Raw genomic sequence first — 72089 nt, forward strand, 5'->3', positions numbered from 1 at the left:
GTACAAAAACGAATTAATGCTATATGGGGATATAGCAGCAAGCATTATGATACAAACCAATATAAGACTGAACACCATTAACAGTTTAGAACATTTTATTACACAAAGTACATTGCAAAACAAATTAAAAGTATACATATTTACAAGGATGAGGTTTACGGTCTGTCACATTATGCATAGCCAGAAAAGCAAAAAAACGTATGTACAAGCTCTGGCTAGCAACCCATTATCTGACAATTGCAAAAGTTTTAAAAACAAAAATGAAACAAAGTGCGCATTCTGTGGCAGGCAGACCGGGAACAGACCGTTGTATCCCACAAAAAAAAGGTTAAAATTTACAAAAACTATTTACAAAAAAGGCATCCATCCTGGCAGGCTGGAAAGGGGGTCACCCACATCTGAATCGAGGGTCTGGGCAGAAGAGGTCATCCTCATCTGAATACTCCACTGTGGTCAGGGCTGGAGCTGCGGTCAGGGGCTGGGCTGGGGAGGTCAGCTGGGCTGGAGCAGATGCCTAAGGACATAATGAAATGGCTGTAAAAGCAAGTCGCATACGTTCATTGGAAGCATGCCATGTCACTGGATACGAGAAAATTAACTGCCTGACATCACATACCTTTTTGCATCGAGCAGGGGCATGTTTCAGCATCTCCTGCAGCTGGGCAGACACCTCTGTCACAGTGGTGCTTGGCTTACAGGCCATAACTGCACCTTTTAACCAAAAAGGGAATGGTTTCAATGCACATGGCATGAAGCAAAGACAATGTATTATTTTGCGAAAATATGAACAATCCCTTATGTAATATGACATTGTAGAGGGTCATATTCTTCAGAGGCTTCTTCCCCCTCTTCCCATGGACGCTGTAGACACACCACACTCTGTGTATGGCAATGGCTGACAGCACCCGCCGGACCACATCTGGCAGATCTTTGCCGCCAATGGAACTCAGATATCGTGTCTGCAAAACATGATCCTTGTCCTTCAGCTGCTCCTCCAAGACCAGCAGCTCCTTCTCCGTTTTAGCAGGGTGCAGGTCATCCAGTACTGCTCCCCGATAGCTGTCTGCAGACTCGCCGGACAGTCTCTGCTCCAGCCTCTGCTCCAGCCTCATCATTGTCTGTGCCATCTCCCTCAGACTCTGCATGACGCTGGAGAACTGCTGACACATCATCCTCTGGAAGTCTGGATATTAAACACAGATGTGGCTATAAGTAATTGTACGGTCCCATAATGGATATTCAACTCAAAGTATATCCCTACATGCAGCATGAAGTAGTTCACAAAATTCAGCATACCAGCATCTGCAGAGCTTGATGGCAACACTGCTGGAGCTGTTGGTCTCACAGGCGATGGCATCAGAGAACTACCTGAAAACCAGAGGATAAAGGGATGAGCAGGAAACTATGGTGCTGGCGGCGTAGTGATTCTGGCATAAGGGGAAGAATCAACTCGACATGAGACATGTCAGACCCTGACCTGGTCTGGCCGGGGTGCTAATCGCTGATGCATGCTGCTCGTGCCTGGACGTCTGAAGGGCTGAAGGGCCTGGGCTCACAGCGCCTTGGCTCAAAGGACCCGGGTGATGAACATCTACTGCCGAGTAGTGAGATGTGAGATGAGCGAATTAGTGAACTGAGTACATGAGTCTTCAGAAAGTCCTGAGTTAACTGTCAGTGTGCAAATATGCATAGACATTTCACCAACACAAACATGCATGGATACCTGCATTGATAACTGGCAGAGCAGGCCTTCCGGCTCTGGCACCTGGCATAGCTGGTCTGGTCTGAGTTCTGCCGACCGGCTGCCTGGGCACTGGAACATATAGTAGAGGTAAATTAGCTCAGATTAGTCAACTCAAGTAGTACTCTTTTGGGACTGTTGAATGCACTTTATTATATTACCTTCGTCACTGGAGTCATAGCGCGTGTTGCGCTGTCTCTTCCTTGTGTCTTGGGAGTTAATCCATTGATGACTGCTGCTCAAACACCTTCGCCAAGGCACTGGCTACTTCATAATGCTCTGTGTGTTCCTCAGCAGAGACAGAGGTTGTCATGGCTCCTCTTGATGTGCTTGTGGGGGTAGATCTGGGAGGTATAGGAGAATGGGCACTCAGAGCAGGAGAACACCCAAGTCTTGCACAACTCTAACATCACAGCTAGGAGAGCGAATGAGAGAGACCATTAAAAAGGATTATCTCACCTGTAGTACAAGTTCAAATATAGAGTGATTATACGTCATTGTAAATGAGAGCTTACTCTCAATTGATTCACGAGGTTAAATAAAGATTGAATGAATATGTAGCTAGTGGGGGGTAAAAACCACACAACTGTGGAGAGAGAATGAGACACTTGGTTCCCTCCTCTACTGGTGTTCATGGGCATGGCCACACACCTGGAATACTCTAACCCTGATTTAAAGGCATAAAAGTGGGGAACACATTCTTGAGACGGTTCCTAAAACTGCAGGGAAAAAAAACGGGAAAATGATCTTCCCTCTCCTCATCACTCACTTCTGCATGGGGCTGAGCTCTACCCTGTCAGCAGTGGCAATACATGGGATAGCGGCTCAGCACACAGGAGAACTGCACAGAGAGGAAGGAGGAGAGACCAACACAACCAACAACAAAAAAGGCAAGAAGGGTTAATAACTGAGCGAATCTTGCAAGTTTGCACTACAGGGAAGCAATTGCTCAATTTCCCTGATATTGTGGCGTCACTGGCGTCAGTGATGCGTCTTATGAATCTCACATGTCTACCGCTAACATTAACTCAATATCAATATTCCCATTTGTTTATCCCGTCTATGGAAACGTATGTGCATTTGTACTTACGTGTGCCTGCCTATATTGATGATCAGGTGTTTCTCCACCTAAGGGCTGGCCAGACAGAACCATCAGAGACCATTGGGCTGAGCTGAGGAGAGAGCGACATGTTAGAGTGTATGTGTGCATATGTATATGGTGCTCTTCTGTTAATACTCATAAGGGGATTCAACTGAACAAGACTCACAGAGCCTGTGGTGCTGTCCCAGGACTGCCCCTGGCCACGCCTGTCCCCGTCTAAGCGCCTCTTCCTGTCCCGCTCACCTGCTTCTTGCTCAGTTCAAACAAGAACTGGGAGGTTGGCAACTGAGAGCATGGGAGAGGAGAGAGGGAGAGAGAGAGAGAGTGGGTGGGTGACCCTCTCGTTGGCTGACATGCACACTCCACAGGAAGCGTGATTTCTGACATGTTTAGAGGAACAGGGCAACATGTCTACCACCCTTCACACTCAGTAATTAAATAGATTTTGCAAGACACTATATTAGTAGTCCACATCATGAGTACCTATTATGCAAAATTTGGATTTGTATGTGAATGAAAACGTAGTACACAATTCTTTACCCGTTTGACAGAATGAGCAACCATTTCAACAGTTAAGAGTAACATGAAATCACATCCCAAAACCACCAAGATGGCTGCTGTAACCAAAAAAGCCAAAATGGCTGCTATAACAAATCCTGCAAGCTAGCCTAGCTCCGTTGTTGGGGCTTCTAGTATTCTGTTAACGTTAACTTCGGAAAAATGAATGCCTAAAAACAAACACATACTAACGGTGTCGTGGGTTAATGCGAAATCAATGAGTAAGCTAATTATCGCATTTTATTCCAAGCGATGAAACAGTACGAACGTGCAGGAGCTCGCGCGAGCCTGCTAGACTCGAGAAGACTCCACCATTGCCCGTAATTAGGAAACAATGGCCCACGACAACACTTCATAAAAAGTTATAGTGTACACAACTGAAATATTCTCAAGTTGCCAAGCCAACGTTATAATTTAAGCTACAATTACACAAAAGCGAAAGTTATAACAATAATTGCGACAGAGTAATTTTACGTAGGCTACTTAGCTAGCCATGATGTACAGAAAAAGGCTAATCACATTAGCTGGCTAGCTAGTTAGCTAACATTGGAAAGAGAGCATCTGCATATAGATAATCATTACAAAAGGGTAGCTTGCACAATACGTTGGTGTTTTATCTGGGACGATACCAAAATACATAGCTAGCTATGTATACATTGAAATTGAGATACTTACAGGATCTGTGTTGTCGCGGGGACAAAGACTGGTCTTTCTCAATCGTTTCTGTTTCAAACGGAACGGAAGTATAACCCGTCGTTGTCTTCGCTGGGTTTAGTGGCGGATCGCAAACAACTTTAATGTGCATACAGCCACCTACTGTACCAGAGTGTGTAACTTGTTTGTCTAGTTCTTCAATTGTGTCACCTAAGAAAGTAGCCCAATGCCTTGCATTCTTTGTTTTACGTTCACTGCTCAGCGTTCATTGCTCACATTTAGGTTGCAAAATTAGAACTTTATTCATAGGCATATTTTTTATCATTATTTTTATTAGGCCTAGACTGCAAATCTTTAGTGTTAATATTAACTGTAAATGAGAAATTACACACAAAACAGACATGCAGGATTTCTCCTCATTATTACAATTCTGTAACTGTATGACTTCAAAATGTATTTTAAAACCTAACTAATTTACAAATGTTCTGACCCACTGTGACACATTTCCAATAAAGTCAGATTGGGACTGTGATGTAACCACATTGTCACGTTATTTAATTACATCGTAGTTACGGATTTAAGCAGCAGTGGCGGCTACGTTCCCTTACAGTGTCCTTGAGGACGGCTATTTTGGTTATTTTGCGACTGAAAAGGCAAGTGTCAGCTAGGTGTCAGCCAGGTCCGCTGCTGGTTACCGTCGCAAAGTTACCACAATACCACCAATGTGTCCCGTCAGTTTTACGTACTGTGTTAGTAGGGACAGAGATGACTGTATCAACAAAGCAAGTTGCTACCAAGCGAAAGTCGAACGACGTACCAGATTCACACCACTGTTGTCTGCCGCCAAGCATTCTGCTTTGCTTTGGGGTAAGCTGATCTTTATACTATCTGTGCTGTTTACATTACATTAACGTTAGTCGTTTAGCAGAAGCTCCTTTCTAAACAAGTGACTAAGTCTAGCTAGCATAACAAAGGCACTTACACTAACTAACAAAGGCTAGCTAGCTAACATTAGCTAACATGCTAGTTAGCTGAGCTGTCCCTTCATTCCTAAACTAGCCAGCTACCTAGCACAGGGACATGGCTATATCTAGTGAGCTATCCCTTTGTTCCTAAACTAGCCAGCAAGGCAGCTAATATCTAGCCAGCTGCCTAGCACAGGGACATGGCTAGCTAGTGAGCAAGCCCTTTGTTCCTAAACTAGCCAGCAAGGCAGCTAATATCTAGCCAGCTGCCTAGCACAGGGACATGGCTAGCTAGTGATCACAGGGATGAAGAAGATCACTATGCACTACAGCTTTGATTTTGCACAACAGCTGAGAATACGTTTATCCTATCATGCATTAGCTAGTCTAATTAATCAACACATTCTGGTACTATTTTATCTATATGGAGTGCCAGTACTGTGGGCAATAGTTTAATGTACTTTCTTCCTTCTATTCTATTGCAGTTTTGATGCTGAGAGACCTGGCATGGTTGTGGCCAGAGAACACCGTGATGCACCGGCAGTCGAGTTTCAGCTGGTGCGCAAGCCTGATGTCCTGCCCCCCAGAGAAGGTCTTCTTGTGCAAGCCCCACCCGGACTGGACATGGCCAGACAGACGTATCTCTTTGACAAGATCAGAGAGTTCTGTTCTGATGAGGGACGAGACGTCACATGTCCCCCGCCAAACTCCACAGCAGCTCAGAACAAGACTGTCTGCTTGTAGATTCACTGCAGATCATCAGGACGGACAGCACTGCAGGAGAAAGGCCACAGCCTTTTCCTGTTTGTATACTGAAGCGTTGCTTGTTCTCTTGCACAGACTTGCCCACACTTGCACAGACTGCATTTTCAGAATATTGAATACTGAGCTGAGAACTGTTGTTATTACCTTGAGTATTGAGCTGGGGACTGTTATTACTTTGTTGTACACTTGATCACAATGAACACTATGCACCTTGTCTATAAAACAGACAACTGACTGTACACTTTAACACTTAGACTGTTGCCTTTTTTTGTACACTTTACTACTTATTCTTGTACTTTATATCATGTATGTGACAATAAAGAACGTTAAATTTGAACTTCATCTTACATTGTGTTGTGAATGCAGTTAAGAACAAGATTAATACTGACTCAAAGAGTGTGGGGTCATCAGTGAGAGAGCACCCCACTTGGCAGCCACTCTCAGGTAATACCCCAAGTTGACAGCCACTCTGACAGACAATACCCCAAGTTGACAGCCACTCTGACAGATAATGACAGATCGTCCAGTGGGGGAGTGGCTGGGGGTGCGGTTACAAGGCTATTGTTCACGCCCATTACCTGGCAGTCAGAGGTGTGAAAATGTTGGAGAACTTTGGAGAAGGATTTCTCAGCTAAGTTGATTTGGCAGTACTAGCATTCAAATACGCATATCTTCTTCAACTATGTTCAGATTTCAATGTATGAGACGTCATTTGAAAGCTTACAATCTGCACTTTCATAATCTGTAAAAACCTGAAAAATGTCCTTTGCCTAGTTGAGGACCAAATTACCAGCGGCAGTCACATATATATATGTAGTTACCGTTGTAGAAAAGCAATTGACCACTCGAGGCAGTGTGTTACAGGGGATTTTACCACAGCTACGGGGGTTTTAGGCTAACAACGCCCCGTAGCTGTGGTAAAATCCCCTGTAACACACTGCCTCGAGTGGTCAATTGCTTAAATAGCCAGTGCCTTCTCATGTAGGCCTACACTCTACCATACAAGTTAAGTTGTGCTTTAGAGAAGTCTTTCATTTTGTTATTGTTAGGCTATTGTTTAATTATAGGCTAAATGGTTCGGATTTTCCTATTTTTTATAGCCTACTTTAAGGCGAGACACCCCACACTCAAAAAAATGATTCAAGCCCTTCTTAGATGTGACACATTTAAATATTGTTCGCTTTATTTAAATATATCTATTTTAAATATATATGTATATATATTTAATTGATGTAACATAAAATGTATTAATCACTTCACTTAATGATATTTATTGAATTAGATCAACGGTAAAGAAATGAGTTTTATGGGGGGGGGGCGCCCTTTGCGCATGTGCGAAACAACGGCACGAGAGCTTTCTTCTTGGCGGTTCTCGATGCACGTCCCCTTTGCAGCCGCACGCCAACCCCTCTCTGGCAAGACACCGTTAACCGCGAGTCCATTCCTTCTGGTAAGTAGTATTCAGTTTTTTTAGTAGTTGAAAATGTAATTCGCTGTCAAATAACGTGCATTCCGTAATATTGACCGAAATATGTGCAACAGCCGTGATAAGCGAGGCAAATTTTGATGCCGTTTTCAGGCTAACTAGACCTTAGCTACTGGTAACGTTAGCTTTAGCTAGTCCTGCCGTAGTGGTACCAACGTTAGTGCTAGCTAGCACTAACATCTAGCTGACTAACTTAGCTAATGTTACCTAGTCAGCTAGCCTGTCAACTGGACTGAGTTGAACGGAGCAAAATTCGCCTTGCTAGCTCGCTATAACACTTGTAAAACTACCGAGTGTCTGTCTAGTTGGCTAGCACTAGCTAACTTACCGAGTGTTAGCTAGCGACCTAGCGAGGCGAATTTTGCTCCGTTCAGCTCCGTTAATTTGATAGGCTAGCTGGCTAGGAGGTTATCTAGCTAGTAGACCTTACTGGATGTGTGGTCTTCGCTCAGTAACGTTAGCTAGCAAAATAGTTTGGCATTTAATTCAATTTATTAATGGGGGGCGTTACCACCGTTAGCTAGTTATTGCTAACATTCCGAGTTGTCCCGGACAACCCGCGAAACGGAGGAATGTCCGGAATGCTAGCGTCGGCATAGCAAAGAGCTCGTGGTGGCGCAGGACAGATTTTGGCACACGTGTCACATTTTGGGACGCCATTTTCTGAAATAGTCTTGCACATGAGATGGACTTTAGCACAGGATGGCCAGGTAGCCTAGTACTAAGTGAGGGGAAATATTAAAGCTGCATGAGTTAACTTATTTATAGTTAAATATTCTTAACTTTCTTAGGCTTTTCTGCTATTACTTTGTGAATTGGCCTCAGCAAGACCCAAAAATAATTTTCTGCATTTCTGTGACATGAGACCGCCAGCTAGTCTAGTACTATGTGAGGGGAAATATTAAGATCATGGTCCTATTATGAATCCAGTACCTACCTGTCTTAAGCCCTGTGGGGAAAAACATGTAAAATGGTTAGAATTATTACATTACCCAATCACTTACCATGCTAAGTTCTAAACCTACACTTCCTAATATGAATCCTAGTACCTACCTGTCTGATGCCCTGTGGAAAAAAATGGTAAGATTAATTACAGTAATGGTTAGAATGATTAATCACGTACTGTGCTAGTTCTAAACCTACACTATTCCTACCCAATGCTTACCTTTGTGTTAGGTTGGCAACGTTGAATCCAAAAGCATGACTCTGAGGTAGAGGCACAGTGTAACCCTATTGGGGGAAAGTTTATTGGGAAATTGAGGCTGGAGTCCAGGGACGGGCGTGGGCTAGTGGAAGGCAGGCAGGGGGAAGTGATCATCCTGTGGCAGAAGAACCATATCTTATATGGTAATTCTCTTTTCTCCTCAGGGTTACGAAGGTGAGAGTACCGAGCCAAGATTTGTGGCAACCTCTTAGTGATGGTAAGTAACTAAGAGACTGGAGGAATGTACCTCCATAAACTATTCCTATTTGTTTATGTGATATGTGCTAATTCAGTTTTTTCTCCTTTTCAGGATTATGAATGTGGAAGTGCAAAGAGTGCGGTTTGGAACTAGCTAGCAGGTATTTGTTGTTACAACATATTAGGCAGACTCACGGGCATCTTAGGGGCAGTTATCGCTTTCCATGTCCATACAAAGATTGCCCATGTTCATTTAATACATGGAGTAAGCTATCAAATCACGTGTACAAAACTCATGGCAAACAGCAAGGTCCAAAGCCAGTAGAAGTTTCTACATTCCAGTGTCATGTGTGCTCATGCAGAGACCTAGCAACAGAAAGAGATTATTTTCAACACATAAATCGGCATCTCAGGCATGATGAAACAGTTCCTTGTATGTTTCTAGGATGCACGTTTAAAACTAATGTTTACGGTACATTCAACACACACAAAAACAGGAAACACAACCAGCATTCATTGAAAGACTTTAAACCCAACGTCGTTAGTACAAGAGGTCAGTTGAATCAATCAGACAATTCTACAGATGGTCCAACAGAGTCTGTGGGTTATGAATCAGATCATGACTCTGAATCTTTAGCATCTGGTGATGTTGCCGAATCACACCAGTCAAATTTTATTGAAGAGAAAATAGCTTGCATTTTATTGAAGTTGGAAAATATTGTTCACGTTCCAAAGGCAGTTATTGATGAGGTCCTTTCTGAACTTCACTACATATTAAGTACAGCATCATTGCCTATCACAAACTCTATCATTTCTGACGTACTCCAGAGTCATAAACTACAAGTTGAAGAGTTAGTAGTTGATGAGCTTTCCACTGTTCTATGCAAATCTAGTCCGTTGGGTATAGCTATTGCAAAGGATGGCCCTCTTGCTACTGCATATAAACGTACACAGTACTACACCTCTCATTTTGGTGTTTTAGAGCCGGTTGAGTACATCCTAGATGCCCAGAGGAAAAGAACATTTCAATACATCCCTATATTGACAACTTTGCAAAATTTGCTCTCTCATAAAGGTGTCCTTGAACATCTTGAAACTCAGAGAGTACAAAGCCAGCCATCATCTGATCCCAAAGAGTACAGAACTATAAGAGACGGTGAGTACTATAAACAAAATCCTTTTCTTTCGAGTGAAGGTTTGAGAATAGCAGTGAATCTGTATGTGGATGACTTCGAGATTTGTAACCCTCTTGGGACATCTCGTAAAAAGCACAAACTCTGTGGCGTCTATTGGGTTCTGGGTAACTTGCCACCAGGTTCCCATTCAACACTTACCTCAATCTATTTAGCTGTTCTATGCAAATCCGATGACGTCAAGTCCTATGGCTATGGAAAAGTGTTGGAGCCTCTCTTGCAGGACTTGAGCATATTAGAACAGCACGGCATCTTTATTTCTCAGCTTGGTCAGTTTGTTAAAGGTACTGTCCAGTGCGTAATAGCTGACAATCTTGGAGCCCACGGAATAGGTGGCTTTGTTGAGAGTTTTTCTGGTGGGTCAATATGCAGGTTTTGTACTGGAGATAAATCAGAATTTCAGAGTAAGGATATCAAGTCAGGTGGTTTCCAACTTAGAAGCAGAGAGATCCATGATGTTCATGTTCAGTCTGCTGAGGAGAATGCAACTATTTGCTGTGGTGTCAAAAAACAGTGTGTTTTAACTGAGCACCTTTCGCATTTTCACGTAAGCACTGGCTATCCTCCTGATATTGTGCATGATCTCTTCGAGGGTGTTGTTCCAGTCGAACTTGCACACTGTATTCGCTTCTTGATCTCCAAAAAATACTTCACTCTTGATAGCCTTAACACACTCATTCTGGCATTTCCGTACAAGTGGGGGGACAAAACCAATCGCCCTCATGCCATACCACGCTCTTGCACATCTAGAAACACTATAGGTGGCAATGCCCATGAAAATTGGACTTTGCTCAGGTTGCTTCCCTTTGTGATTGGGCAAATCCTACCAGAAAATGAGCCAGCATGGCAGGTGATTTTAGATCTTAAGGACATCGTTGAGTTGATTGTGGCCCCGGTTCACACAGATGAGACCATTGCATATCTTGAGGCCAGGATCTGTGATCACAGACAGCGCTATCTTGAACTCTTTCCACAAATCAAGCTCCTACCAAAACATCACTACTTGGAGCACTACCCGCAAATGATTCGTTGCTTCGGACCTCTTATTGCACTGTGGACGATGAGATTTGAGGCTAAACATAGCTTCTTCAAGCAGGTTGCTCGTCACACTAATTGCTTTAAGAATATACCTCGTTCACTAGCTACTAAACACCAGTTCATGCTCGCCTATCACACACATTCCTCCAGTCTCAAGAAGTCATCCTTGGAGGTCACGGATGTTTCACTCATGCCTGTTGATGTCCTTAATGAGGGAGTCGTATCTACTCTGAAGCAGAGATACCCAGATGTGACTGAGGTTCATATGGCAAAAAATGTGTCTTGCAGTGGTATACATTACAGTGAGGGGATGCTTATTGTACATGGATCTCTAGATGGGCTGCCCAAGTTTAACAAGATCATTCAGCTGTGCATTCTTAAGGAGAAGCTGTGTTTTCTAGTGAAAGATGAATGTGCTTGGTATAGGGAGCATTACGGTGGATTTGAGCTGTCTGCCTCACCCACACGAGAGGTTGCCATAATTGAGCTTGGTGACTTGGTGGACCCATATCCCCTTGTGGAGTACATGGTTGGAGATCTGCGCATGGTAATGCTTAAAAGATTCATCATCATTAAAGGTTAGTATAATTTTTAAACCCAAATAGTCTGAGCTTTGGATGCCAGGCTCTTATAGAATCTCTAAAACTATTTTTGTTTTAATCTAAAATATAACCCCAATGTTCTATTTGTTCCATGTTTCACTATGGGATGGCACTCACGTGACATCCTGCTGGAAGCCTCTGACAACAGACATATGTCTGAGACGTCTGCAGCAGAATCAGTAGTTTGAAATGCTTACCTGTGATACTTATCTGTAGAGAGAAATCCAAGCAAATCCTAGTACCTACATGTCTGAAGCCCTGTGGGGAAAAAATGGTTAGATTAAAGGGGTACTGTCACGCTAGACTAATTTAAGGTTATTTGGATTGAATGTTTAAATTGTGTGTAGACTTGAATCGCCATCAGTGTGACCCTGTCCTATAAAAAGGAAATTTTCCCAGGCCAAAACCAGTCCAGTGATGTCACGACTGTTTTTCTAGTCTGCGTTTCCCTGAAGGTAAAGTACACTCAAACTCCAACCTTGACTGGAGGAGCCTGCCAACAAAACAGTCAAGGTTGGAGTTTGAGCATGCTTCACCTTCTGGGAAACACAGGCTAGAAACTCGTTTTGGCCTGGGAAAATTTCCTTTCTACACACACAATTTAAACATACAATCCAAATAACCTTAAGTTAGTCTAGCGTGACAGTGCCCCTTTATAGTAATGGTTAGATTTATTACATCCCTAAAACTTACCGTGCAGTTCTAAAGACAGTCAGCTTCCAGCAGGATGCCACATGATCCCATAGTGAAACATTTCAGTCATGTATCATAGAACTCGGGTTACATGAGTAACCTACTTTCTTGTTCTCCTTCTCCCTTGTTTCTGCTCTAGATTAAGTATTCCACAATGACAGCTGTTCTGCGGATCCTCTTCGGGGATGAATCGGATTCCAGAAAACTGACCCTCAATTACGGAATTCCAGAAACGGTAGATGAACTACATGCACTGGTGAAGACATGCTTTCAAGTTAAAGAGGACTTCCGTTTGCAGCACCTGGATGCCGACTTGAACGAGTTCATAAACCTGACTTCTGTGTTTGAAATAGCACATAAAAGCACACTGAAAGTAATGCACATCCCTACCGCGTCACCTGTGGAGCCCACTCTCACTTTGTATACCGTACAGCCAGCTGATGAGACTGAAACCACTGCTTCAACACTGGACTCATCCTGCAGCGATGATACGCTGTACACATCAACCCCGCATTCATCCCCAGAAACTCGGCCCTCACGAGAGTCCTGGCCCCAGGTTTTTGTGGTCCCTCAATTCAGCTACGACGCTGAATTTGAACTTCGCCAACAGAATGCAGAGTTTGAGACTAACGGGATATACTTCAACCCTGGCCCAAAGCTGAAAGGAGTCATTCTTGATGGCCTAGCCCAAGAGATGGTGAAATACACAAAATACCCAAAAGACTATCAGTGTGAAGAGGTAGCAGCAGCTTTGACGAAGGCACATCCTTGTTTGGGGCAGCTGGGATCCAAGACAGGTTTTGGGGGATGGAAACAATCACTCAAGTATAAAATGCAAAACTATCGTACCAAGCTTGGGCGACTTGGACATCCTGAGATCCGTGTAAACTCCCTGAAACACAAACGACAAGGCCAAGGCAAAGCTGCAGCCAACATCAAGAAAGCTAGAAAGGCTGAAGTTCACTACCTTCCTCTGCACCCAAAAGGAGAAACATCAGACAGCTTGGAGAGCGAGAGAGTTGCTTTATTGTCTGAAGTGAAAAAGCGTGACAATGAAGTGGTCATCAGAGCAAAAATGGAGAAAACCTTCTCGCAGAGACGTGTAGAGATTGTGGAGCAGAGGCCCATGATTGGAGACTTTAAAGACAGATGGCCTGCCCTGTTCCAGGAGAGTGAAGTAAGTAAATGTGTATGTACAATCACAATTTGAATTTGCCAGAGTTTTTGACTGGTTATAAAACAGTCTCATATTAATACTGATGCCTCTACCTCTACCTGCCTACGTTAGCAAATGCTGTCTGAGGCCTGTGGGGAAAAAATGGTTAGATAAATCACAGTAATGGTTAGAATTATTACATTACCTAATCACTTACCGTGCTAGTTCCAAACCTACACTTCCTAATACGAGTCCTAGTACCTACCTGTCTTAAGCCCTGTGGGAAAAAATGGTTAGATTAATTACAGTAATGGTTAGAATTATTACATCCCTAATCACGTACCGTGCTAGTTCCAAACCTACACTTCCTAATATGAGTCCTAGTACCTACCTGTCTGAAACGCTGTGGGAAAAAATGGTTAGATTAATTACATCCCTAATCACTTAACAGACTACTTCTAAACCTAAACTATTCCTACCCAATGCTTAGCTTTGTGTTGGCAACGTATTTGAATCCAAAAGCATGACTCGGAGGTAGAGGCACAGTGTAACCCCATTGGGGGAAAGTTTATTGGGAAATAGAGGCTGGAGTCCAGGGACGGGCGTGGCCGAGTGGAAGGCAGGCAGGGGGAAGTGATCATCCTGTGGCAGAAGGAGAGCAAAGTTACTAAACACAAGAGCAACTTGAACTAGAAGGTATGGGTACTTAAACAGTAGAGGCTAGAGTCGTTTGGTTACCACGGGACTAAAGGCACCGATCTGGCAATGAATGAATGTGCAGACTAAGTTCTTGAACTGTCGTTGATGTGGTGATTGACGGATGCGGTGATCATGATGGAGAACGGGAGCGGGGCGTGCCGCCGGGAACACAGGGTGATTGTCCAAGGTGCTAGTTGGGTCACGATCAGACATCCTGAACTAACAAATAACAAATGGCTGTATTTTGCTTGTTAATATTTTTCAGGTGAATGCTGAGTTCCTGCGGCTCACCACCAAGCCATTGCAATCAAAGTTCTACTCACAGCTGGACCACTTCTCAGACAAGCTACTGCTGGTCTTCAAGAGCAAAGGAGGAGTGAAGGGCCAAAGGATCAAGAAAGTCCTGGCGATCCAAGAATCGGTTTGTAGAGCTGCTCATTTAATGGCAAATGGCCTGCTTATTCAGCACATTACTGCAAAGCGCTTTAAAGTGTTTGTATTTCATTCACACAGCAATGTATGTGTAAACCATGCACGTTAACTACTAGCTCATTTGGGGCATTTAGCTTACATTTGGCTTAATTCTGTTGACTTTTCACCCTTGCTTTAGCGTGACGACATCGACACCAGGAGGGAGTCCATCCTGAGAAGCTTGGTCATCTACCTCAATGAGGATCCAGACACATTCTTCAAGGAATATCAGGCAAGTTTATCACAATATTTCCCAATAGTGAAACAGCCTGAATCAACGCTTAAATGCCTAAAATGTAGCGTTGAATAGTGTTGCCCACTCTTATTCCTCCTGTAAACTGCAATTGATGATAGGTTGTGGTGCTCAGCTTTACTTAACACAAGCGTTTTGTTTGTGGTGTTATTCAGGACTCCGCCTCTGACAGTGCAGAGGAAGACATCCCAGTCATGGGGATCTACATCGTCTGGAGAGATGGGAATGTGGAGCCAGAGGACGTGGGAATTGTGATCGAAGGCTGCAAAGTCATGAGCAACGTAGGCAGCGTCCTCATGGGGTTCATCATGCTGTTTGGTCTCATTTATGCCCTTGACCTAAGCTTTCCAGAGAACCTCAAGTACACTTTTGAGTTTTGCCAGAAGATCATAATGAATATGGATGGGCACAAGCTGAATGCAAAGATCCAGCAGCTGAAAATCAAGTTGTTTGTCTAGCACCAAGCATCTTTTTTTTTTTCTTTTTTTTTTTTGTATGGATGGATGTATGGATGGATGTTTGCCTCGCTCTCTTGCCCTGCTCTACAAGAGTAGAAGAGGTCAGTTGAATCAGTCATAGAATTCTACAGATGGTCCAGCAGAGTCTTGCCCTGTCGTTTCTAAGGACTGTAAGAAATAGACCCTGAGTCGTTTCTAAGGAGTACCATTTCTGTTACTTGCAACGCGGAAGTTGTTTTTGTTTTTCACTTTGCTCTTTTTTGTCTCCCAACCTGTCTGACACGGCTGTGTGTGAGTGCATGTATGCGTGCGTGTGACTGGTGTGATTCGGCAGCATCACCAGATGCTAAAGATTCAGATCTGATTCATGACACATAGACTCTGTTGGACCATCTACTACTACTACAACTTCTACACTGTAGTTCTGATGTACTTATGTACCTGGTCTTTACAAGGCAAACAGCCAACATGGATGTACAGAAGCATGTTACTTGAATACCTTTTATGTCAAAACAAAGAAAACATCCATGAGGTCATCGTGTCAGGTTGGGACTAGTCGGTTGTTTTTTGATAGTGTACACATACGCACGCATGCATGCACAAGCATGCGTGTGCCTGTGAGTGTGTGTGCCTGTGAGTGTGTGTACTGTCCAGTGCGTAATAGCTGACAATCTTGGAGCCCACGGAATAGGTGGCTTTGTTGAGAGTTTTTCTGGTGGGTCCGAGTGTGTGCGCCTGTGAGTGTGTGCGCGTGTTCGGGTGTGTGTGCGTGTGTGTGTACACTATCAAAAAACAACCGACTAGTCCCCCTTTGTTTTGACATAAAAGGTATTCAAGTAAAATGTTTCTGGACATCTATGTTGGCTGTTTGCCTTGTAAAGACCAGGTACATAAGTATATCAGAACTACAGTGTAGAAGTTGTAGTAGTAGTAGATGGTCCAACAGCTATCAAATCACGTGTACAAAACTCATGGCAAATTAAGTTTGAAACTTGTTGTTTCATTGTTGTTTTATTGTCGTTTTATTGAAGTTGGAATATTTTGTTCACATTCCAAAGGCAGTTATTAATTTATAATTTCTGACTTGCTCTGGCACTACATACAGCATCTTTGTACGGCATCATTGTCTGTCACAAAGTCTATACTTTCTGACTTACATTCATTGTGTTGTGTTGTGTGTGTTCTAAAGCCAGAGCTGTCATAGTAGCAGAAGCTGGACTGTGATCTGGGAGGTCTTACTTTTTTTTTCTACCGTAATATTGGACATAGGCTGTTATGTTTAAATAAAAAACACTAACTATGTTTTGTCTCATTTGTCATGTTTAATGGGGCATCAAATAACATGTATTTCATTTCCAGTTAATTACATTAGTTTGAGTTGGACAAAGGTAAAAAGGGTTAACTTTGTAAATGTAATTATTTAATTTTAGCTCTATTTGATAAAAATGAGTTGGACTAACTATATTTTGGATGGAAATTCTGCCCACAATTTAATTGAGTGTTTTGAGTTGGACTAACTCACTTAGTTTGAGTTGAGGCAACGTAAAACAATTTCACTTAAGTCATGGAATTATTTCATTTTAGCTGTATTTAATAAAAATGAGTTGGACTAACTCACTTAGTTTGAGTTGAGGCAACGTAAAACAATTTCACTTAAGTCATGGAATTATTTCATTTTAGCTGTATTTAATAAAAATGAGTTGGACTAACTCTCATAGTTTTAATTGGGGCTACATATATTTATTGGATGGAAATTCTGCCCTCAATTAAATTGAGTTAATCCAATGAGTTATTTTTTTGAGTGCAGGTGAATAGGCTAAAAAAAATAATAGGTATCACCATGATGATTACCCAGTTGATTACTTATGATAAGACAATGTTTTTTTGTATTACAAGTTTTATGAAATGTTATGTTTAAATATGCAAATTAGGCATGATCTTATCAAATATGCGCTAATTTGCATAACTTTCCAGAACAGAAATCTGAAGTTTGGATAAAGCCAGATTAAAAATTATTGTTTCATTTTGTTGACATATTAGAGTCAAAGGCTTTTACAGAGGGGATTTTTGATATCTCTTTTTATCACTCCATAAAGCAGAAAATAGTTCAACAGCCATAAAAAAATCAATTTTCGCCATGTTTTTAGGAATAAAATGTCATATAATTCAGGCTTTGAATGATATATGAACAAACCCCTCTGTAAAAGCCTTCAGAACATAGATGGGAGTACAACTGGAAAGTTTGGTGTATGTAAGTGCTACTGAAGTGGAGATTTCGATCTCAGAGTATGAGAAAAAACTCATTTAGAGAAAACAGGCTTTTAAAATATGTATTGTAAAATTCCATACATTTTGTTGGAAAGCACTATTTACAGACACAATATCTAATCAAATCATTAGAAACAACAATATAGAACATCTAAAACATAAAAACTGATGACAATAACACAGCATTTATGAACTGAATAGAACCAGTCTCTCTCTCTCTCTCTCACACACACACACGCGCACAGACACACACTGCCACCAGCAGAACTGCCAACCTAGTTTGTTTGTCTACCTCTATAACACAGCCTAGTTGACCATGCCTGTCTACAGCCTAGTTTTCCATGCCTGCTCCATATGTAGGCCCCTCATCCATTTCCTGCTGATGCCTTTTCAGTTTATTAGCTGTGCTCATGCTCTTGCGCCTACGTTTCACACTGGCCGTGATGGCCTCAGCTTTTGCGATTCTAACCCGATCAGTTTCACTCATTGCATTTACAGTAATCACTGTGCTCTCTAGCCACAACCTCTCCATAACACTCAGCATGGCAGAGGCACCTTCATTAAATGTGGCGATGGCCATACTTGCTGCTGCCTCAACCCTGTTTTTCCCCACAAAGACAGTCTTGGGACAGCGTGCCCATATAACGGAGTTGAGGCACTCGTTTGCATTTTGAGTGCCTCCATGCTGCATTCGCTGCAGCAGGCTGTCACTTGACATGCGGTGGTATACTGGGATGAGCTTCTGCCCCACCTCTCGTGTCAGGAAGTTTCGAGCATGGTGTTTATGGCTTTCAGGTGTTTCCCCATTGTCCTCTGCTCTCCTATACCAACACCAGGAGGGACAGCACCGGGTGTGTATGGGGTTGTCGTCAGTGGACATAGAGTGGAGGAGACCGGCCCATATTGCTGCCTTCATGTTGTCTAGTGAACACTGGTTATTCAGAATTGCTCCCCTGTAATAATTTTGCAATGTTTTGCATTTGTTGGCAGTTAGCTTCCCCACACCCTTCCCTCCTAACTTCCCCTGTGAACTCAATTTTCTGAGTGCTGTACCCATTCGCTTGTGAGCATGATTGATACACTCCAATTTCTCAACTGCATGCCCAGGGTATGGGTTCAGAGCAACCACCTCCCTAAATGCTGCACTGTCCCCATCTGACAGCATCTGAGTGTACCGCACCTGGTGGCGGTTCACAGACCTGGCCCACATTCTCTTTGCTGCCTCCTGCTCCATTGCCTTACTGGATCCTGAAAAGTTTTTAGCACAATCATCGTGTGTCTCTCTCCAGCTGACAAACTCCTGCTCTGTCATTTTCTTCTGTCTCATAGCATTCTCCTTCAGTACACAAGCATGGCAATAAGAGGATAGGACCTCATAGTCTATCACCAGTCCTGTAATGAGGTCAATGCACACGCCGATTCCATAGCGGGAACTGAAGCCTCTTTTTTGCCAGGTTCCATCAAAAGACACGCTTATGTTCATGACTGCATCTGGATCCTCCCTCAGCAACTCCTCCACATCTGGGTCGATATCAGCATAAGCCTGCCTGACCTGCTCCCTGGTTCTGTGCAGTGACTCCAGCCCTCTCTCAATTTCTGCCACTGAAATGAAATGTATAGTGATTCTCTTCATCTGACCAAGCCTTATTGATGCAATTCAAAAAAGACAATATAATGATGTAGGATAAGTATATACAGTACATAGCCTACCCTCTCCCTTCTCTCTCTAAGGTGCATTGTGTTGCCATTATGTATGAAATGTGCTATATAAATCAAGTTTGATTTGAGAGACAGAGAGAGAAAGAGAGAGAGAGGTCTATCTAACCCTGTTTCCATAGACTATGGAATAACATTCCATAGAAATGTTACAGCGAGAGAGAGAGAGAGACAGAGAGAGAGCTAGAACTTTTTTTTACAGTTCCCCTATTAGGATATGATTAGTATGCACACACCCCTTCCCTTCTATCTATAACGTGCATTGTGTTGCCATTACAGTAGGCTATGTATGAAATGTGCTATACAAATCCTTGAGAGAGAGAAAGTGAGACATCTATCTCAGTCCTGTTTCCATAGCCTACCTGTCACTTTCTTGTCATGCCTCTGGTAGGTTTTAAGATGAAGCCCGGGAATCCCCAACACCTGGCTGATCTTGTTGAGAGCTGCATATCCCAATCCTAACTCGTGTGCTAAGAGCACCATCCGCACATTGACATCAAATGCGACATCGTTCCTGGTTGCGTCTTCAAGGCGCGGAGATGTATAAACACTTTTGCGGTAGCAATCTCTTTCACACAAACTGCACTCTAGAAGCAAACTGCTACAGAACCCACGATTCTGTGGATCTATGTTCATTTTAAGCCCTGTCCCTGCACAATTGGGACAAATCAACCCAGCGATCAGTTCATTCAAACGCGCGACATGAACTATTAGCCACTGCTGTGTGGCGCGTTGGTCACTCCCGCTATCTCTCTCCTGTTGTCCGGCTGACAGCTTGCGCATCGATGCACTTTGTGAAGTAATTTCACCGTCTGCTTCATTTGATTGCTTTCCCTTCTCTTCCATTCCCTTTTTCCGATTAAACCTTGCAAGTGACAACTGTTGTCGTCTTTTCTGTGAGCGTTTTACAGTAATTGGCGTCGGCATCTTGAGATTTTTAAAGGTCCCGCTGAAAGCTATCAGGAAGTGTCATAGCACGTCACGTGACGAATCTGAACCAATCACGTTCTCAGAAATCAACAACAGCCAATGAGATTTCACGTTTAGCATCAAACCCGCCTTTGTATTTCCACGATTGGTTGCTGATACAAATGAAACTATCAGGTTTGGTTGCGATAACATCATGCTCGAGAGAGAGATCTATCTATCAATATATCACATCAGCTGATCCAAAAGACGGCCGCGCTCTGGTTCGTTGCGAAAAAATGCTAACTTTTGGTGATTTTAGGAAGAATCTACAGACGCAAACAGACTAAATGAAGTAAAATAAACATCTAAATGCGTATTTTTGATGTTTTATTTCCACTAGTCTGAAAGAAGACATGTTATGGAAGCAAAATAGCACATAATCTCAAATTTGACCAGAGCTTTGAAAAACGATGTTTTCACCTGCCGTGTCTCGCCTTAATTTACAGTTTGTCTTGTCTTTCTTCGGTAACCATTTCATAAAAGAAGCATATTTGTTTTATAGCCTATTTATTTTGCTTTATTATTACATTTGTATTCTGTGTATTGCCTGTTTGTGTTATAGGGCACCATTGCATTCCTGTAATAAAATTCTGATTGACTGATATTGCTACTGTATTTATTTAATGTAGCCTATGTTTTCATTTGATAAAAATGTATTTAAATGAATAACAGGTAGGCTACAGTACACACACTATAAAAATCTCATTTATAAAGCACAGGGGGGAAGTCACCCTTTTGTACCTCTGGGGAAATGTCTTCACCGTGACAGCCCTACTGACCGCTACCATTAATGTTATGGAAGCTGCTGCTAGTTGTTGCGAGCTCATGAGCTAACTGGCTATCCTGCTCTTATTGTGCTGGATTAGCATTGGAAGCATTGGAACTGATGTGTCCAGGCGACAAGACCTATCTTAATTTATCAAGACATTATTTCATGTCATTTCAATGTCATTGTGTAGCTTCCTTTCCGTTCGACCAGTCCTGAACAGAAACAAGCCAGCCACGCACATAAGCCAGGCTGGACCTGGCCTGGTTTTAACAATGCAATGGACCTTATAATCGTAGCCTACATTTTGGTAAACGGGAGCTTCTCTAAATGCTTCATGGACATCGCGGTGGCAATTCTTAAATGTAACATTTCTTCTAACAAATGCTTCATGATAGACAACGCGGTGAATGATCTCAAATTTAACATTCCCTTGAAATAAATCATAACACTTTACTTAACTGATGTCGAGACTGCATGCCAGCCAGAATGTGTAATAACGGGACTGGCAATTTGGCTATTTGCGATTCTAACGGGAAAGCTGCGCTCAGCAATGTTGGGGTTTATAATGTCACGTCCATAACGGTCACATCCGTAACGCGGAAAATAGAAAGAGATTAGAACAACTATATGATGGTCATATATGACATCAGTGAAAGTTATCTTTGCACAGAAAGTTTGGGCAATATTGCATTTAAAATGTATTTTTTATAACGACTTTTGCTGAAAAATGTTACGGACGTGACTGGCTGTACTGTAAAAGCGCGTCATCTTGACATGGCTCAACCGTTAAAGGGATGAACTCAAATGACCCATGATACATATTGCATCACAAGCTCCTTATCTCCACATGAGAGGCTGTGGAACCCGTGTGCGTGAAAAAATAGGCCCTTATGCCCTTTCAACAACTCATACAATTAGGTTAACTGAAAATGTTATTTTTTAATTACTGTGATACCTGTTGTAATGGGTGGAAATATGCAATTTCTTAAATGATCTGGTCAGATGAATTCCGTACACCAAAATATAGACCTTGATGATATATTTTAAAGTGATTTTGTTATGTATAGTATAACTTTATTTTTTCATGATGACATTTACATGGAATTGCCCTGAAGGCAGAACACTATTTATGGTTATTTGATTACCCTCCTCATGGATTCCAAGTGTGCAGGCCCCGTCCTCTGTGCTGTAGGTCTACCACACCTTAACAAGATGATATTCCAACGCATGGGAGCAGATGTTGCAAAGAAAGCATAGTGTGAAAAGATTGTGATCGATGTTCACTGCCCCACCAAATCCAACGCATAATTTGCCGGATGGCATCAGGATAACAACCTGCTTAGAAGGAGACAGCTGTCGCCACAGCGCCCGGGCATCGGGGCCCGCTGCTATATTCTCCCCACCTTATCCCAGATAGAGGCAGGACAACCAATTAGAGTGATTTACAACTCGCGGGCGCCAAGACCACCTTGAAGCCTGGTCCCAGCCATGCAAAAACAAATGTGAGGTTACCTGGGGTGTCAGCCTGGCTAGTGAAGACAGTTGTTTATTTATTTTATAGCCCGGATCCATGTGTACCTGCACTAAGGACTTATTTTCAATGCCCATGGGGGTTTCCTTGAAGAAAATGGGCTCTTGCAGCACCTGGACTGAGCTATTCTCATCAAATGCAATGATTAGTGTGCATAAATGGTTGACATGTACATGTCTTATGATAATGTCTTCTTATCTGCACTGCATCAAATTGTGCAGGTTGGGGGTTAAGCATGTATTCTTTTTTGGGAGGAGATAGTATTTAGCCCCTGTACAAGTGTGTGTCATCTTCTTTCATCATGTTTGGCTAATGTGTCACTGTATAAAGCAGACTTGACCCATAACTCACAGGTTGTAAAATGTGATGTAGACTTGCACATCCAATCCAGCTGATGGCGGTAGTGCGCCATTATTTAATTTAGGGGAAACACGATGAAGAACGGGGTCGCATATTATACACGTAAACATCCTGCGAGTGTCGAAGAAAAAAATGTTAGCCAAGTAAAAACCACCCGATTTAAAAATGTTAAGAAAAAAACCTACAATCAGGGACAACAAAAGGAAACATTCTCAATCAGACGAGCAGCATGTCGACAGAAGACCTAGAGGCACCGAATCCAGTGTGGAGGTGAGGCAGCTTATCTTTGTAGCTAACGTTAGCTTGTTCCATTCGATTGCTAGCTATCCAACTAGTAGGGTAATTTTGCAACGCTCTCATGAGAGTAATCTAGTTATTTTAAAACCGCAGACTAAAGACTTCGTCGTTCGTGGCTTATCAACCTAATTCCTAGCCAAACTAGGAATGTGGTTGTCAGAATGAAATGTGTGTACTCTCAACTCTCGAAATATATAAGTTAAAGGAGTAGTAAAGGGAAAACGCATGTTTAGCCCTGTTTTAAGGTTAGGCTACTTATGATCATATACAATGGTTCAGATCAAAACGTTGACAAAACTAGAACTTTTGAGAAAGTCTGATAATTGCTGTACCACCGTTTAGGTCATACAATGGATGTGGGTGGGCACCTTGAAAAATCATTCAAAAACATGTTAAACTCAGACAATAAGCTCACCGAGGGGGTAATTGGTGTGTTGGTGTTCTGACATCAAATTCGCCGCAAAGTATGAATCCTGTAGGGTTTTATTGATCATTTTATGAAATCCATTGACTTGTATTGAAGCGACCGTTGTAGATGTGTAGATCAATCCGCAGAGGGGATTCAGGAAGCGGAACTACTTACGGTAGCTATTGGCCGTGTCCGAAATGCAGCTATATAGTAGGCGAGATGCAGCATGCTACATCAAAACTGTGCATACTGTATTTCGCCTACTATATAGTAGGTACTATATAGCAGGCGAAATCAGCGAAAAAATGGGCAAAATGTAGCATAGTCCAGAACATACTGTTCCGGAAGTCGAGACGTGATACGTCACTGGGCAGTGATAAAAAAGAAAAAAAGATGGTGGATCTACAAGTCACCGGGACCGCAGCGGGAACTTTCAAATGTAAGTATTGACTTAATTTGTCGATGAAAAAAATATTTTTTCTGACAGATCTTAGTTAACGACACAGAGCTATAAATGCAGTTTTGTGTATATAGGTGGGGTAGAAATGACATTTCGAAAAAGAACGTCATGATAGCTAGCTGCTTGCATTGATCTCTGTGGTGGACGTTACGTTAGCTAGCTATCCCAGCTAACGTTAATAGGCTACTAACGTTACAGGTGTTCAGACGGCTCTTGCTCAAAACGTATTAATGTCATAGCTTAAATGTTATTATAGCTAGAATCAAGACAAACAGAGTAACATTTCCATGTAATATGACCATGATTGCTTAAGAAATGTATAAGAAATGTCGAAATTGTGATGAGTTGTTAAATGGCTAACCTAAGCCACCGAGCCTAACGTTACTTGAAGTTGTTTAAACAATTGTCTGTTCATTCCGTGATTTAAACGAGTTCAACTGTTCATATCATATATTAATATACTAGTATTCATTGTCCCATAATACTTCTGGATGTATTACAGGGACCAACGACCACACCAGGCACGATGATCCTCTGGAGGACGGCCAACTCCTCCCTGTTTACGGTGTAACCGCATGGGTGGCCCCCAACGCCTCTTCCAAGACCCCGTACCACTTCCACGAAGCGGCTGTGGCCTCCTCTCCCTCTGTGCTGACCCCAGTTCTGGGGCTCTTTAGGTCCTATGAGGTTAGATAACAGTTTTCTAGTGTCATACAAACTGTGAGTCCCTATCAATATCTTTGCTATCATGTAGCCTGTAGATCAAAATCACCTTGTACATGGCTACAAGGTTCTCTGTGTGCTTTATCCAGGCTGCCTCCGTCTTCCCCTGCAGCCCAGCTTCTAAGATGTAGGTCCTACATAAATCAATATCCAAAGTAAACAGACCGCTGGATTGCTTCTGAACAACAATGCATACGTTAGTTAACTTACTCCAAGCCTTTCAGCGTGGTTTTTCTCTTCCCCGTAAACAGGGAAGAGTTGGCCGTCCTCCAGAGGGAGGACCGGCTGATGTTGAATGGGGGAGAGAGAAGGCAGAGATGAAGGCTGAGTGGAGGGAGGAAAGGGGGTTGTTTAAGGAGAGGGAGGACTGGCTGATGTTGCTTCTAGAAGCCTCAGTCAAAAAAACCTGTTTTATCTTGTTCCATTATTGTTTTCGTTATTTTTTATTAAATGTATTTTCTTGAATTAAATTGGTGTTTGTGTGTCATTCCTTGTAATGTATTCCCAGTCAAAGAACAAATGTCACTATACCTAAAACCAGTCATTAGAGTAAAAGAACATTCCTAATGGACATTGTAGTTTGCAATTAGGCATAAAAGACGGAACACATGTTGGTTCACAATGCTTCATTGGAATTCAGAGACGGTTATGAAAGCATCACTGTTTAATGTGTCTGACTAACGACTACTTGATAAGGGAGTTACATGTCCAAAGCGCTCTGCGTGTTGTGTTAAGACCTTCCAAGTTACTGTACATGACATATAGACATATCAAGACAATGTGTCTGATGTGTAGATATTACACTTTGTTGAAATGTTAATACATCAAGAAGTAACCTTTACATGTATAATGGAAGAAACACAACCATAAACATTTCTTGGATATTTTTATTACACAATGGTCTTCAAATATACTTTTGACTTGTTTATATTTGGTCAGATCATTAGCTTTCCTTGCAAAAGGTACTGACAGGACATGCGATGAGAACGCTGATCTGTTGTCTCCCCCCAAAAAACTTAAAGAATTGATTACTATGTACAGTGTTACACATACATTTAAATACAAATACATTTAAACAAATGCCTCAAGACTGCCTATAACCAACTGATCGGTGTTTAAAGCCTCAAGGCTGTCTATAAGGAACAAGGCAAAGCACACTCATGAACTGATAGACTGACTACTTATGGCAGGATGGGGGTAGTCGTGCTCACCAAGAGCTGGGATCCAGGCAGCTTGTGCTGGTGCTGATGCTGCCGCTGCGAGACACTTTCTGAGGCCATCTCCAGGGTTGGGATGATCTGCAGCAGCAGGACCATGGCCACCATCAAGGTCTTCAACCTTTAAATGGTTAAATGCAATTAGGCCTACTGTAAGTCGCTTAGCAGACACACAAAAGTGTCTGCTAATTAAGAAACATTAAGTTTCTGCTTAATGTTACCTCCAAAGACTAGCACCTGTGTGTGAATGACAAGACCATTGTAAAGGGTGAGTACTGAGAAAAGATCTAAATGCAATGAATTATTATTATTATTGTTATTGCCATTATTAGCACCTCCATGGTCTTGCCGCATCCTCCCTGACCATCACCAAGGTTCCTCTGTCGATTTTGACAATCTGAAGTCCCTCCTTGTGTCCGCGCCGTCAAAATAGGTCCTCAGCAGGGACGTGGAGGTTGACTTGGTGAGGACCTCTGTCTTCCATGTGAGCCTACAGGGGGAATATTATTAGGGCAAACTTTAACTCATTTGTGCGTATGGCATATACTTGTCTTTACAATATGATAATAGATAGATGTCATTATCTGTAGAGCTAAAATGTAACATTACAACGCAGGCGTGTAGTGATGAGTAAACCCAGGTAAACTCAGTTTACCCACCTCTTTAAAATGAGTTGAGTTTTATTGTTTTGCTTACCTGCCTCCTCTCAGAATCTATTTAATATAACATCCCTGGTACAAATGTAACAGTATAGCTAGCCCCAAGCCAGCACATGCGGGGCTATCAACTAACCTAGCTAACTAGCGTAGCTAGCAAGCTAACGTTCAATATTTACCTCAACTGCAAGCATGTCGAGAAGATCTCATGACGGCTCTTCTCCTTGCAGCGTTAACACGACTTCTCCTGGCGGCAGCAGCAGCCGCACATCCCATGCCAGGAAAAGGCAACATTTTTGTGGATAATACACAAAATGATCACAGAAAACACCGGATAATTGTACCACAGCTTCTCGGGAGTAAACAGTATCGTACCCCGTCACTTCCGCTGGATGACTCGAGTAGCATGCTGTATTTTCTCGCATACTACACGCGTTTTGTGGAACAGTAGGTACTATATAGTATGTAGTATGCCTACTATATAGTGCCTACTATATAGCAAGTAGCAGGTAGTATGCATTTCGGACACGGCCATTGTTATTGTTTATGTTGCTAGGCTACCTAGTTTGCGGAAGTTTACACACGTATGTGCTGTGACTAAATAGTTATATGCTAAATATTTAAATAAGCCTTTCCAGATTAACTAGAATCTTACTTTATGGTGAATTATATGTCAGAACGCCAACTAACACCTCAGTGAGTTTCTTGTCTTTGAAATTGAGTGTTTAACATGTTTTTTGAATGATTTTTCAAGGTGCCCACCCACATCCATTGTATGACCAAAACGGTGGTAGAGCAATTATCAGACTTTCTCAAAAGTGCTAGTTTTGTCAACGTTTTGATCTGAACCATTGTATATGATCATAAGTAACCTTAAAACAGGGCTAAACATGCATTTTCCCTTTACTACTCCTTTAAGCCCAAAACCTTATTGCACCCTGATACAGGACTTTAAGGATGAGTTGGCCGACGCGGAGCTGGACAAGGTTGCCAGTGATATTGAGGAGGGGGGACTAGACCTGAGTGTGCCCTTCAAACCCATCAGCGCCTATATAACAGACCGGCAGGAGATGCTGGAACAGTGCTTCCACGTGCTTGGAGAGAAGAAGCTTAAGAAGATGCTACCCGATGAACTGAAGGTGATACTGGTGCAGTAAATGGGAGAATAGGTTGCATCAAAGATCTATGTAGACCTCTCTCATTGTTGGAAGATAATTCTATACTAGTTTTTGGGATGCCTATCACCCAATCTCGTGGGACCGATGTGGTTGTCATGCCCAAAAAGGAAGACATTCTATTTAATTTGGAAGTGTTCACTGTTTTTGTCTATAATAGTCAATGGTTGTAGTAAAAGGCTAATGCTGTGTTCACACCGGGCGCGAATTGTTCCTGCGGCGTGGTGAGTTTACATAGAAAGTCAATACAATTCACGCGAACTGGGCGGCGGGCGGCGCGAATTGCAGAACTCGGCGGCGCGGCGGCCACCCATTGATCCCGCGGCGAGATTGGGCGAACTGGGCGGCGCAAATTTTCTTGCCGCGCCCGGTGTGAACTAGGGCTGCTCGATTAATCGGATTTTAATCTAGATTACGATTTGGGCTGTCAACGATCATTAAAACTAAATAATCGCCATAAAACGATTTTGCACAAATCAAGCGCACCCTACACTGCAGAGCTATACTGTGCTTGGCCCCTCCCCCACCCCCCAAAGCCCCAAAACAAACACTTCAAAGCGAGACGAGTTGTCAAGCGAGGCGCACGCATCCTCCTCTCGAACAAAACACGACAAGAAGAAGATTATGGCAGCAGAAAGAGAGGTGGACAAGAGAGCTAAAACAACGTCAGTGGTCTGGAATCACTATGGGTTCGCGGAGACAGATTTGGACCAAGTTGACACGGTGTGTAAAATTTGCTACACAGTCGTAGCTGCCCCTCAAAGTAGCCCTTCTCAGTGCATTCCGCTCACTCATGCCAGACAACAGTCCTTTGCCGGTCCATTCACTTTGCCGTCAAAATAAATCGGTGTCGGCCTATTTAGGAGAGGCGCTCATATTTACAAGTGTCAGATAAACATGAAACGTCACTTACCTAAGCAAAAGGGTCTATTTTAACAAATGCTGGGTTTTGAAGCCTCGGCGCTACCATTAAATAACTTATTTAGACACGTTCTGTCCTAGTGAAATTATTTTTCCGAGGTAGTCTTCTTCTGTGGTGGTGGCGGTGCTTTGAAGCTTCTTTATTTATCAGTTTTGGCACTTTTATTAATTTATTTTCAAGGTCAAGGTTCACTATTTGTCTCCCAAAGAACATTGTTAAAAAGAAAAGCCACTGTCAACATTTAATAAATGAATTGTTATCAAAGTCAATAATTTGATTTGTTAAGAAAATGTTAAAACTTTTGATTAAAAAAAAAATTTCAATGAATAATCGTGTTTAATAATCGTGATCTCAATATCAATCAAAATAATCGTGATTATGATTTTTGCCATAATCGAGCAGCCCTAGTGTGAACACAGCATAAGGACATACTAAGTTTACTATAGTGTGTAGTTCTCTCTTGCTTCCAACTTCTGACTCATTGCTACCTATCTTTTTCTTCATTCAGAGTTGTAGCATGGATGAAATTAAGAAGCTATGTCAGGAGCAACTGGACCAGCTCTCACCACCCAGCCTCCTTCAGATACTTGCAGGTGTGACCAGAGGGGCTTTCATTTTAGTAATTTCCATCACTTTAGTCATTATTTTATGCGCTGGCAATCCGTGTATTCCCAATCTTGTGTGGTTGTTGTTGTTGGCAGGTGAAGAGCTGACTGCTTCATCTGGAGGAGAGGAGGAAGGGAAAATGTTGCTTTCCGAGAGCCAGTGAGTAAACGGCTATGTTCCAACCAACTCTCTGAAGCAGTGTAGAGCTGTGCAGCTCTCGTAAAGCTCTGAGTCTTCATGAGAAATGATAAGAGAAAATGAATGAGTGGTTTAATGTCTTTTTCCACTTTCAAGGCAGGACAATATTGTGGACTCCACGTCATCTCTCAAAGAGACTGGTGAAACTGAGGACAGTAAGAGAGGTAGGCTAATTCAGAAAACCGCATCAGTAGAGCACACTTTCATTTGACACACTGTAAAACCTGATGAGTTAACTCAACTCAAATCAATTAAGGAAACCGATTGCCTTGAACCATTTGAGTTTGATAACTCAATTCACTAGAGTATTTGGAACTCTTCAGTGTGAGTAAGTTCAACAAGAATGACCATTGTTACCTCTACTTAAGTGAACTGAGTAAAGTTTACTCACTCTGATCAATATACAAATAGTAAATATTACTGAGTAAGTGTAACTCACATGTAATAGTATTATGTACTCATTAAAACCATTTGAAGTAGAATCATTTATATCAAGTAGGACTTACTTAAATGCACCATTTTTATTATACTTATTTAACTCAAGCTGCAACAACTCATTTTCCCTACATTGTTAAAATAAATGGTTTTAGTTATACTGGCTCAATAATGAAACCTAGCAACTTAATTCATTTAAGGAAACCGATTGCAATGAATCATTAGAGTTGTGTCAACTTAAAAGAAAACTAGCAAAGTGCATCAAGAATCAATTTGTTATTAATAAGCATCTAACACCCCATTATTTCATCACATGCATAAATAAAACACACTTAATCTTTTAAATGCAACACATTCAAATTTATTATCATTTTATACAAAATTGTAAAAAGTATATCATGTTTTTTTCAACACTCCCTGGATTGAACATTTTACATTGCAGAATATATTATTGAAATTTAACAAGAGAGGAATAGAGATGGAGAGAATAGAGAAAACAAGAGCAACTGTATGGAGAATACCAGAGAGAAAGATCAATTAACTTAAATAACAAAAAGTTAAATTAAATTAAATAAGCTGCACAGTATTTTCTGCAAAATATTTTCAAAATGAAACAGTAATCAATGTCAACATTATGTATGAACATGAACAGTTACAGTTTTGACTGAAGAGAGTATACCAATCAAAACATATTGCTACACTGAAATGCTTCCTACATAGGTGTGAATTGTCAAGTTCAACAAATTGTGTGTTTGAGTGAGTGAAGTAAGGCTATACTAAGGTCATCAGAAATACTGGTAGGCTATACTAATGGAATCAGAAATACTGGTAGGATATACTATGGTCACCAGGAATACTGGTAGGCTTAGGTCATCAGGAATACTTGAAGCTATACTAAGGTCATCAGGAATACTGGTAGGTTGTACTAAGGTCATCAGGAATACTGGTAGGCTATACTAAGGTCACCAGGAATACTGGTAGGCCTAGGTCATCAGAGATACTTGAAGCTATACTAAGGTCATCAGGAACATTGGTAGGCTATACTAATGCTAATCCTGATGACCTTAGTATAGCTTTCAGTGTTTCCGATGACCTTACTATAGCCTACCAATATTCCTGATGACCTTACTATAGCCTACCAATATTCCTGATGACCTTAGTATAGCCTACCAGTATTCCTGATGACCTTAGTATAGCCTACCAGTATTCCTGATGACCTTAGTATAGCCTACCAGTATTCCTGATGACCTTAGTATAGCCTACCAGTATTCCTGATGACCTTAGTATAGCCTACCAGTATTTCTGATGACCTAAGCCTACCAATATTCCTGATGACCTTAGTATAGCCTACCAGTATTCCTGATGACCTTAGCCTACCAATATTCCTGATGACCTTAGTATAGTCTACCAGTATTCCTGATGACCTTAGCCTACCAATATTCCTGATGACCTTAGTATAGCCTACCAGTATTCCTGATAACCTTAGTATAGCCTACCAGTATTCCTGATGACCTAAGCCTACCAGTATTCCTGGTGACCTTAGTATAGCCTACCAGTATTCCTGGTGACCTTAGTATAGCCTACCAATATTCATGATGACCTTACTATAGCCTACCAATATCCATGATGACCTTACTATAGCCTACCAATATTCCTGATGACCTAAGTATAGCCTACCAGTATTCCTGATGACCTTAGTATAGCCTACCAGTATTCCTGATGACCTCAGTATAGCCTACCAGTATTCCTGATGACCTTAGCCTACCAGTATTCCTGATGACCTTAGCCTACCAGTATTCCTGATGACCTTAGTATAGCCTACCAGTATTCCTGATGACCTTATTAGTAAAGCCTACCAGTATTTCTGATCCCATTAGTATAGCCTACCAGTATTCCTGATGACCTTAGTATAGCCTACCAATATTCCTGGTAGGCTATACTAAGGTCATCAGGAATACTGGTAGGATATACTTAGGTCATCAGGAATATTGGTAGGCTAAGGTCATCAGGAATACTGGTAGGCTATACTAAGGTCATCAGGAATACTGGTAGGATATACTAAGGTCATAAGGAATACTGGTAGGCTTTACTAATAAGGTCATCAGGAATACTGGTAGGCTATACTAAGGTCATCAGGAATACTGGTAGGCTATACTAAGGTCATCAGGAATATTGGTAGCCTATAGTAAGGTCATCGGAAACACTGGAAGCTATACTAAGGTCATCGGGGAATACTGGTAGGTTGTACTAAGGTCATCAGGAATACTGGTAGGCTATACTAAGGTCACCAGGAATACTGGTAGGCCTAGGTCATCAGAGATACTTGAAGCTATACTAAGGTCATCAGGAACATTGGTAGGCTATACTAATGCTAATCCTGATGACCTTAGTATAGCTTTCAGTGTTTCCGATGACCTTACTATAGCCTACCAATATTCCTGATGACCTTACTATAGCCTACCAATATTCCTGATGACCTTAGTATAGCCTACCAGTATTCCTGATGACCTTAGTATAGCCTACCAGTATTCCTGATGACCTTAGTATAGCCTACCAGTATTCCTGATGACCTTAGTATAGCCTACCAGTATTTCTGATGACCTAAGCCTACCAATATTCCTGATGACCTTAGTATAGCCTACCAGTATTCCTGATGACCTTAGCCTACCAATATTCCTGATGACCTTAGTATAGTCTACCAGTATTCCTGATGACCTTAGCCTACCAATATTCCTGATGACCTTAGTATAGCCTACCAGTATTCCTGATAACCTTAGTATAGCCTACCAGTATTCCTGATGACCTAAGCCTACCAGTATTCCTGGTGACCTTAGTATAGCCTACCAGTATTCCTGGTGACCTTAGTATAGCCTACCAATATTCATGATGACCTTACTATAGCCTACCAATATTCATGATGACCTTACTATAGCCTACCAATATTCATGATGACCTTACTATAGCCTACCAATATTCCTGATGACCTAAGTATAGCCTACCAGTATTCCTGATGACCTTAGTATAGCCTACCAGTATTCCTGATGACCTCAGTATAGCCTACCAGTATTCCTGATGACCTTAGCCTACCAGTATTCCTGATGACCTTAGCCTACCAGTATTCCTGATGACCTTAGCCTACCAGTATTCCTGATGACCTTAGCCTACCAGTATTCCTGATGACCTTAGTATAGCCTACCAGTATTCCTGATGACCTTATTAGTAAAGCCTACCAGTATTTCTGATCCCATTAGTATAGCCTACCAGTATTCCTGATGACCTTAGTATAGCCTACCAATATTCCTGGTAGGCTATACTAAGGTCATCAGGAATACTGGTAGGATATACTTAGGTCATCAGGAATATTGGTAGGCTAAGGTCATCAGGAATACTGGTAGGCTATACTAAGGTAATCAGGAATACTGGTAGGCTATACTAAGGTCATCAGGAATACTGGTAGGCTTTACTAATAAGGTCATCAGGAATACTGGTAGGCTATACTAAGGTCATCAGGAATACTGGTAGGCTATACTAAGGTCATCAGGAATATTGGTAGCCTATAGTAAGGTCATCGGAAACACTGGAAGCTATACTAAGGTCATCAGGAATACTGGTAGGCTATACTAGGGTCATCAGGAATACTGGTAGGCTATACTAAGGTCATCAGGAATACTGTCAGGCTATACTAAGGTCATCAGGAATACTGGTAGGCTATACTAAGGTCATCAGGAATACTGGAAGGCTATACTAAGGTCATCATCGGTCCTATGCAGGTTAAGTCTGGCTGAATTGACAGGGAAAATAAACCTGCATATTTGATAGTTAGCTCAAGGGGAGGTAAGTAAAAATAAATAAATAAACAGTGGTTGGTATATTGTGGTGGCTCTGCCCTTTCATCCAAGGACTCTACTCTGTATACTTCCAACTAGCCTACTCCAGCTCATTTTTCAAGGACTGCAACTTGGAAGGAAGTTCCTTGCACCCACCCTCAAGCTTTAGGAACACGATCTGAATGAACTCAAAGAAGCTGCTCATCTTCTTTGGGTAGCTCAAGTGGAGAGCATACATCAAGCCAAACAAAACCACCACAGCTTCTGTCCAAGATCTGACAGTCATCACAACCTCATCCTCAAGGACAACTTGAACATACAGTGGTTTAAACGGTACCGCCTCAGGCGCAACCTCTTCATCCTCTCCCAGAACCGCCACAAGTTCCACGGCACCCTCCTGGACTTCTTCGAGGTTACTCTCCTAAACGGGGCAGAATAAAAATCTTAAGACACATTCTTAGCTGGGACCCCACCTCCACACACCCACACAAAAACTGACTATAAAAGGTCAGCATAACACCATAGGAGGTATAAAGCAACGTGAAGCACAAAAATGCCATTAAAGACTGTACATATGAGTCCAGAAGTGTGCAGGAAAACTAATAATGAGGGGGATTACCGTGCAGGTCCTGAATACTTCTGACGAGTCCTCTTTGAAGTACAGTGGTAGGCCAACCAGGGCTGCTGTTCTGGCTGCACAGATGTCATTCTTATCCTTAAAGACAAACAAGACAAGAAAGACAAATACACTGTATACCAGTTATCTTATGGCAAGAAAGCATACACTTGCCTTCAATAGGACACTTACTTGCTCCTCATATGCTGTTAGAATCTCTGCCATCTTTTCAGCATTGGCTCCGGTCCTGCGTTGTTTGTAGAGTCTGATCAGTTTTGGAGCATGGTTGTCAAGAGCCGCAAAGAAGACATAGGGCAGGTTTTGGTTGGTGATTCTGTGGAATTCCAGATAGAGCTGCAAAATACAAGCAAAGGCATGCACACAGGTAAGATGTTAGTTTGTACTGAGGAACACAGCAATACTAGTATCGGGCTGATATCAAGCTGAAACAGAGCATTATATCGGAGAATAATCCAAATACATCCAATCTGATAAGGTTGAAAATCGTCAAAGTATTCTTTAAAATATGTGTTACTTACTTGAGCTTCAGAAAACAAGGCTGGCCATCGTTCCTTAAAGTCTGAAACGGGTGTTGGGGGACACTTCACAATTTCTTCACGCCTGAGTGCAAACGTTTTCAGCATGCATTGATGGATGAATGTCATGTCCTTGTCCTTCTTTGTATACTCCTCTGCCATTGCTCTTCTCATCTCTTCCAAGGTGTCTACACTCTCACCCTTGGGAAAGTTTGGGAGATAGTTGACTTCACCCCTTCTTGCTCGCTTAATGTTGACCCGGGATGCATCAGCCTCTGGATAACTCCGGCTCCGCTTTCCTGCATTAACTGCCACATCTTTTATGCCGGCTTTGCTCAGTTTCATCCTGTAGTTGCCCATTTTGAAACGCAGGCTGTTCTTCCATCCTTCATATCCTGTTTTGGATCCGGTCTCCTTCAGGCATGGGTGTTCGTTAACAAGGGCCTCTGCAGCCTTGCCGATTTCCTTGCTTCTTGGATAGGCTTTATGTTTGTACATCTCAGCAGCCATCACGTCAAGGATATTGTGCTTTTGATCCCTGGTCAGCTTCAAGGTCTTCCCCTCTTTCTCAAATGCAGCACTGCCTGCACCCAATGCAAACTCCACCTCGTATGAGAATGCTGGAACTTGGAAGACCTCCGGCCACCTGCTAAGACGCTCAGGTGATGATGCATCTGATAGTAACACCGTGTCATCTGTGCTCGTTGAGCTCAGCTCTGGATCCTCTATTCTCACGATTTTGACAGTTGCCTTTGATGGCAGGTCTTCAATATTGACCAGATTGCATAAGGCATTGTTAAACTCTGGGTCTTCAAATTGCAGACGAAAGTCAAAGTTAAGGTTGAGCTTGTCTCTCACTTCAAGCAGGAGGCCATTCACTGTCTCAGGTCGCGAGGGCAAGGCTAGTCTTTGGGCATTGCACTCATCAACAATGACCATTAGTTTTAGACCAGTTGTTTCCATATTAAGTGAACAGCAAAAACCTGCAACAGAATGAACACACCAAATTGGCACTTGCAGCTCTCTGCTCTTGAGTCGCCAGCACTCCAAGCACAGAGACAACCCATTAAATATTTACATAAATTAAGATTTATGCAAACATGTGCTCAAATCAATTAAGGCCATCAATTGACTCTTGTATAGTAAACTGTTTTACTCTACAATGAAGTGTTATCATTTACAGAAATAAAAAGGTATACCTTATGCTTGATCTTGGTACTGCAGCGTGAGGATGAAGTGAAGACTGCCCAGTGAGACTGGAGTTGGAAACTGGAATTGGCACCGCTACTCCATCTCTGAAAGAGGAATGAATCTCTTGGTTGTGAGGATCAGCTTGGTTGCCACTTTGTAAGCTGTCAAAGGCATTTGGTCAGTGAGTTTATGCACAGGGGTCACAGTATATCTCTTTTTTTGATCTGCAGTCAGCTCATAGGAGCGTAAATGCTCAATATACCCCGATTCAAAGTCTTGCAGAATGAAAAAGATTTGATCTGCAATGAGTAGTATGTTTTGGATTTCCTTAAACTCAGGCAAGGCACCAAGCATCCCAGTGCAGACAAACATGCCAACAGCATAAAGTGTTCCAACGACTGTAACATGTTTTGTTCTATAGACAGTACTACGTTGTGTGATTGATGATATAGGTGCATGAGTATCCTTTGGCAAAGAATCAACAAAGACAGTCTCAATTTTAGTGGTCTGAACTGATGGCTTAAGGAACCTGGGAGAGGACAGGTAAAATGCCATCATTTTCTGGTGTCTGTCTGCCAACGTCTTCAAAATGTTCTTGAAGTTGTGTGTGTCATGAACTATTTTCTTGAACACTCTATGCTTTCCTTCAAACCTCATGGTCCATAAATGGACCAGGGGACCAAAACATTTGATCAAATGAGGGTAGTGTTCAATGAAATGATGCTTGGGACGCAACATCAAGTTAGGAAAGACTTCCTGCAGCAGCTGCCTGTGATCAGCTATCTTGCAGGCCAGGTACTCAATAGTAAGAAGAGTAGTCGTACGCACATCCTCCAAATGGTCAGGTGCTGGGTTACATGTCCATGATGAAGAAAAAGTAGAGAACCCGCAACACTGAGGACCAAGGCAAGGCAAGGGTTTTGTGCAGAAAAGATTGAAATTTATTTCACAAGCCTTTTTCAAGGGCTGACTCACATGTTTTACTGAGTGGAGTGTTCGTCAAATTAATCACGCTCAATTCTTTCCGTATCGGTTGCTGCGTGTCCAATGTTGTTTCATGGCGGGAGGGCTTCTTCTTCCCTCTCCTGCATTTGCGTATGTGGCTTGCGTGCCTCTCCGGGGTTTTTGTCCGGGGTACGTTTTGTTTGACCGAAAAAAACGAGGATTCGTATAACCTTGGTGGCTAGCATGTTGTCCATTGTCGCTGTGCTCTGACTCCGTGTCTCTGAAAGATGACGTGTCGCTTAGGTCATGTGGTCGTTCCCTTCTACGTGGGTTGCACTTGTTATGCGTGTTGGGGTCGCCCATTCTGGTTCTCCATGGGTAGACCTGATTGGTTTTGTAATCGTTGTCATCTCTTTCGAATTTTCTGATTTTTCAAAATTTTTAAAAATCAGAAAATTCGAAAGAGATGACAACGATTACAAAACCAATCAGGTCTACCCATGGAGAACCAGAATGGGCGACCCCAACACACATAACAAGTGCAACCCACGTAGAAGGGAACGACCACATGACCTAAGCGACACGTCATCTTTCAGAGACACGGAGTCAGAGCACAGCGACAATGGACAACATGCTAGCCACCAAGGTTATACGAATCCTCGTTTTTTTCGGTCAAACAAAACGTACCCCGGACAAAAACCCCGGAGAGGCACGCAAGCCACATACGCAAATGCAGGAGAGGGAAGAAGAAGCCCTCCCGCCATGAAACAACATTGGACACGCAGCAACCGATACGGAAAGAATTGAGCGTGATTAATTTGACGAACACTCCACTCAGTAAAACATGTGAGTCAGCCCTTGAAAAAGGCTTGTGAAATAAATTTCAATCTTTTCTGCAAAAAACCCTTGCCTTGCCTTGGTCCTCAGTGTTGCGGGTTCTCTACTTTTTCTTCAGGTACTCAATAGTGCCATCACTAAATGTATGAGATAAAGAAAGCTCAACTATGTCTTTCAACTCCATTAGGATTTCCCAGTGCTTGTCCCCCTCTGGAACACGTGAGCCTATGAGAACAGGCAGGAGTCTAAGCAAGGTGCAGTTTTCATGACCATTTCCTCCGATAGTTCCTCAAGTGCCAAAGGTTTGAGGTATTGGGTGGGGACGGTCAACCTTGTCAGCATGTTCATAGGGAAAATATTTTATTGCCTTATTCAGATCATCTAAGGAGAAATACTTTTTTGAGATCATACATTTCAAGCACAGTGCAAGCTCAACAGGAACTACACCCTCAAACAGGTCGTGTAAGATATCAGGTGGAAATCCTGTGATGGGGTGAAAGTAGGATAGATGATCAGATAACACACAGCTATCTTTAACACCATAATGCTCTTCACTGCCACCACTCTGGAGTTCATGAACGAGGTGATCATGATGATTTTTTGTCCTCATCACACAGCAACCAGTGGTTGCATCTACAGTCTGCATGTCTGCTTTTGTTGTTAGGCAAAATCGACAACAGTATGTAGAGTTAAAGCTCTCCTTGAAGCCAGCTAGCCCATGGGCAGCAAGGTTATCAGCCACTACAGAGTAGACAGTGCCCTGGACACAGCTACCTAATGCCTCAATGTAAACCCCTTCCCCTTCAAGCGTCTTCAGGTCTTTCAAGAGGGGTGAAAAAACACTGGCATATCCAAACTCCCTTAGATCATTAGAATTGCATAAAAGGGCAAGTTGTATAGTATGTAAAGATGAGCGATATTTCACTGGGAGATTAGCCAATGTCCAGTAAATGGCGCAGACTTTATGTATTTTTCTTGAAGTTCCCAGAGGATTTGCAACTTCGAAGTCATCAATGTAAAGAATCAAAGATATCCTCTGAGAGAAGAGGATTTTCCTGATAGTAAGAACCATCACAATATGACGAATATTGCCCTGGCTGTTGTACTGTAGTCTCTTGGACTTTCTCTAGCACATCTGTCTTTTTCAGCATTTCTTGCAAAGATGTGAGGATGGGTACATACATGCATGTATGCTTAGAAGACCCAATTAAATATTCAACAGGTTTAACCAAAGGAAACTGTTCCTCATAATATGATTTTCTCCTTTTGGCAGTGGACAAGGGGGCTTGACTAGTGATAGATTTATGCAGGACATTACTTTCCGAAACAGCATTGACAATCTCTCTGACAATTTTAAAAGGGAAGTTACACTTGTTGAGTATTTTTGCGACCGCTTCTTTCACAAGAGCTTCCGATAATAAAAATAACTGATCCAAATGCTCAACAATTTCCTGAGTTGCTCTTTCTGTTACATGGAGTATTGTTTGCATTTTCAAAAAGAAAGCTGCCAGATTCTGTTGCAACTGCTCCTCTAACCCATCAGTGGTGCTCTCTGGCACTGGGGTGGATATGTTTTCAGTACAATGGCCAATAGAGCCTTGTTCCATGTCACTGCTCTGAGAATCATGGGGTTCAATTCTGACTACAATCAATGCATCATACTCTGAGGCACTCTGATGCTCTCTACATTTGTGTGAGTTGAAGGTCGAGTACACATTTGTTTTAAACATACAATCTCTGAAAGGACATGACACAACTTATTGGTTTTTTAAATGTCCTCGAAGATGAAGAAACATGTCTCTTTCAATAAATGGCTGCTTAAAAGCACAGAGAGGACAACTGAATGTCAACATGTCTGCAGCCACCTGACCAAGACTATCAGGACTACAATCTACTCTATCAGCATGAAACCTTGTCATGTGTATCTTGAGAGAATTTAGTGTTTTAAATGTGCACATGCAGTTCTCATACAAACATGGTAAAGGAGAAATGGTAGAATATTGACTGTGTTGAAGCCGATAATGTTTCAATAAATGCACTTTGACTGAACATGAGACATGGCACAACTTACACTTCCACATCTTGAGGCTCCAGGAAATCTTCTCTAATGCTCCAGGAATGCTTCTCTAGTTTTCAGAGCTGAAAGAGTAAAATAATAAAATTTTCTGAACAATTGACAGCAGTTTAACTTCAATCAAACACTAAAATGCATACTGGGTTTACTACTAACTCGTAATACCCCATCTGTTCTCAAACAAATATATGAACATATACTTAATATGGTAAATTTACTACCACAACCACATAAAATGGGTAGCTAAGGTTTAGTCTAATCTAAAAGAGCAATGGTTCAGAAGCCACAGTTTATTAACTGATGTAGCCTAAGCTAGCTAGAGTTTGAGCCTAGCTAGAGCAATGAAGGCTAGCAGTATTAGTATAGCAACCAGTTATTAGTGGCAATATACAGTATACATCAAGAATGAAAAAACATGAGCCAAAAAATACACCCAATGGTGGTAATCTTTCCAAACCACTGACATATTCATCCGATTCAAAAATATAATATATATATTAATTCGTCGTTGACAGTAATGGCGCCTGCAGCACTACGCACACGAGGCTCCCGCCTAGCTAACGTTAGCGAGGACGAAAACGTCTCCCTCCTAGCTAGCTAGTCTGCCCCTAGTTAGCTAGCACTGTAGCTAGGAGGGAGACATCCGAAAAATATCAAACGTAAATTGAGGTGAACTTGAGGCTAACGTTCGTGTCGTTTGCCACAAGTTCAACAATATAACAATAAAACTTAGAAAATACGTTTCTTACCAGCAGCAGGCTCACGAGAACTGAAGATGTTAAGAGTGAAACAGAGAACGATAGGCTGCCTCAACCGCTTACTCTCGTGGCACTTGAAGAACACGTGGACGTAGTGCTTTTGTTGAAATAACGTTAACCTTTCTCTATCCGTTAAAATAATTTCTCTATCAATTAGAATAATTTATCTCCTAGTCCAAGAAGGAAAAATGCTGCTGTATTCTCGACGTTTGAAGTTTTCTGGTATTCTGCAGTGTCCGGTCGGGGTCAATGTCACGTTCCTCCTCAGTTTTCCTCAGTTGAACTTATGCGCGTGAGAAGCCCGAGCGAATGAGTCATACGCGCATGCGCCAAAAGTTCCTATCTGCAGCGAGAGGCTTCTCAGAAGTTTTGCTAGTTAGCTTCGCCGAAAATATTATTTTCTTAGCAACCGAGCAACTGATCGTGAAACGGATTTCACAATTGAAATCAGTGCCAATTGTACGTCTAGGTACCCAGTGTTGCACTCCTCATTTACGTTTTGAGAAATCATGACGTAACGTTAACTAATCTCTCACAAGCGCTCTCACTTGCAGCGGATAGAGGGAGAAGCACCTCCCGATCAGTTCAGTGGGCACTGGTCAAAGCAGTCCATCCCTCACCCCACCTAGGCACACCCGTGTAGCCCAAAGCAGGCTCAGCTAGTCTGAGACTCCGAGTTGTGCCCAGCCAATAGCCTAGGATATGAGGATAGGGGGTTATTTTTTGATTGAGAAAATGCTTTTCAGTTTCTAAAAATTGTAGGCTATGCCTTTGTTTATGTATGAAATGCTTGATAAATGCTATAAAGCTATTTAAAATACCAGAAAATCACCTAAAGGTACCCTAATTAAGCATATATGACACATTGGAACAAAGTTGTCTTTACTCAAAATCTGTCAATAATAAATCATACTCAAAGTAACTGAGTTTGACTCATGGTAATCACTTATTGAGTTCACTTTACTTAGTTGGCTTGACAGACTACAACTTTCTCTGCCATTTAAGTTGCATAAACTTAATTAATTTGGTAAGATGTGCTGTTCGGTTTTACAGTGCATGAATATGTTTGTACATGTTTTGCTTGTGTAGTTCAGGTTAGCTTTATTCGTCACCTACATATAATGCAGGTATAATGTGTAGTGAAATGTTCTTGCTAGCTCCTAGGTGTTCTTAAAAGTAAAGAAGTAAGTTTAAAAAAAAAAAAGACAAAATACAGTGAGGGAAATAATTATTTGACCCCCTGCTGATTGTGTACGTTTGCCCACTGACACAGAAATTATCAGTCTTATTTTAACAGAGAGAGACAGAATAACAACAACAACAAATCCTGAAAAACACATTTAAAAAAGTTATAGATTGATTTGCATTTGATCGAGTGAAATAAGTATTTCTATGAACCAGCAGGATTTCTGGCTATCACAAACTGGTTATGTCCATAAGACACACAAATTAGTCCTCTCCCTTTAAGAGAGTGCTCCTAATCTCAGCTCGTTACCTGTATAAAAGACACCTGTCCAAGATTGTAGACCTGCACAAGGCTGGTATGGGGCTACAAGACCATCGCCAACAACTTGGTAAGAATGTGACAACATTTGGTGTGTTTTTTCGCAAATGGAAGTAACACAACATAACTGTCAATCTCCCTCAGTCTCGCCTTGTGGAGTTTCAATGATCATGAGAACGGTGAGGAATCAGCCCAGAACTAAATGGGAGGATCTTGTCAATGATCTCAAGGCAGCTGGAACCACAGTCACCAAGAAAACAATTGGTAACATATTACACCGTAATGGACTGAAATCCTGCAGAGCCCGTCAAGGTCCCCTTGCTCAAGAAAGCACATGTACAGGCCCGTCTGAAGTTTGCCAATGAACATCTGAATGATTGAAGAGGACTGAGTGAAAGTGTTCTGGTCAGATGAAACAAAAATCAAGCTCTTTGGCATCAACTCAACTCGGTGTGTTTGGAGGAGAATGCTGACTATGACCCCAAGAACACCATCCCCACCGTCAAACATGGAGGTGGAAACATTATGCTTTGGGGGGGGGGGGGGGTTCTGCTAAGGGGACAGGACAATGTCACCGCATCAAAGGGAAGATGGACTGGACCATGCATTGTCAAATCTTGGGTGAGAACCTCCTTCCCTCAGCCAGGGCACTGAAAAGGGGTCGTGGATGGATATTCTAGCATGACAATGACCCAAAACACACGGCCAAGGCAACAAAGGAGTGGCTCAAGAAGCAGCACATTAAGGTCCTGGAGTGGCCTTGTCAGTCTCCAGACCTTAATCCCATAGAACATCTGTGGAGGGAGCTGAAGCTTCGAGTTGACAAACGTCATCCTCGAAACCTTAATGACTTGGAGAGGATCTGCAAAGAGGAGGGGGACAAAATCCCTCCTGAGATGTGTGCAAACCTGGTGGCCAACTACAAGAGACATCTGACCTCTGTGATAGATAGGGTTTTGCCACCAAGTACTAAGTTATGTTTTGCGAAGGTGTCAAATACTTCCCTCATTAAAATGCAAATCAATTCATAACTTTTTGTGTTATTCTGTGTCTCACTGTTAAAATATACCTACCATTAAAATTATAGACTGATCATTTCTTTGTCAGTGGGCAAAATTTACAAAATCAGCAGGGGATCAATGGAATGAGCTGAACAATATTCACATTTGAATATCACCTTAAATAGAGAACAATTAGAGGGCTGTTTAGAGAGCTGTAGGACCTCACCTGCTTCCTCACATAGTCCACTATCATCTCCTTCATCTTACTGACATTCAGGTGGAGGTCGTTGTCCTGACACCACTTAGTCAGACAGTCCACCTCCTCCAGGTAGGCCTTCTCATTATTGTTGATCAGGCCTACCATTGCTGTATCGTCAACGAACTTGACTATTGAGTTGGAATGCACTATGGAGTGGCTATGCAGTTGTATACAAACCATGTGTGCATGTAATGTAGAAAGAAAGATGTTTATAAGCATACGCCAGCTCTTAATTCTAGTAGAAAATTTACTATAAACCTCAATGTATTTAACAGGACTTCTAATAGTGTTGCCTAAGACTCTTGTCATTTTGTTTGTTTGTAGGAGATGCTGGATCAGGCGAGGAGAGCGACGTCCTCAGTATCAACGCCGACGCTTACGACAGTGACATCGAAGGACACAAGGACAGGCAGGCCGACCTCAAGCCCGACGAAGCCGCGGAGATCGCAGAAGAAGTTGCTACAGCGGTGCCTGACCCCGCCCCGGCCCTAGACCCATCCAGTCTGGAGCCCAGCGCTGACAAACCCATAGAAGCTAAAAAAGAGCTGGAGAAGGACATCGACAAAAGCGTCAACGAGATCTTGGCATTAGGATCAACTCCGAGCCAAAAGGACAGTAAAGTACTGGTAGAATCACCCCCAGCCAAAGCCCTCGAGGCCCTGGTGCCCGTTGTGAGTCTACCCGCCCAGAGTGCCCCCATCCCTGGGCCTCCTCCAGCCGTGTGTCAGCCCTCAGTCCAGCAGCTGGAGCTCCTGGAGCTGGAGATGAGGGCCAGGGCCATCAAAGCCCTGATGAAGGCTAATGATGTGAAGAAGTCAGCCTAATAACAAAGCTCTTCTTTAAAGATTTGCATACACATTCATTCAAAACACTTGTTTTCATGTAATCTTCATGATGGAGGATTATTTAATGAAGTTAATGAAGTTTTTTTTTGTAGTTTAATATAGGTGTGACATAAAAAAAAAGAGCTTTTAAGTCCATATTGGACGGACACTAACAAGTACAGTGATTCTGTCATTCGTTTTATGGACTGTCACAGTGTGTTTGTGTTTAATTGGCGTTATAAAAATGTAAACTTAAAATGATTTTTCTCAATCTAACTGAATGGAACTCTTATTATTTATAACCTCCATTCATCCCCTACTAATTTAAGAGCATGTGATTGGTTTAGGCATACATATCAGAGAGGGTGTGAATCTCAAACCAATCCCACATTTTCAAATACATTGGGTGGGGTTAACTGGACAGAGAAGGGTCATCTGAATTCAGACCATCTTGTTTGACAGGCGCCATGTCCTTCTCCGCCCACTCGGTGGCACTGTTACTCCACACTGGCACCAGGTAGAAGTTGGACACACTGTACCTTAAGTCGCAATGCTCCGCCCCCTGCTCAACTTGTTCTACCCTCCTTCCTTTGATTGAAAGTGGTGTATTGATGGAAGAATGGGCTGGAGAATGAATGAAATGCCACTATTCTTTTTCTCCACCAGTCATGTCCATGTCCAATGAAGATGACTGAAGGGTGAAGAATCAGGATGTCTGGTCCATTGACATCACACTCCATAACCACGCAGCAACAGTAGGTGCTAGCTTATATTCATTTCACCACAGGTCTATTGTTAAGGGATTGCAAATGGCTGTCGACCACACTGATGTTGACCTTGGTTAGAGTAGGAGGTCAGCATATACTGACACCTGAAGTGGAACAGTCAGCATCCCCCACATTAAGAGGAAACCCAGACAATGGGCAACAATTCATATAATTGGCCAAGCCTCCTCACCGATATCAAGTAAAGTACCCACTGTATTTGATCCATTAAAAATTGCTTTTGAATGAATTTGTGCTGCTTTTAGACCTCTTTTCCAGGAGTACTCTCACATTGTATAGTTTTCATTTTTTGCTTGTAGTTTAGAGTGCATCCTCTTTGTTCTGGTTCACTGTAAGTTTGGGGGCGTGTGCAATTACATGCAGATTCCCAGACCCCCCACCTTTGGGAGCCAATGAAATTACTGGATAGTGCCGAAGTGCCTCTTGGGTTTTTGCATTCAAAAGAGGCTGTGTGTGTCGGGGGGGGGGGGGGGGGGGAATGCTGATATAATTATGCTATTCTCCACCCCGACACCTCACCAGTGGATATCCATCCATCAATCCATCTTCATTCGCTTATCCGGGGTCGGGTCGCGGAGGCAGCAGCTCCACCAGTGGTTATCTCATTTTTCATTACCGATTTCACAGGAAAAAACGTCCACTTTACAAAGAGTACAAAAGAGAGTGAAGTGCTTATGGTGTCTGATTGCCGACTGTTTGCCAGTGTCATTTTGCAGAATTAAAAGGTGTGAATTATTATTTGGGATGAGAAGATAAAATTGCTCCAACGATCAATATGAAGGACTTTCAGAAGAGTTGGATGAATGGCGGGGATGATAGAGTATTATTCTGTGAACAATGCTCAAGCATACTGTCATTTGTAGTAGGATTGTCCGCTTTCAAGCTTTGACTGCCCCAAATCACATAGACAACCACATTTCAATGCCTAATTCTGATTTGTCACTCAGTAAGAAACCAATGTCACGATATGTCCCTGAAAACTCCCATAGCTCATCCCTTGGCATGCTTTTGAAAGCTCCACGAAGATCTGAAATGTTGGCTATAGGACTATTGTGAGTTGAGGACAGGTACCCATAGTGTTAGCTGGAGATAACAGTACCTAGGTTTACACCTGTTCATTTCTCTCAGCTCAGTGAAGGTGCGTGAAGGTTGGTGTGCACTAATGTCTCCTTGAGCCAAAATGTAGAGAGAAATGTGTCAAGTTCAAGCAGAGCAGACAAACTGGTCACAAGTTCATGACTTTCTACTACCTATGAAACCTGAAAGAAAGAAAAAAAAAAAGTATTTTTGTCCTGTTAGTGTATAGTTTGTTTGGAAGTGTATAGTTTGTTTGGAAGGTATAAAACAAAGTGTTCGTTTCAACTAAGTGAGAAATTTGATTAATGCAAAATGGCTGAGTGGAAAAGGGGTCATATATTTCTGTCAATGTTTTCAGCCCACACTGGGGCATCAGTAACTATTGATGTTTGTTTTTTATGTGAAGGATACAAATGTCACATCAATCTCTCAGTTTGGTTTACCAAGATGGCCGTCTGCCCACTGTGAGTCATCAATCAAGAAGTTTGGAGTTGGAAACAAAATATTATTTTTGTTTTCCTGACCACATCACACTAATCTATACCATTTAAACCAATGCCAGCCTTAACTATCCATCATTTTTCATCCAAACATGGATGAAATATTTATCAAAAACATTAGGCTTGCAAGGATATTACTTCTCTGCCCCATGGTGCCAAATTATACTTTTTTCTCAGCCATTGTGTGTCTGCTTATATCAGACCTCCATAATCTGTTGTTTGTAGTATCTAACCACAGACCGAGGCTATGTGTTTGATGAAATGGATGCTGCCACCCAAATGCAAAGCTCTTTGTTTCCAACTACCTGTCATTTCTCTCCCTGTCTGCCCCTCTTTGGAATCCCTGTACTTTATTCATTCTTGAAATTAAATTGAACTATCAGCGCATGCTGACAAGCAATAAATAACTTAGCACCTCTGAGTGTTAAATTAATTGATTTCTCCAAGCAATGATTCATCATGCACATTTCATTTTCATCAAGTTAAGGCTGCATATATTCTATCAAAGACAGGAGAATGTGTTTGATACCAGATATCCTAGAGCATTTGTTTTAATTAAATGGGCACTCCTTTGATGGTTTTAATTGCTGTTGAATCACTAATAATCATGATTACTATCTTCAAAGATTTTGCTCAGAGGATAAATTACAGTGCAGTCATCCTGCACACCAGAATAGCTTGGGTAGCTGGCCAATATGGCAGAACAAATAGACTTGTGATAGGCTATTACATGACCTTGCACACATTCAGAGCTCCACACGTTATTTGGTACATTTTCCTGTGTTATTTTTCACGGAGCACAGAAGCACGAGTTATTTAACTCAAATGGAGGTGCAAAAGAAACATTTTCTCAGATAAATTCACTGGCAATTAAACACAGTAGCCTAAAGTAGTAATATCAACAGCACAGTCACACCCAACACATACAAATCCTCGTTTTGGAAGTTTGATATGCTGCTCTTTCACCGTATAACCACAATATTGTGAGAAATTCACCCATTCTTTGACATCTGACTTTCAGATTCCTTCAGTCCTCTCCGCTTGAGTTTTTCCAACTGCAGGGCCTGCATTCAAATGGGGCATTAATGCCATCGAACAGTCATTGATATTCTGGGGAGTCAACTGGCGAGCCAATAAAGCAAAATGTTCCTGACGGATATGGAGAGACACCGGGCAGGATGGATGACCTCGTACAATCAAACCAGCATAATCGAATGAAATATTGGAATATTACATCAAAGCCAACTCCCTCCGTGACATGTCCTGCTACCGGACCAACAAGCACAGCCCTCTGAGGATGGCTGGCTTTGCTCTGCACTCCATTAGCATGCCGTCTCCTTCTTATGCTAACTTATGACAAAACTGTATCTGGAATCTCTTTAGACTTTTTTGTGCGGTTGGGTAAATGTAGCATATGTGTACAGTTTTGGTAGTGCTTTTGGAATGTCTTTAAATGTTGTAGCCTATTAAATAGATAAACCCAAGAAAATTTATGAAATTAAGTTTAAATGGTTGCCCTTGTAAGTAGCAGCGGATCTTTTTATTTCTTAAGCCATTAAGTAGCCAAAGTAATAATTACCCTACATGTAACGTCTTTGTTATGCTAACACTAACGCTAACTGTAGTGGCTTCTTTCCTTGCTTGTAGCCACTGTCCCAGCAAGGCAAGGTGTTATTGACACACACTCTAGGCATGATTGCAGAAATACCAATGTCCATAATCCAGGGTAACATTTAAACAAAAACTTGATTCATTTTCCTTTAAATTTAAACATAAGATCCATGCATCAACTTGGTAGGTAAAAAATAAAGCAACAATAGTAGCTTAATCAATCATTCAGCAAACATTTCCATCTTTTGTCTAGGTGAGTGGTCAAAAGACTGTACCTTACCCAGGCTTGCTAGGACTCTGCTCTGCCATGCTCTGCTCCTCACTGATTAGATATAGGCTGGCTCTTCCAACAGGTGATCGGCAATTCAATCATTCTACTTCCATTACCAATCAGAAGGGAAGCCCTGGCTCCAGGTAAGTATATTCAATTTATTTTCTTTTACAGGTTTCAAGGTAAGTGATATTCATAAATTATAATTCAATATTTTAACATGTTTCTTTTTTTTCAGGTTAAACTCCAAATTAAACATAAGTCAATTGTGGCTCCTACACTTACACTTCCATGCATGTTACATTACAGTCATTGGCTGACGCTTTTATCCAGAGCGACTTTTATCCAAGTAACGCAATAATTGTATTTAACGTAGGAAATGTCAATGTACTACTACTTTCTTGAGAGATATATAATATGCACATTGGCAATGGGTGCTGGGTTAAAGATGAGTCATAATTTGAAGGTAGAACCCGCACAACGACTGTAGTTTAAAATAATTCTTAATTGAACAACGTTTCGATCCTTACGGATCTTCATCAGGTCAGTTGAAAAAGGCATTACTGCTGTCACATATATAGGCTCAGGCCCCTATAGGTGGGGCTGCTCAGGTGATTGACTGTACCATTGATTGGTTACTTGTAGGTATGTTTGAGCGTGGGCCTATAAAGGCCTACAGGCTATAAATGTCAACACAACCATATTGTACACAACACATCATATATGTGTATATACATATATATATATATATATATATATATATACACACACAAAACATAATATAAATCACAATATCAAATACACATCAACATCAAAACATCACAAAGAATCACATATCTTGTTTGGGTTTCCTAGAGCAATAATTATCATACCCAATACACAATACCTAGTTTTACACTCATAAATGCACACTTTCTTTAAATTAGGCCTCTATATAAAGCATATCAGAAAACACACAACAAACACATCTGCTATATAAGCTACTCATCAGAAGGGGCCTATGGCTAAAAGCGGCACCCTGTCCTTCATAGGAAATGTCTGATTTCATCCTACTGGTTCAGACCTTTGGGTTGCATGGTTTGTAGTGTATGTAAAAACTTTCGCTCCTGAGTAATAAGATGTCAATGTTCCCTCCCCTTCTTGGTGTCTGGATGTGCTCTATGCCTATGTACCTTAAAGAGCAGACATTGTGTTGTTCCTCTGTGAAGTGCAAAGCCACTGGACTGCGTTGGTCGTTCGTCCTTATGTTGCTTCTGTGCTCCGCAATCCTGGTCTTAAGGGGCCTCGTTGTTTTGCCTACATATGTGAGACCACAGGGACATGTTATTAGGTAGATGCAATTTTTCTGAGAACATGTTATTGTTCCTTTGATTTTCATTTTCTTCCCTGTGTGAGGGTGATTGTAAGTGGTACATTTCGTGGTGAAATTGCATTGGGTACATGAGCCACAGCGGTAGTTGCCCTCTGGGATGATGTTGTCCAGGAACGTGCCTTGTTTTATGGGGGGCAGATCCGATTTGACCAACATTTGTTTTATGTTCAGGGGGCATTTGTAGATCACTCTAGGGGGGTCTTTAAAAGTTTTGGATAACAGTGGGTCTGTGTTTATTACAGTACGTATATGCCAATGCTGTTTAATGATGTTCTCGAATTATTTTCCTAGGGGAGAAAACTGTAGGAAACAGCATGTACTGGTGTCGGTAGGTGTTATTTATTTTGTGTGAGACACTCGTCTTGTGTTTTGTCCTGGTATTTCTCCCTGGCCGCACTGATCCACTGCTCAGGGTACCCTTTCCCTCTGAACCTTGTGTCGAGTTCATCTGCTTGTTCATTAAAGTCCGACGTTTTTTTTGCAGATCCTGCAGTTACGGCTATATTGACTCACAGGTAAACTTTTTTTTCAAATGTGTAGGGTGGTAAGAGTAGGTAGGAACATGTGTCTGTTTTCCTTCTGTACAAATCTGTCACAAAACTGTTGCCATCTCGTTTTATGGGGATGTCCAGGAAGTTGATTTTGTGGGGATCATGATCTATGGTGAATTCCAGGTGTTTGTGGCACCTATTCAAATATGTGAAGAAATTAATTAGGTTGTCTTCAGAGCCCTGCCAGATCATGAACACATCGTCTACATATCGTTTCCACAGTTTAACATGTTGGTGAAAAGGGTTATCAGTGTTTGTCACAAAGTCATTTTCAAAGAGTGCAACATTTTGGGAGCTGAATTGTGGACTCATTTTGCTTCCCATTGAGGTTCCTTTACATAGAATAAAATGGATTTTCCCAAACATGAACACATTCTTCTTCAACATTATCTCTGCCAACTCTCTAATGAACTGTGTGCTGGGTAAGGTGTTGGGGGATCTTTTGCTGAGAAAATGTGTTAGGGCTTCCACCCTCCCTGGTGGTCGACAATGGTCGACAAATAAACTTTCTATGTCCATAGCTACCAGGATGTAGTTGTCCCAGGGCTGGACTGGGACAAAAAATCGGCCCTGGCATTTTTGGCCCAGACCGGCCCACCACAATCTGCCGGACACCACCCACCAGTACGAAATCCTTGCGGCCCCTTTAAATATGCAATACCACCGTACTATTTCCCCAAACCACTACAAAGATGAGTAAGTTCCGTGGACAAGTGTACCAGTGCAAATGGACGAGTGTACTCACTCACTCTTGACTCCCTGGTGGTCAGACGTGGCCGTGGAGTACACAATCTCCATACTCAAGTAACAGTTACAGTAGAAGTACAAGAAATTGTCAAAGAAAAAGCTCTGATAGAAGTCAAAGTATAATTTCAAATTATTTATTAAATTATTATTATTATTATTCAAATGTTAGTATAGAAATATATGTACAAAGTATACAAGTAACTCAAAATGTTGCCTGTGAACTCCACTGGGCTGAAAAGATCTCCTCCTCAAACAAGGCAACCTTTAAAAGAGTGAGAGGGAGAGACAAAGAGAGAAAGGTGAGAATGATAATTGATGGAGTTAAATGATCACAGTACTGGTCCAGTATCTTCAATTGAGAACAATGTATAGAGATAGTTGCATGTATTTGATACTTACTTAGTAATAAAGGCTGCATGGCCCTCTGGATACCCTCAACAATAATGGCATCTCCTGAGAGAGAGAGATAGAGATAGAGAGAGAGGGGGGGAGAGAGGGAGAGATGAGACATGATCAATGATAAGTCATACATGATTAAATGACAGATTCAGATGATCAGAGTTGCATGAATTGTATACTTACTTACTGGAAAAAGGCTGCATGGACCTCTGAATACCCTCATCAACAATGGCATCCTGAGTGAGAAAGAGGGAGGAAGAGAGATGAGACACGACAAGTGAGATAAACTATAGATTCAGATAGTAACAATATCTTCTAGAAAATGTAAGCAGTTGCATAGATTGTAAACTCACTACTTACATAAAAAGGATGCCTGTGAAGTCCACTCCAGTTAAAAGCAAAGTGCTTCTTTTCAAACAAATGAGGGCAACCTTTGATAGAGAGAGAGGGAGAAAAGGGGAGACAGAGAGAAAGGTGAGACTGAGACATTATAATTGATTGAGTTGATCACAGTACTGGTAATTACATGATCATAATACCTTTATCTTTACTGGCAAAGGCTGCATGACCCTCTGGATACCCTCAACAATAATATCCTGACAGAGAGAGAGGGGGGGGAGTGAGAGAGAGATGAGACATGATCAATGATCATTTTTAAAATATAAATGATTAAATGACAGATTCTAGAAAATATAAAAACATAGTTGCATGTATTGTATACTTACTTAGTGGAAAAGGCTGCATGGCCCTCTGAATACCCTCATCAACAATGGACAATGAACCACACAAGTTAGGGCCGGGCATCCTTTGAGAGACAGGGGAGGGGGGGTAATAATGAGTCACATGATCACACTATCTTCAGTCTAAAAAGCTGCTACATTATTATGAATAATTTTATAATAATAACAACAATTTCATATAAACTTACTATAAGTTTCCTCAGTAGCTCACTCTTCTCTTGACACTTTGTCAATGACAGTGTCTGTGTCCAAAGCAACAAGAACGTCTTTTTCAGTGGCCATCAACATGAAGGCTTCCAATTTGCTGGCAGACAGGCTGCTCCTCAGTCTGCTTTTGATATATTTCAGTGTTGAGAATGACTTTTTTAACCTAGCCCCTTAGTAACAGTCCTGAAAGGAGCTAGGCTTACCAGTCAACTGGCTGGTAAATTATCCATTACCAATAGATTTTTAGCAGCTAGCCATTGGCTAGTAAATGGCTAGGGTTAATTTTGGACCATGGCCACACACAGCTAACGTTAGCCTGCTCCTCTTTTTCTTCGAAGATATAACGTGAAGTAGCCCAGCAGCAGCAACACTGCTAGGCTAGGCCAGAATAGATAACGTTAGTAATAGCGCTAGTGCTAATTGCCAAGCTAACGTGCTAACGTTAGCACTACTAGTACTGACGTTATCTGGCTGGCCTAGACAAACAGTGTTAACGCTAGCTAGCTCAAACGTAGCTAGCTACGACCAGATTAGCTTGGCAGGGAGGTGGGTAGCTAGATAATGCTAGCTAGCTGTACCTAGCTAATGCTAGCTGGCGCTAGCCAGCAGATAGCCGTCACCCATATTCATATTTAGCTATAGCTTCTTTTTTAGCTTTCAAATATATTTCCTTACCGTTTCAACTACACACTCCTCCTGCTCACTCTGTCCCTCCAGGGCCCTGTCATGTCTCTGTCCCTCCTCGGCCCTGTCATGTCTCTGTCCCTCCTCGGCCCTGTCATGTCTCTGTCCCTCCTCGGCCCTGTCATGTCTCTGTCCCTCCTCGGCCCTGTCATGTCTCTGTCCCTCCTCGGCCCTGTCATGTCTCTGTCCCTCCAGGGCCCTGTCATGTCTCTGTCCCTCCTCTGCCCTGTCATGTCTCTGTCCCTCCTCGGCCCTGTCATGTCTCTGTCCCTCCTCGGCCCTGTCATGTCTCTGTCCCTCCTCGGCTTCCCTGTCCTGCTCTCGGCCACCATGGCCACCAGCCACCTCTCCTTCAAGTTCGTGTTCAACATGGTGTTGCTGCACAACGTCGGCTGAGGCTGTAGACGTTGAAGCAGCCCCTGGCGCAAACATATCAGTAATTTTTGCACATGTTGCAGCATCCGCCTCAAGACTTTTAATCTTTTTAGCTCGTAATTTCTCTGCGCCCCCCTTGCGCTTTGGTTTACTATACTTGTCCTTATCATGGATGTATTAGGTCCTTATACATCTTTCTCCATCCACTGACTTTTGGCTCTCTAACGGCCCACGCAAATGACACCTGAAACTAACAGAGGGAGGGGTGGGGCCTACATATGATTGGGCCAGCCCAGTGTCAGTATAGAAAATGGACCAATGGGCCGCTGTCCCTGCTCTATGGGCCGTTCGTTAGCCCCCAAAGAAATTTAATTTTTATTTTTATTGTAGATCGGCCCACAAGTAGGTTCGGCCCACCGGGCATTTGCCCGGTACGCCACATGGCCAGTCCAGCCCTGAGTTGTCCCCATCAAGATCTTGGATAGATTTTAGGATGTTGATCATGTCCATAGAATCCTGTACATATGAGGGGAGTGAGGTGGCAAATGGTTTTAAAAAGAAGTCAACAAAGCTTGACACATTCTCTGTGAGGGAGCCTATAGCTGCAACTAGGTCTTCCTGGTGGGTTCTCCAAGCTCTTTTGCTTTTTTTTGATTTTGGGAAGGATATAAAATACAGGCATGACCGGGTGTTCTACTCTCATATTCATATTCTTTTTTTGTTATCTCTCCATTTTCAAAAAAGACTGGCAGTCTTGAAAGCAGAGGGAAAGCATCCTGATACAAGAGATGTGTTGATGAGGTGGGTTAGGAAGGGAAGGAGTTTGGGCACAACAGACTGAAAGAGAGTGGAGGGGACAGTGTCTAGGGAGCATGTGGTGGGGTGTCTAGATTTAACAAGGTTGAGGACCTCGTAAGGGGAGAGAGGAGGAAGGTTGGGTAAGGTGGGATGTGGAGAGTAGGGGGGGGGGCAGAGAGGGAAGAGAGAGTGATCGTGGAGAGGTGAGGTTGGTGCGCGTCAACCGGGGGATGGGGGAAAGAGGATCTGATATGGTTAAGTTTCTTGTCAAAGAAGTTGGCAAAATTGTCAGGGAGAAGGGAGCATTTAAGAGTAGGAGGTGGGGGCTGGAGTAGTTAAGAGAAAGTTTCAAATAGTTTTTTTTTAGGATTGGAAGCAGAGGTTAGAGTTTTAGAGCAGAAGAAAGAGGCTTTAGTAGCAGATAGGGAGGAGGATAATGTGGAAAGAAGACATTGGTGATTGACATTATCACCAAGCCAAACCAGCGTATAGGCATCTTGACAGTAACAATTTAGTTTACTCCAGGGTTACCATGTATTTCACAGTTTAGTGAATTTGGTTGTTGACCAGCCAAAGACAGTGATGGTACTCTTCAACACCTCCATCATCGAGTCCATCCTCCATCACCACCTGGTACTCTGCCGCCAAAGACAATTTGTACCACTCTTTTGCACTGTCCTGTCTTTGCACTGTCCCGTCTTGTCCCTTCACCATGTCCAATGTTGTCTCAATGTTACAGTATGCACCATTGACCGAAACAAATTCCTAGTACTGTATGTTGTAAAACTACATGGCAATAAACATTTCTGATTCTGATAGAGCCTCATCTGATTGACTAATAATAATAATTACAAATAAAATATTTTGTAGGCCAGATTGGATTGGCTTACTGAAGTTGGTTTTTCCAATTGAGTTAACATGGCATAGCTTATTTTCATGAAGCCAAACAGAGGGGGGAATCACGAGCACTGACAACATTGAGAGGAGAATAGAAGAATAGAAGGCTATACCATGCAGTTAAGTAAAAAACATGAACACAAAAACATGAACACATTCTTCTTCAACATTATCTCTGCCAACTCTCTAATGAACTGTGTGCTGGGTAAGGTGTTGGGGGATCTTTTGCTGAGAAAATGTGTTAGGGCTTCCACCCTCCCTGGTGGTCGACAATGGTCGACAAATAAACTTTCTATGTCCATAGCTACCAGGATGTAGTTGTCCCCATCAAGATCTTGGATAGATTTTAGGATGTTGATCATGTCCATAGAATCCTGTACATATGAGGGGAGTGAGGTGGCAAATGGTTTTAAAAAGAAGTCAACAAAGCTTGACACATTCTCTGTGAGGGAGCCTATAGCTGCAACTAGGTCTTCCTGGTGGGTTCTCCAAGCTCTTATGGATTTTGGGAAGTATATAAAATACAGGCATGACCGGGTGTTCTACTCTCATATTCATATTCTTTTTTTGTTATCTCTCCATTTTCAAAAAAGACTGGCAGTCTTGAAAGCAGAGGGAAAGCATCCTGATACAAGAGATGTGTTGATAAGGTGGGTTAGGAAGGGAAGGAGTTTGGGCACAACAGACTGAAAGAGAGTGGAGGGGACAGGGTCTAGGGAGCATGTGGTGGGGTGTCTAGATTTAACAAGGTTGAGGACCTCGTAAGGGGAGAGAGGAGGAAGGTTGGGTAAGGTGGGATGTGGAGAGTAGGGGGGGGGCAGAGAGGGAAGAGAGAGTGATCGTGGAGAGGTGAGGTTGGTGCGCGTCAACCGGGGGATGGGGGGAAGAGGATCTGATATGGTTAAGTTTCTTGTCAAAGAAGTTGGCAAAATTGTCAGGGAGAAGGGAGCATTTAAGAGTAGGAGGTGGGGGTTGGAGTAGTAAAGAGAAAGTTTCAAAGAGTTTTTTTTTAGGATTGGAAGCAGAGGTTAGAGTTTTAGAGCAGAAGAAAGAGGCTTTAGTAGCAGATAGGGAGGAGGATAATGTGGAAAGAAGACATTGGTGATTGACATTATCACCAAGCCAAACCAGCTTATAGGCATCTTGACAGTAACAATTTAGTTTACTCCAGGGTTACCATGTATTTCACAGTTTAGTGAATTTGGTTGTTGACCAGCCAAAGACAGTGATGGTACTCTTCAACACCTCCATCATCGAGTCCATCCTCCATCACCACCTGGTACTCCGCCGCCAAAGACAATTTGTACCACTCTTTTGCACTGTCCTGTCGTTGCACTGTCCCGTCTTGTCCCTTCACCATGTCCAATGTTGTCTCAATGTTACAGTATGCACCATTGACCGAAACAAATTCCTAGTACTGTATGTTGTAAAACTACATGGCAATAAACATTTCTGATTCTGATAGAGCCTCATCTGATTGACTAATAATAATAATTACAAATAAAATATTTTGTAGGCCAGATTGGATTGGCTTACTGAAGTTGGTTTTTCCAATTGAGTTAACATGGCATAGCTTATTTTCATGAAGCCAAACAGAGGGGGGAATCACGAGCACTGACAACATTGAGAGGAGAATAGAAGAATAGAAGGCTATACCATGCAGTTAAGTAAAAAAAAAGAAACGTGAAATAAAGAGTTGTATTTTTTTTTTTGGGGGTGGGGGGGTGGGGGGGGGGGGGGGTAAGCCAGGCCTGGTTTATGGGAGGAAAAGCCACCATAGCTCTCCTTGAATTATTTTAATTAAATTATAACACTTTTCTGAAAATATATGGACATACAGAAACTGAAAGTCACTTTTGTCTGTAAAAATGTGCTCGTACACATGAAGCCTGAGTAATTCTTTCACCACATTCATCATATTAAAGAGCCTTAATACTTCTTAAAGACTTACTGTGGTTTGAAGAGAAACTCTAGGGCAGCTCAGTATGCATCCTTGAAACAATAGCCGTGGAAGTTAAACTTTAACAGCTGTTTCATTACAGCCCCAGCTGTCTGCAGAACATCTATAGACCACGTGTCCCAAGACTGAAGATATATCACAGGTATATGGCCCTGGATGCCTCACACTTTTTTATGATGGTGACTGAACAGTGCCTAGGTTCTGTTGTAGGTTTGGAGACATCGAGCTATCAAAGTCCCTGGTGGATCCTCATTTATTTTTTATTTGGATGATATATTCCCAGCAGAGTCACAAAGGACGGAGCCGAGTACATAACTTTTGTCAAACTTGTGATAAACCTGTCAAATCGCTCCCCAACCAGCTGGCAAGCAATTGTATTACATAAGTAATTGTCAAAAGGGATGTCAGGAGAAGTGTGTGGCTTCCCAATGATATTATATCAGTGTATGCTTGCAGCATTTACTTTCCTCATCTTAAGTTAATCAGCCTTTCGAATGTCTTAACTCTAGGGCACGAATACCTCTCTTGTGGGTACAGTCTGTATGTCACTGCAGGCACAAATGATATGCACATGTAATGTTTCTACTGCACGGCAAAGGCAATATTTACTACCTTACCACTTTGGTCCGGGGTGACAATATGTGGTTTGTTCAAGAATATTAAACAGTCTTACTTTCTTACCCTGTTTAGCCATACATTATGTTGTCCTTAGTTTTTATGTTAAAAAGTTGGATCGGCAGCCATTTTTTGCATGGTTGTGTCATAACATTGACTGTTCTGCTCGGGCATGTCTGGGAGGCATGATTCAGGTGCGTGATTTGACGTCAAATCATAGGTGTTCTTCATTTGGTCCAATGACATTTTAGTGATGTGATAGCCAGCACTGTAAACTGCCTGCACCTGATGTGCGTGCATCAGGGGACCTTTTTAGGCTCATCAGCACCAAAACCTGAACCTGAAGGAGACTCTTCTGCAAGTTCTGGGTAGCAACTTTGAGAGAAATTATCTTTAATTACACTTTTGTCAAGACATGACACTCCTTGCCACAATGAGAAGTCACATTGAATGCAGTCATTTCTGCAATGGACGGCATTGGTGAAGTGATGCTTTTGGCCCTCTTCATTTCAACCATAGCGTATGGCTCATAGCTCATCCAGTTAAAAAGTATGAATGTAAGATGCATCTGACCAAGCGTTTGACTGCCTAATGCACCATTTTGACGTTCAAGTGCTTGTCTGTCCAATCTGTTCAATAGCAGAGTAATACTTTATGAGTCACCCTAACAGCAGACAAATACCACAACCAACCCCCCTCCACACACACACACACACACACACACACACACACACACACACACACACACACAGCAGCAGAACACAAAGTATGAATAGTGCTATTTTAACTCAACGTGTTGACAACCAATTACCAGCCAAAGTCTGCATCCTAAAGTGATTGCTTGTCCCCTCCTCTGATTAGGTGAGACAGATGTGGTGGAGCATGAAACAAGGGCTTTCAGAACCAAAATCATAATCAGATTTATTTTTGCCAAGTAGGTTTGCACCTACAAGGAACTAGCCTAGGTCTGTTGGTGCATGACAATAATAGTAATGCTTAACACATTACTGAATTCCTAATTAACTATTCACCTGAGAAGTATATGATGTTGTATATGGTATCATTTTACAGTAATCCTTGACAATCAAAACATTGGTGTAGACATCACCTATTTTGTGTTATCGTGTTTGATTCAGGAGATATTATGCAAAATATATAATTTGGTATGGCAGAAAGCAAAATGACCACCATGGGGTCCACGAGGCGATTTTGCGATAGTTTCACATCTGAAAATGTCCAGGGCCCCAAATGGATGGATGGATGTTAAGCCTTGTCCTTGCAACATAATTCAAGGACAAGACAGGACAATGCAAAATGCAATTATGAAGAGATACAGTATAATATACAATACAATCTTCCAAATTGTACAAAATAGGAAATAAACATAGAGCAAGATCAAGACAGGACAGTGCAAAATACAATAACAAAGTGATAAAATACAATACAGTACAATCTTTGTTTTTGGTCCTGAAGGATCGCAGCCTCCTGTCAGAGGGGAGTGGGTGCAAGAGTTTGTGTCCAGGGTGGGAGGGGTCAGCCTCAATCATTCTTACCCGCTTCAGGTCCCTGGAGGTGTGCAGATCCTGGAGGGATGGCAGGTTGCAGCCAATCACCCTCTCAGCAGAGCGAATGGCACGCTGCAGTCTGTATTTATCCTTGGCATTAGCTGCAGCATACCAGATGGTGATGAAGGCGGTGAGGATGGACTCGATGATGGAGGTGTAGAATTGTACCATCATAGGCGTTAGCAGGTTGAACTTCTCCAGCTGCCTCAGAAAGTACATCCTCTGTGGTGCCTTCTCGGTGAGGGAGCTGATGTTCCGTTCTCGCTTGATGTCCTGGGAGATGATGGGGGCTGGGTTCTTTCTGAGGTCCACAACCATTTCCACTGTCTTTAGAGCATTGAGCTCTGTTGCCCAAGGACAACAGATGGTCAATCTCCCACCTGTAGGCAGACTCACCCCCCTCAGAGATGAGGCCAATGAGAGTGGTGTCATCAGAAAACTTCGGGAGCTTGACTGACTGGTGATTGAGGTGCAGTTTTCAGAACTGATTGGCCATTTTGGAGTTAATATGATGAATACATTTGTCTAACACAGTTATGAGGTGTATTATATAAAAATGATGTATTGCTTCACAAAAAAACACAGTTTGTTCTTCATCAGTTATAAAGTGTAGCTTTCTAAGAATGTCTTGGAAGGATTTAACGCATTGACTGGAGTTTGTATGACTGACATTCATCAACAAGTCCCTCCCATCAAGAACAATCCTCTTGCAAACCCAAACTCATCATTCTTAGGCAAAAGCAATTGCATTAGACTTCACAAATTAAGTTTTCCCATCTGTATCCGTGATGATAAATTGTTGAACTCTAATACCGTAAAGGTCATGTGGACTAGATGAGTTGTCACACAGCACAGGATTCCACACTCTGAAACCAGAAACCAATCTGTACAGTTATCATTAACAGGCCTATTTGTGGTGGAAGCATTGTAGCCAAACCATTAAGTTTTCCCTGGATATTGATATCACTGTAGGTTCCTGAACATTTGATAATGTCACACATTTCTCACAGCACTAATGGTCAGTCAGCAGTTTGAGCAATTACAGCCATTTCTATTGTTCAGCGTGAGAAAAATGATCACAGCTGTGTATGTGTGCAAGTCATGATATGGTAAGCATCTGCCCCGAGGTAAAAGGACTGAATATGCTTAACATTGTGATGGGGGGGGGGGTTACCACCCCCAAAAAAACATCACCCCCTTATCGCCATAGCCACTGGTGGTAAACAGAAAGCCTTCCTCTGCCACAGGAAGTTAGGCCCAACATTTACTAACATGGGTTTATTATTCTCTGTAGCCAAGAAGTCATAATGGCCTCTTTGGATCTTTTATCAGGGTCTTATCATTGCAAAGCCAGACTCATTACATCACCAGTACACGGAGGCTGCATAATAAAACGAGGCTTAATCAAAACCCAAGCAGACCCAGAGAGCAACGGCTCCCCAGTCCCACAGAAGATGTGGAACAATCAGTTTCATGCTGGCACGCTAGTTAACCTCATCATAGGTCTTCATTTAAAGGATACAGGCGCCAAGGCGAGGGCTGCTGGGAGCTGAGGGCTGTTTGTTATTGTCAATTTGTGCCTGAATAAATTAAAGCCTATAGACACACGTATGTGGATGTTTTGGGGAGAGCTTGATCAGTAGCAGATGTACAGACCATCTAATAATATTTTGTGCAAATGTATGTATGTCATGCTATGCATTTAACCCTCTTCTGATGTAAAAGTCTTCTGATGTAAAAGTCAGAAGACACTGAGATTACAAAACAGTAACACCTGTAAATGTTAATGTCACCTACACGGCAATTGGTCTGTAGGCTTCAATTAGTCAGAGCAATTTACAATTTATTTTTGGAGTTAGCGTAATCTTATGAATATCTTTTGCTGTGAGATACATTACAATGCCCAAGATTAAAGGTACAGTCCCCTAACCATCATTAAAAGGGCAATCTCCTCTGGGTTTCTTTTGAGGACTTAAAAATATTTTTGAATCTTTAAACGGTTTAAACAGCACCACGTCCCCAATCAGGAATGCCTCCAAAGCCACGCCCCCAAAACACATGAACGCGTACCAGCTGCTAGGGGTGTGCCCGAATACAGTATTCAGATGAGCACAAATAGTAGCTTTTTCCCGAATAGTAAATTCGTACGAATATTGTAAAAAATATTCAGCAAGGGGGAGAAAAGTCAAATACTGTATGAGCGAGCGATACGCGCACGTTCTGTCTGCTTGTTGACATCACACGACGAGGGAGAGAGAGAGACAGGCGCACGCGCTTGCAGTCTCGCACTCGCACTGTCGCACTGAACGCGGAGAGGGAGAGAAAGTTTGAAGCGTGCTGATAATAGGTATAGGCAGGCAACGAACGTAAGCAGCACCGAGGGCTTTTGTCTCTAGTTAACTGGTTTATTGAGACAGTTATTGGATTTTGTTTTCTTGTTGTAGCCTACCTCCTGCAATAGCCTATGTGAACTGTAGCGTAGGGCTGCTCGATTAATCTGATTTTAATCTAGATTAAGATTTGGGCTGTCAACGATCATTAAAACTAAATAATCGCCATAAAACGATTTTGCACAAATCAAGTGTACCCTACACTGCAGGGGCCTCATTTATCAAAGAGCGTGTAAATTCAGGTGTAAAAGAGGGCGTACGACGAAAACGCGGAAAATGCGAAATGTCGCGTACGACGAGAATATTTACACGCTTTTCGGATCTATCAAAAATGTCGTACACGCTGCTGCGCCAATTCCTCCACGAAAAATCCGACGGTGGCGTAGAAGAGAGCGGACGCGCACGCGCCCCGTGTTCCGCCCTCGCCACGCCCAAATCCAACCATATATGGTCAAAACTATGACAGCGCACAACGTGGATACCCCGGAAGGAACCGACATAATATAGCGTGGAGCATAGGAAAGACAAATACGTTTATGGAAAAACGCGGAAAGAAGAGAAACTTTTTGGAGACGGAGGTGCATGTGCTTGTTGGTGAGGTCCACGCGAGGAAAGAAAATCATCTTCGGAAGGTAAGCTATTTGTACGAGCCTACATTTGTCTGATTGCTCCTACAGTTTAGGTAGCCTACTGTACGTTTCGTGCATCCTGTATGTGGCGTAGGCTACACGGACATGCTGTATTATGTGGCTGTGAGGAAAGCAAACATTCCACACATTCTGTGGTAGGCTATGATTGATTTAGGACCAAAAACAGGGAACGATAACACAGATGACCACTTCATAATGTTAGACCACATTAAACATTTTTCCCTCTGGGAAATTAAGACTCATCTCAATCACCCGGTAAATCACACTTAAGCATTTATTTGGCTGCCTACAGAAAAACATATCAATTGAATATGGCTACACAATGAAATGTTTAATGCATAATCAAGTTAACAGACAAACTCAAAGAAAATTACTGAAATTGTTTCTCCAGACTCTGATGTGGGGTGGGACTCAGAGGAGGGGGAGTCTGCAGTGGTCCTTGACCTGACGGTCGTGCCCCCGCCGGTTGCAGCCTCTACATCCAGCGCCACGACCTCCAGTGCCTCCACCTCCAGCGCACCGGCCTCCACCTCCAGTGCCATCTCCAGCGCCTCCGTCTCCACCGCCCACGCCTCCACCTCCGGCTGCCAGCGTCCCTGCCTCAAGGGTCCCTGAGGGCTGGGCTTCCTCTCAGACGCTGTGCTGGAGGCTCATGACCCTAGAGGCCCAGAGGGACATGGCAGAAGGGATTGGGGCAGTTGTGGGGCAGTTGTGCAGCAGTTGGTGGTGGTCACCACACTACACCACCAGAGCCAACAGGACATCCTCACTGCACTTCATTCCCTCACACATGCTGTCACGGACCTCACACTGTCACTCACAAACACACTCACACACCTCACACAGTCACCCACCAACAGACAATAAAATGGTAGAAATGTGAACCTTACTTGTTTGTGTCTTCATAGCTGGCACATGACCTCAGTGTGGGCCCTTTGGCCCCGCTGGTAAACCTCATGACGGGGAGGGGGCTGAGGGCTTGGGTCCTCATTTAGTGGTGGGGTCTTGACTGGTTCTCATTCTTATCAGCTTTGAATATACATCTTGGCAAACATAACAGAATGATGTACAAGGAGGGGACAGATACCTAGTGAAAGTACTATTGGTTGCTAGTAAAAAGACAATAATGAGGGCTTGGTATAAGGTGGAACCCCCAACCAAGGAGCAGTGGTGGGTGTTGTGGAGGAGATTTATGAGATTTATTTATGCATTGAGGATGCAGGAAGGAAAGTTTGAAGGGAGATGGGAAAAATGGATGGATTATAGAAGGAAGTGTGATGATACCACTAATATTAAAATTGTCATATTTGATTAAGAAAATAAAGCTGCATGGATGGAAGTACCCATAAGCTGTTATTGTAAGTTTTTATGTTTTATTGTATTGTCGTTGTATGGATGGAAAATGCTAATAAAGATTAAAGTAAAAAATACAAAGAATATGTATCTTGGCTATGCACACACCAACAAGCCAGCCGTCACGCGCAGCGCCTGCCTCCAGTCTAGCCCCTACCCTGCTGTGCGCCAGGGTGAATGAGTCATGCGTGGAGCCAGGCCACCGTGCCACTACACTTGTGATGAGCATGTCGGCGTCACATATGACTTGGGTATTTATAGTGTGCACATTTTTGCGATTCACATAGACGTATTCATTCACTGATGGTGCCCTTATGTGGGTGCAGTCGCCATCGCCGTCACCTCTTTGGAGTTCTATCTCGGCCAGTAGGCCGAGTAGCGCCGGATTCATTTAGGCTCGCATTACGCACAGGAGGACTGTCATTTATATGCTTACCAAACAGCAAACAGGTCCACATGATCACATATTAATGACAATCTAATTGGTCAATTATTGCCGTTTGATGGAGTGCCTGCATTAGGTGTGTGACATATAGCGCGGAAAGGTTTGGGACAGCGCATAGGTTCAGTTTGGGGAACAAATCCATATCGGACCATTAATGAGCCGGTTAGAGGACACGTCTAATCTTGCATTGCGATATATGTTGGTGCTGAATTGGGCTATTAGCCTACATGATTGTGCGTTCATGAACTGTCGCTCTTATTCTCTCCATCAAACATTGTAATTCACCGACGCACCACCTGCGTCGCCAGTTCCCCCTGTGTTCAAAAAGGGTGTAGAAAACCATGTAAATCGGTACGGCTACTTGAGAGGTGTCCTACAAAAGCGCGTAGAAAGGCGACTAAATTTTCGCCCTTTCGGCTTGATAGATCGCGCTGTGGGGGGGGGAAATGGCGTACGCCTGAAATCGCGGAAAAGACCGTGTAAAAGAAGGCGTACCTCAATGATAAATGAGGCCCCAGAGCTATACTGTGCTTGACCCCTCCCCCACCCCCCAAAGCCCCAAAACAAACACTTTAGTTCAAAGCGAGACGAGTTGTCAAGCGAGGCGCACGCATGCTCCTCTCGAACAAAACACGACAAGAAGATTATGGCAGCAGAACGAGAGGTGGACAAGAGAGCTAAAACAACGTCAGTGGTGTGGAAACACTATGGGTTCGCAGAGACAGATTTGGACCAAGTTGACAAGGTGTGTAAAATTTGCTACGCAGTCGTAGCTGCCCCTCAAAGTAGCCCTTCTCAGTCCCGTTGTCGCATTACGCTCGCTCATGCCAGACAACAGTCCTTTCCCGCTCCATTCACTTTGCCGTCAAAATAAATCGGTGTCGGCCTATTTAGGAGAGGCGCTCATATTTACAAGTGTCAGATAAACATGAAACGCAAATTGGTCTATTTTAACACTGTGGGTTTTGAAGCCTCGGCGCTACCATTAAATAACTTATTTAGACGCGTTCTGTCCTAGTGAAATTATTTTTCCGAGGTAGTCTTCTTCTGTGGTGGTTGCGGTGCTTTGAAGCTTCTTTATTTATCAGTTTTGGCACTTTTATTAATTTATTTATCAAGGTCAAGGTTCACTATTTGTCTCCCATGGGAGAAATGTATATAATCCAAAGAACATTGTTAAAAAGAAAAGCCACTGTCAACATTTAATAAATTAATTATCAAAGTCAATAATTTGATTTGTTAAGAAAATGTAAGAAAATTTTAACTTTTGATTAAAAAAGAAAATCCATGAATAATCGTGTTAAATAATCGGGATCTCAATATCAATCAAAATAATCGTGATTATGATTTTTGCCATAATCGAGCTGCCCTAGTGTAGCGTTTGTTTGAGAAGAGGAGGACAGGTAGCTAGATTGTTAGCTCAGTGTAGTATATCTAGCTAACGCTAGCTATTTCAGCTACGCTTGCTCAGCCTCTCACTAGCCTATATAATATCCGACTATTTTGAAATATGAAATAATTATGAAAGTATATTTTAACAACTGAAACACAACTGATTAAATGTTTGATCCATGCCGTTCAGTTATCAGCACAACAGAGTAGTCTAGTGTAGGCCTAAGATAGGCTATAATCAAAGTCCTTATCTCTGATATAACAATAATAAACTATTTAAACAGATTTATTTTTTTAAAGAAAATAATAATTTCACTACAATACCCTACTTACCCATGGTTTAAGCACTGTTGAAACTTGAGTAGGCTATAGGCCTACAATTAGGCCTATAGTCATTTTCCTCGGCTTATTAGCCTATAGCCTAGGCTACATTTAATTTTATAATTAATTTCAATTATATTTACTGTATAGTAATACATGTTCATTGCTGGGTTTGTGAAAACCATTGCTAGTAGGCTACACCATGCTGCCTGTGTCACATGGTTGCAGATAATATATTAGATATTATGACACGGGAGAAATAGAGCTACTATAGCTGTTCTAGCAAAGTTGCTATGAGGACTTATATTTTGATTTAGAAAAATGTTTTTCAGTTTCTAACTAAATGTAGAATATCCCCCAGTTAAGGGTGGTGGTGGGGTTCTGACACTTCATAGTTTGTGGAGGAATTATACTTCATAATTAATGATGATAATAATAATAATAATAATAATAATATACAGGGTTGGGAAGGTTACTTTTAAAAAACAATCCCTTACAGTTACAAGTTTCTTGTGAAAAATTGTAGTCAGTAACGTAATCCCATTACCACAATTTCAAAGTAAAGTAAGGGATTACTTTCAGTTACTTTTGGATTACTTTAAATAAAATGCAGGCTACTGTGCATTTCACCAGATATAAAATGTACTGTGTATTTCACCATAAATCCTACATTATTTATTCTTTTTCGGTGTTCTAGAGCTGACAACATAGCTAAACAGCAGTTGCCCAGCGCCCGCCCAGTTAGAGCAAGTGTTAATGCCAAGAGGTTAGGGTGCGTGTCATCTTGCCTTGGCTAGTTAATTGCAGTCTGCAGAACTACTGTAGGTGTAAACGTCAGAGCTAGCTCTAAACTCCAGCTCTAATGGAATATGAAATCATATCTGGAATATGTAGAGAGTGGGTTGTATGCCCACCTCCCTTGTTCTCTGTAAAGCGCATTGTGTTGCCTCTGGGTATGAAATGCGCTATACAAATAAGGCTTTGATTGATTGATTGAATGCATTCTAAGCAGCTGTGATTGGCGCTATTCAGCTATACAGCTTGCCAGTGGACACAGCCTTATATATTATGGATAAAGCACCCACTGACCAGTTTTCCCAGGCAGTTAGTTATAGCTCTTGAATAACGCCGACAGGCACTTTTGAGTGAAAATAATCTGAATGGGCGCTTGGGTCTGGTTTTCTGGTTGAACATTAGTGCTACAGTATACTGTAGAAGCCTACTGCTAGCTAATTTAGCTGTCAGTGGAAGTAAGGTTAACGTTAGCTACCCTAACGTTTGACATTAGCTAACGTTTACTTACCTGCAAATGCTTTTTCAGGTTGGACGTTGAGTCCTTGGCCGTCGAGAGGGTTTTGTTGGCTGGGAGGCATAGTTTACACTGTGCTGTAATATTGTTGTGGTTCTGTGACAGGTAAATAAAAAATAATGGTATTTCCAGAATTTTAATGCACATTGTGGTATTTCTGCCATGATGCCCGTGCTGCTCGCTGTCTGGCAGCTGTGGTCCAACAAGCACATCAGTCGGAATCTTGTTTGGCGCGCTGCGCGCAATTGGTATTACTACTTCTTTGTTTTGTTTTTTTAAAGCTATTTTGTAAAACTGATGAGGAGGCGAGGGGTGATTGTAATCACGCCTGTAATCCCCGTTAATAAGCAAATATAACTGTAATCTAGATTACATATTTTAAATTGTACTGTAACAGATTACAGTTACTGTTTTTTTGTAATCGGATTACGTAACGGCGTTACTCCCCAACCCTGATAATATATATAAACAGCAATTCTGATGCGTTGAAAGCACAGCAATTGCAATGCCAATTAATATTAGGCTAAAGAAATGACATTTCCCCTCAGTTTAAACCATTTTGAACCGACTTCTGGTTTAAGCCCCGCCCACTTACGAATACGAATAATTAGCTATCAAATACAAATACAAATAGTGGGCTCCCGGCACATCCCTACTGGCTGCGAAGCAAATTCATTTCACCTGAGGAAGAACTGAGCGGAGCCGACTGAGCGGAGCCTAATTAGCTGTACCGAATGGCCTACAGATGTGGGAACATAAGAATGTAACTTGACCCGCGGTATTCTAACAGGCGCTTTACGGCATTCCGCACCACCGTTCGCCTGCCCATAGGGGTGCAGTAATACCACTCATTGACCCATTGCTGTAGCTCATCTCGCACATTAGATGAGCCTACCGTTCTCAAACTCCTTGTTCTCTGTCTGGTTGTAATTTAATTATTACAACTCGCATCAGGACGAGTAAGATGGCTAACGGAGATGACCAGAGATGTGTTTGAAATGGTTCACTCACTCCCTCCCTATTACCATGGATGTATTGAGTGCGACTCATAGTGAACTACATGGGGAATGATTTAACAGTTTTGGGACACTACATGGAATGTAACTGCGTAAGATATTCATGACTCAAAAAAGCAGACGCGCCGATCACTGATGGCAGCAGGTTGAAATATCAGGTAGTATTCAGGTTCCATGTTTAGTTGAATGATAAATCGCATATAAATGGTTGGAATTCTAATGATGTGCAAGTGTGATTTTGTGTTGTGGTATTGTGGAGGGCTTAGGCAGAAGCAGGAAGAGAAACCACTTTTGCCCCATATAAGTAAAATAATGGCCTCATAAGCATTTTTCGATTGTAAAATTGTGTTCACTTGTTTTAGTTTGCAAACATATGCAATTTTCTTAGCATTCCCAGCTTTGTATATAGTTTTAATGTGAAAGATACATCTTGAATGCAGTCAAGACAAATTATTTTGCCTCTTAACTTTTGTCAAACCCCCTGGTTCCAGTCAATTGGATTATAGGCTATAGGCTACTTTCGTTTACAATGACGTTACCTTATGAACACAAATAGCTTAACCTATAGGCCTACATAAAAACAATAGCCTAAAACCATGTTTATTTACAATGTATTTTCTTTCATTGATAGCATTCCAATAGTTAGGGTGAGGACGACGCGCGGTCTCTTTAGCCCTGAGACCATCAGGCAGGCAGCTCAGGAGGTCGTTGAAGGCTATATATATTATTATGATATTATGTCTAATAATACATTCGTTGAAAGTACACAGGCTGATCTACTATACGGAATTGGACCGAGGAGTGTTCTCATATGGAACTAGGCTGCACACGCCCGCCCGCGACAAGAGCTGAATTGTAGTCAGCTTTCCCCGCTGCGCGCAGGACGCGTGCGTCCCCCGCTCCGAGCGAGAACGCAGGCGGAATGTCGCTCCCCGTCTGAAACGGCCTTGACTCCTGGAATCCCAAGATCTTTCATATTGAAATTCTCTTGATGGTCTGGGAAGTTGGGAGACGTGTTAAGGGAGTGCATCAGTCGTGAGCCTTGACAGTAGGCTACCAGCCTGCGCTGTGCTCAGCACAAAGTTGGATGAATGGATGGACTTATTGGAATCCTGGAAAATGTTTATTGCGCTCTAAAATCATGAAAGCATAAATGTAAAAATGCAGCAACAGAAGTAGTCTAGATGAGATGGTGGTTTAAATGAATGGCAACACATAAATTGAGACATAAATTGAGACTGGTGATAATGCTGATAATCTACAGTAGGGCCTACCTCTGGCTGAGTTCATGGTTACAGCCATTAATCTCTTACACATGGGCCTATACAATACTTGCACAATCTACTTTGGAGGTTAAATCCATCCATCTATCAATCAAACTAGCGAATTCAATGGCCGGTCATGGCAAAGCACCCGCTAACGCAGGCTACCCCCCTCCCCACGATCCAGGGCTAGGAAACCGGTTCATCCAGTTTATTTGAATATAAAAGAATCTGGGGGGGGGTTACAATAGTCTAGGCCAGGTTCGCTGGCGAGTGACGAGCTAGTCAGATGGCGCATGCATGTGTGGACATTGTAGGCCGATTCTGTAAAACCTAAAGAATAAAAGTAGGCTGACAGGGAGGAAATCTATTCGTTTCATTGTTTGTGCTCTGTATGCACAAGATAGTTAATGTTCGGATATAAATGGCAGTATAGCGGGAAAAAACCCTATCAACGGCCAAGATTAGAAGGGATTTGAAGATGTAATTGGTCATTTTAAATGGGCCTACTTTATCTTTTGATGCCTATTTGAACGGACTGCATCATCAATGCAATTACTCTCCATGTTTTTCAGTTTTACCCTTTTCATCAATAAAACATCATTTTTACAACCATGTCTCATTGATTGGGAAGGCATTTAGAGCTGCCGGTCTATTAGCCTACTCGGACTCAGAGGATGACATACTGTAACTGTTTATTGAGAAACAATTGCAGGCTGGGCTATATAAAGAAATACCACAATGCATGTAGTCTAGATATATTACATTATGGTTAGGCTATAGCCTACACTACTTATGGTAGACTGCTCGCTAAGAAGGCTACATTGTGGCTGTTTTGTTCATCGCAGAAGCATATAGCCTAGGCTACACATTAAAAAAATGTTTTTTTTTTACATAGACCTAGAAGGAATCAGAATATGTGGGAATTTAATTTTAGCCTATTTTAATACAATTCAAATTCTGCTTAGAGGGAATTATTTTCAACGGACATTATGACCTGAGCATAATTAATAATTATCTAAGTTAATATAGGCCTATGAGAACGCAACGCTTTTTACGATAGGCTAGGCCTATGCGTCTTGTGATTGTACTGTAGCCTAGGCTACAACTTAAGGCTTATTTGGCCCTATTGAATTCATTTAAGCCTACTAGGCTACTCATTATTATCAAATTATCTAGTTGATATATGAATAAAACAATAAGCCGTTTTAATGGCTATGGGCTACTAGTTGTAGCTATACACGAGTTGATGCGCTCTGCTCTTACGCACGGTTGAGGCGGCAGCTCAAATACACTTCGCACATATCCTCTGCTATAGCCTCTCACAGCTGGCGGCCGGTATAAATAACTAAAAACATGCCGCTATCTATGCACAAGATAGTTAATGTCCGGATATGATTGGCAATGAGTGATCTTTACTCATGGTGACTATGTCAATTTTGTATGGATCCACAAGTCGATCAAGCTTATTTTTTCTTTGTATCGTGCTGAAGCCATATAGCCTACTGCGCTCAGACTTGGCTACATTATGCCCCGTCTTCAAATTTACTTCTGGGGTTTACGAGTAGCCTACCAGTTGAATGCGTTCCAGAAACAAAACGCAAAACCCCCACGTTCACCATATCTTTACTAACAAATATGTTTACAATACTGTTATTTTGCGCATTTGACCAAACAGCCACCACGTCTTGACCAGACGTCAGTTACCGAGATAGATAGGCTACTGTAGGCCTAGATATAGGTGTTCGTAATAATTAAATTACATCCAGATGGAGAAAACATGTGTTTGAGAACAAGGTATAGCACCTTTCATACAGATAAATCCAGCTCAAAGTGCTTCACAACAGAGCATTTAAATTAAAGAATGTGAAACTTAATGATGCTTCATTCGTAGACTATAGGAGAAAAACACTGAGCCCAGCCTGCTAAATCTACTCAAAGACGCCACCTGGCGGTGGTGCATCACTAAAACGAAATAACACCCGTCTGAAATCCCACGAGATTTCCAACGGGATTTCCCTGCCAAATACTGCGAGGTGAAATGCTGCAGCATGTGACATTTCTAACTTCCCACATCTGTACACACGTAAGAGGAAACTAACTTTATTATAACAAACATAACTATTGTTAACACTCACAGCTGTCAAATTAACGTGTTGTTATTGGAATCCTTTGTCAAAAATGCAGTAGGCTACCTTACCGTAGCTGGCTAACAAGCCCTGTCGTAGTATCCTTAGCCTACAGTATACCTACCGATTAGTGACGCAACATGCTTTGTGAATTGGACTTGACATATCTAATAGGCTACGTTGTTTTGCATGCTACAGAGTTTGGATGAGAGAATTATCCCTGGAACCCAGGCAGAGGTCGGGAGCACATCTTTGTCCCTCGTCGGCAGCAATTCTTTCAATATTATGTACATAGTTGTTTCTCCCCGCTCCCCCTAGGAGTACATTTTGTATTCTTGTGTTGCATGTT

At 42.2% G+C, this 72089-nt stretch overlaps 1 protein-coding gene across 1 annotated transcript; it reads left to right on the top strand.

The window, feature by feature from the left end:
- Positions 1–22982: 22982 nt before the first annotated feature.
- Positions 22983–44549, top strand: caap1 (caspase activity and apoptosis inhibitor 1). The gene is made up of 6 exons (XM_084451759.1): positions 22983–23119; positions 27559–27750; positions 29217–29301; positions 29410–29473; positions 29609–29676; positions 43820–44549. The coding sequence occupies exons 1-6, from the start codon at positions 23015–23017 to the stop codon at positions 44317–44319; spliced, it is 1014 nt and encodes a 337-aa protein (XP_084307885.1). The 5' UTR covers positions 22983–23014; the 3' UTR covers positions 44320–44549.
- The last annotated feature ends 27540 nt before the right edge of the window (positions 44550–72089 follow it).

The sequence above is a fragment of the Borostomias antarcticus genome, assembly GCF_949987555.1.
Source record: "Borostomias antarcticus genome assembly, chromosome: 17".
Classification (NCBI taxonomy): Eukaryota; Metazoa; Chordata; class Actinopteri; order Stomiiformes; family Stomiidae; genus Borostomias; species Borostomias antarcticus.

Coding starts and splice junctions, on each gene's coding strand:
- caap1 (XM_084451759.1), top strand. CDS start 23,015: ATGTTAAGAAAAAAACCTACAATCAGGGACAACAAAAGGAAACATTCT. Junction 23,120..27,558: donor GCACCGAATCCAGTGTGGAG/GTGAGGCAGCTT, acceptor ACCCTGATACAG/GACTTTAAGGATGAGTTGGC. Junction 27,751..29,216: donor TGCTACCCGATGAACTGAAG/GTGATACTGGTG, acceptor TTCTTCATTCAG/AGTTGTAGCATGGATGAAAT.